The sequence below is a fragment of the Eschrichtius robustus genome, chromosome 15 (assembly GCF_028021215.1).
Source record: "Eschrichtius robustus isolate mEscRob2 chromosome 15, mEscRob2.pri, whole genome shotgun sequence".
NCBI lineage: Eukaryota > Metazoa > Chordata > Mammalia > Artiodactyla > Eschrichtiidae > Eschrichtius > Eschrichtius robustus.
Genome location: NC_090838.1, coordinates 58,757,307 through 58,829,395, shown reverse-complemented (window position 1 = coordinate 58,829,395; position 72,089 = coordinate 58,757,307). Strand labels below are relative to the sequence as shown.

General features: G+C 41.5%; 1 protein-coding gene across 1 annotated transcript; it reads right to left on the bottom strand.

Annotated features, from left to right (window-relative positions):
- Positions 1-25,955: 25,955 nt before the first annotated feature.
- Positions 25,956-52,663, bottom strand: PLEK (pleckstrin). The gene is made up of 9 exons (XM_068564335.1): positions 52,557-52,663; positions 42,823-42,978; positions 42,393-42,574; positions 40,434-40,525; positions 36,416-36,600; positions 34,895-34,999; positions 29,860-29,943; positions 28,946-29,015; positions 25,956-27,612 (listed from the first exon to the last, which is right to left on the bottom strand). The coding sequence occupies exons 1-9, from the start codon at positions 52,596-52,598 to the stop codon at positions 27,476-27,478; spliced, it is 1,053 nt and encodes a 350-aa protein (XP_068420436.1). The 5' UTR covers positions 52,599-52,663; the 3' UTR covers positions 25,956-27,475.
- Between the last annotated feature and the right edge of the window lie 19,426 nt (positions 52,664-72,089).

Below are 72,089 nucleotides of genomic sequence, written 5' to 3'. Positions count from 1 at the left end.
CTAGAGAAAGCCCTCGCACAGAAACGAAGACCCAACACAGCCATAAATAAATAAATAAATAAAATTTTAAAAAAAAATGAAATGGAAATCCAACCCAAACAATGAAAAATAGAAATATAATTGCCCTGAATACTGTCACAGGTTTTACACAACTTATATACACCTAGAACGGTGTTTTTCCTTTATTTAGCTCAGTGATCCCCAACCTTTTTCGATGGGGGGAATGGTTCAGGTGATAACGAGAGTGATGGTTCAGGGGGTAATCTGAGCGATGGGGAGCGACGGGGAGCGGCAGATGAAGCTTCGCTCGCTCACCCGCCACTCACCTCCTGCTGTGCAGCCTGGTTCCTAACAGTCTGTGGACCAGTACCGATCTGTGGCCCAGGGGTTGGGCACCGCTGATTTAGCTGACATAACTGTGTTCCTTGCAAGCCCCTACCTCTGAGTTTCGGAAGGGGAAAGATTTACTATCCAATCCGTTGTTTAAACCTTAGACCAATCCAATAACAGAAAGTATTATTAAATTTCAGACTTTTGAGAAAAATGCTCATTACCTTGTATTTCCATTGCTTTCTACCCTACTGTCATTCAAAACGGTAAAGAATTCCTGGGGACAGAGGGATTCACGTGATTTTGCACCTGAAGAAGTCATGTGACATCTGTTCTCCTGTCATCTGGTCTTATGGCTGCTGAAGCATACATATTTGACTGGGACTGTCCAAGGGCTTTCTACTGGCATCTACTACTGACACATCTACTGCATACATGGTCTTTTCTCTGCAGTCTCATGCTGCTCAGGTCTACCTTTGGCTATCGCTTGGCTGTAGACCTGAGAGTCTCCTCCGGGTCCTCCACACAGTCTCATAGCCAGTTGGTCTCCCACCCTCAATATCTGTTGTGGGGCAACCTGCTCCTACCAATGGCAGGCGTGATGACAAGCCCCCTGGCTCTCAGCATGGAACCAAGAGAGACTTGGTGTCTAAACTAGAGCTACTCTCTTCTTGGCCATGCCCAGCAGCTCTCTTGGCTGTGTTGGTTCACCCATATTGGCATGGAACCTCTACACAGGAGTCTCCTTCAGAATCTCAAACTGGGAGCAGGAAAAGCCACTCTCCCTTCCATTTATCTGACTCTTGCCACTGTCTGCACCAAGACCCAAAGATGGGCAATCACAACACACTCCCTCTACCCCTCCTGATTCTTTCTCTCTGCCTTTCCCCACAATCCCAGAACTAGAATGGGCGGGTTTCCATGACCACCAGTGCTTTCTGTGCTCTAGCTTCACCACCTCGCCATCCCAGCAGTGTCTTCTTTACAGTAATGATCTCAGTGTTCAGACCTTTAAAAAACTTAAACCCTTTCTCTCTCACCTTTAACTGGATTTTAAGCCTCTTGTCTTGCCGTAAAATTCAAAGAATGTCATAAAAGGAATATTACCTTATTCTTACTCTCACATTGTTTCTGTAACAGATCAAGGTTAACCAGGGAAATGATCATATACTAGAAAAGGCACAATAATACTTTTCTCTAAATGCCACTTCTGTTAAATTACATTTTTAAAAAAATAGATTACTCCTTTAATTTGGAACTAAAATCTCACGCATTTCCTTCCTCACTAAGACATCACTGTCAGGTTTGTATTTCTTGTTACAGTTTGCAATGCAGAATTTAGCCTTAAATCCTTTAAGTAAGAGAGATACTCATTTTTATTCATAATGAAACCTGCCGACCACAAAAATAGGTATTTCCAAATATGGATATTATTTTTGCACCATGGTTTTTATATCTAGACTAACCACTCAAGATATTTGTAAAATTCTGTTCTTCTGAAATCCCCTTATTTCTTCTTTATGATTTTGTTTAACTGCAATTTAATAACTTCCCTTTGTAGCAATTTTCCACACTATCAATATTCAGTTAGATGGTAAAAAGAACAGTTTTAGCTCATTTTCATAAAGTTTTAAATCAGAGAACTTTTTGAAATTTAGTTCTTGGTTTCACAATTATACTTCATATGATGATTTCTATTTTTGGAGACTGAATTCAGTGTAGCAAAGTGGGTCAGATTATTATGTGCCAGTTGCGTTTCCTCAAGAAAGACTTCTCCAGGAATGAGTAGATTACATACTATGTTTATGTCACCACCTAAGGATGCCCAGGCAGGATAATATTCAGTGTGATGAGTTGAAATGTCAACTAAATGACCAAGTCTTTGATCCAATCTTGCTGATTATTTAAGGTAGGGATTCTTTTTTAATGGCATAAAACAAGTTGGTTTGTTTGCTTTGTTTTGTTTTACATTTCAAACAGTCTCTTCAACATTTTGCAGAACTAAATCTTCAGTTGCTGCTGTCACATTGTGCAGCTAATTTATTAAGCAGAGTATAGAATTATTTGGGTATTAAGCAATGGGGCCATGTTAGTTCATAGTGATGCTTTCATAGTGTTTTCCAAATTTTATTTTAAAGACAGAGTATTCTTGATGACTCTGTAATGGACATCTAAATGCATCAGATCCATGCAAAATATTTTGTCTCTGAATTTAAGTTTTGTAATAAGTCCAGCATTAACACCAACCTTCGCAGGAGCATAATCATTTTGATCAGCTTACATTGAAACATTTAATTCATGTTAAAACATTAATTACACATTAATTACATTAAAACATTTTCACAACACAGGATTAAGTAGATAAGGTCCAAGGATTGAGCCCTGAGACACCCCATGATTCAGAAATGAAGAGGGTGAAGAGGAGACAGCAAAGGAGACTGAGAAGTGAAGTAGAGGGAAAACTAGGAAGTAAAGTGAAATACTTTAAGGAGGTAGGCGGAATCAATGACATCAGGTGCCACTGCTAAGTCAAATAATAGGACCACTGGGACCATTGGTTTGAACAATGTGGAGGTCACTTATGTGTCTAAGAAATTGATAGGTGTAATTTATTGCATTTATAAATCTAATTGGAAATACTGTTGCTCAAGAGTTAAGAAAATGCCTGAGAACTTATAGGACACATTGCATGGAAATTTTCACTTATTTGTGGTATTTCCTAAAATGGTCCCATATGACCTGGACTCCACTGATGCTTTGATCTTACCTTCAGGACCTTTTTCTCCCCCACCTCCCACTCATATTTGCCTTTGCTGTACTGGCATCCTTGATGTTCCTCAAGCATACTCCCACCTCATGGCCTTTGCACTTGCTGTTCCCTCTGTCTAGGATGCGTTTCCTCCAGATATCACCATGGCTCAATTTCTTCCTTTATGTTTCTGCTCCAATGCCATCTTACTGAAGAGGATTTCCCTGACTCCTTTCACTAAAAGAGTACGGCTAGCCACTGACCCCCCACCAACCATTTATTCCTATTATCTAACTTTTTATGTAACAATTATTGCCATATTATAATTTATCTATTTATCAAGAATATAAACTCAATGAGATCAGAAACCAAAACAATGCCTGACACAGTGGTTATTCAATGAATATTTTGAATAAACATTAATTAAATAAATGAAATGAATGAAAAATAACTGGCCAGGATATTTTCACAGTAACTAGATACAGCATAATTATTCATCTGCCAAGAACGGTGAAAACACCAACTTTGGTTAAGGGGCATATTTTTAGAATCTACAAGGCAAATGTGTTGCAAACATCCGCCCACACATACTTTTATCTATCAAGATGTAAATGGCTACCTGAGAGCATTCTCTTCAAAGCTCTAGTGTGAATTCTTTCTCATTCTCTGAATACTGTCCAGTTACAACTGTTTCTGAAGTTTTTGATTCCATTTAGACTGAATAAGAAAATATATACTCTATCAGCTTTTGTTTAAACACTGGTTAATAGAAGAATTATACAATAATAATGCCTATATATTCCTTTCAATTTTCTTTCTTTTTAAATGGTAATTTGCCTAAGTTAACTCTTTAATAAGCTATACATACCATATTTTATTTTGAGGCTTCACTATAATAGCTTCACTTTAACTTTTTACTTCACTTTTATAGATTTTAGAAATTTCAGCTTTAAAAAACTTTCAAACTTTGTAGGAGAAGGTACACAAAGCATTCAACCAATTAGCATTTTTAGCCAACATCCAGGTGTCCAGATAGAGTAGAAAAGATAAACACTTCACATGTGGGCGCCATATGTACAGACACCGTGGACTTTAGAACAGCATCCCTGGCACCCTTGCTTCAGTGTCATATTGAAACAAGTCAAATAAGGGGACATCTGCATCTTTGCTGACTCATTTGACAAAGGCAAGAAATTCATAGGTAAATGCAAATGAAGAGTGAAGGTGGAGAGAATGTGGGATGGGGTGAGGGGGATCGACTGTGAAGGTATTTCCAATTTCTGATAAGACAGTGGACCTGAAGAATCATCCATATAGAGAGAGAACACTTAGAACAGATGCGTGAATGGGTAATAATAGCCACACAAATGTGTGAAAATGTGCAAGTAACATGATAGAGTTAACAACTTGAATGTGCCTTACTCTTTTGCCTTCCTGAGAATAAAAACCTGACCTAGTCATCTACCTGCATGGGAAGAATAGGGAATTAGAATTGCCAATAGGTTGTAATAAAGGCCGTTAGGGGTTTACCATTGTTTTATTTTCTCAGCCTTGCTGAGAGCAGGAAATCAAAAAGTATCTGTTGAAAGACTGAATGAATGAGTAAGTATAACAAAAAGGAACTTTCCATTTTAAGGGAGCAGGGTGAAGACTTTTATGCTCTTACTTGAAGATTAACCCAAAACAACACGAAGAAAAAGAAACAGCAATACAAATTGCATCTTCGTTAAGACTGAATCACAGTATGAAAACAGAAAATACATGGAGGAATGGGAAATGGTTTGGTAGAGAAGGAGGAAGAGGAATCTTCATTGCCTGCAGGGGGAGATACCAAAAGGAATGTGAGGGAAGAGCATGGTGGAAACCCGGAAAGGCTCAGAAATTGAAGGTAGAATGCCTTAAGGAAGACAGATATATAATTCCAGGTCAAAAATAAATTTTACTCAGCATTTTGAAGGCATTGATCCATTGTCTTATAGTTTTAATGCTGCCGTTGAAGAGTCCAATAAGATTCTTATTCCCAGTTCCTTCTGTGTGCCCTATTTTTATTTCTTTTTTCCTCTGATATTCTTAAATTTCACAATGATGGGCCTGGAAAAATCAATACTACGCTCTCTATTTAAAAGCTTCCATTTTTATACCATAAGCTCTTTTAAAAAAAGAAGTTTAAGTCAAATCCAAGCTTAGGATTTTTTCAGCCTTCATCCCATTGCCTTATTTGTGATCAAACTGCATGTTGGTTTTCTACTTCTAAATTACACAGGATTACAAAATTACCATCATAATAGCAGAGCTTCACCAATGGAACATTAGAGATCCTATGTAGTTAAGAGAATGAGGACCAGTCAACCTTGCTTAAAATTAAATGCAGCATAAACAACCTTAATTGTGTGCCTTATCTTACCCAGAAAATATGTTTTTTATAAGTGTTGTCTAAAAATTTGGAAAATGCCCCATATACCCTGAATCATTACCATTGAAGAACTTTTGCTGGACTGTCTCACCAGAAGAATGGCATAACAGGCAAAGGGCAGAAGTCCCAGAAAACAAAGACCCAGTCCACACCAAAGACAGAGCCAGCCTTCTGGGTTAGTCAAGGAGGTCGCTGCATATTTGTGATGCTTCTGGAAAGGTCCTTCTCCATCAAAAGGAAAATAAAACTATCTGAGGGTTGAGTTGAACTTGGTGTTTCTTGAAATGGAAGTCACAACCGATTTTTCTTTCTTGATGTGCATTTTGCCATTCTTTTCCCCACAGAAACCTATGTTTCTTATTCTTTATAGCTGAATTTTCTCTATTATATTTCAAAGAATGGCCAGGACAAGGAGGTTGGATCGTCATGAGGCATGTTATCAACATGAGCATAAATTACACCTTAGTGAGCACTAAGAGGACTCTTTTATCCAAGAATAATCGGTACTAGGAAAAGCCCGTTGAAGGAGATGCCACTTGAAAATGGGATCAAATTTGATAGTGAATAGTTAAGAAATTTTTTTGATTGGGACTTTATCTTGAAAACTTTAATTATAAAGTAAGAAACTATCATAGAATAATAATTGTGGTAGGCAGGATAAGAGCCCCTTCAAAGACATTCATATCCTATTCCCTGGAACCTGTGAATATATTAGGCTACTTGGTGAGACTTTGAAATACAGAGACCACTTGATTCTTCAGGTGGGCCCAATGCAATCACAAGGGTACTTAAATGGGGAAGCAGGAGACAGAAGAGTCAGAAGCAGGCAGATGGCATCAAGTGGCCATTTTTGGCTTTGAAAATGGAAAGGGATTCTGAGCCAAAGAATGTGAGAAGCCTCTAGAAGTTCAAAAAGGCAAAATAAAACACAGCTTCTCCCCCTAAAGCCTCCAGAAAGGAACGCTGCCCTGCCAACACCTTGATTTTAGCCCAGTGAGGCTCATCTGGGGCTTCTAACCTCCAGAATTATCAGATAATAAATTTGTGCTATTTTAAACCATTAAATTTGTGGTAATTTATTACAATACCAACAGGAAACTAATATAATAAATTTTAATTGAAAGACAACATACAATTAAATTCAAAAGGCACATTAATCTTAAGTGTGCAGATCAAAATTTTGTCTTCCACATATTAATACACAACTCCCAGTTATAGAACGTTCCAGCATCCTATAAGATTCCATCCTGCAATTTCCCAGATTATATACCACACTCCTAAAAGTAATCAATAGTCTGACTTTCATGAACATTAATTTTGCCTGATCTTAGACTTCACATAAAGAGAATCATACAGCATATATTCTTTGGGGGCCAGTTTCTTTCATGCAACATAATATCTATGAGGTTAATCCATGCAGGGTAATAATTTGAAATATTGTCAGAGCACATTTTATTCCTGGCAATTTTTATTACTCCCTTAGGCTCTTCAGAGGGGTGAGCAGAACCCAGCTACAAAAAAGGGAAACAGTGTTCAGCTTTTAGTTCCAAACTAGGCTTTCGATACACATTTTCGAGATAATAGTTACGAAAGCCAATGTTTTCATTGGCAAGTGCTCGGTTTTATTGGGAGAAGAAAGGAATTTTATGTTCAATTGAGTCAAAGCTGCAAGACGAGATGGAGTTCATTTAAAAGTTAACTAGACACAAGGGAAATCTCAGGGTAAGATATAGAAGGACATTTTCTGAAATGCTTTTTAAAAAATCCATATAGACCAAATACCTTTCCCCAACTGCTGTGATGGTGCATATAGACACCACGGCCCTCACACAAGCAGATATCACCTTAGGGAGAGACAGGGAAACAGCCCTGCATCTGAATCTTGAATATTTAGAGCAAATGAAAAGAGAATCCAGAGATGATTCTTTTTTAAGGACCTAATTTTTGTGACTAAAGAGTATGATTGCATAACACAAGATCCTTCTTTTCAGTTTACTTTTTCAGCGTGAACTTAAGGTGTTCTGTAGAAATCTTTGTGACCTCAACATTTTGATCTTCAAATCATTCTCTTTTGAAGTGTCTATCTTGCATCAACACCACTGAATTTTGCTTCTTCCAATATAATCTTTTTTTTTTTAACATCTTTATTAGAGTATAATTGCTTTACAATGGTGTGTCAGTTTCTGCTTTATAACAAAGTGAATCAGTTATACATATACATATGTCCCCATATCTCTTCCCTCTTGCATCTCCCTCCCTCCCACCCTCCCTATCCCACCCCTCTAGGTGGTCACAAAGCACCGAGCTGATCTCCCTGTGCTACGTGGCTGCTTCCCACTAGCTATCTATTTTACATTTGGTAGTGTATATATGTCCATGCCACTCTCTCACTTTGTCACATCTTACCCTTTCCCCTCCCCGTATCCTCAAGTCCATTCTCTAGTAGGTCTGCAACTTTATTCCCGTCTTACCCCTAGGTTCTTTATCGCTAGCTTTCACATTCTTTGAGCCACTGTTGAAACGCTTTTATCGGTCTCCTAGAACCCTGCATCCTTTGGGATTCCTGCAAATTGTTTTTTTCACTCTATTACCAGATATTTATCCCGGCCGACACCCTGGCTGGCCAACAATACACTCATGTGATGTGAGGCCATGGACATTAAGTGGGAAGGATGTTTGAGAGGGGCATAATTTTATAAACGGTCTGCTTTCTAGTTAAATTTTTGTGTTGTATTGGTTTTGTATCCAGTAGAACCTTCTGGATTTGGTGATTGAAATAAGCAGTGTTTGACTAACGAGGACTCCCCATAGTTCACTAGTGTTCATCACAGAGTTTAAGCAAGGGAATGGTTAGAGATGAGGCTGAGACTTGGGAAATGGGTGGGATTAAATTTTCAAGAGTCCTTCATCCTAAGTGGAGGAGTTTAGAGTTAAAATAATTGACTCTGTAGGAACAGAAAATATGTTGAAGGGAGCCAATAATAGGACAGCAAAACCAGTTAGGAGGCTCTTGACAAAATCCAGGCAAGCTAACGACAGAATTGTGAAGATGGAGAAAAGAGGGTGGCTTCAACGTACATTAAGGACTTGGCAATAGTTGGACTAGGATGGGCTCAAGAAGGACAAAAGGGCTTGGGGAATGTGTCAGTTATCAATTTGTTCACTCTCAGCCCCAGATTCACCCTTCATTGCCTGCTCCGTGAAAATGGAATGGTCCCTTTAAATCATTTTCTTTGCCAGCTGGTGTGATGCTAAACTTTATCAGCAGAATAGAGTGGACACTTAGGTTTCCAGTGTGTTCTCTCTGCAGGTTCCTGCCACATGCACCCTATCTCCAGCACCAGGCACCTATGTGCAGGATGATCAGCTGTACCCTTTGGCCAGCATCTTGCCCTAGAACCACCCGCAGGCCATATCCTAGCAGAATCCCTCCTCTGAGACCTCCCTGTGAACAGCTTTCCCCAGTATCCTGGAGGGTGGATTTCCAGCAAGTTCTACCAGTGGGGCACCTGAGTGAGGAGTGAGGTTACTCCTCTTCCACCCCTTGGTTCTCAGACACAGCATCGTATAGAGGTCTCTGATTCAGTTGATATTTGGTATCTTTTTTATGGACCCCCATCTTGGCAGAGTATTACCTCTGAACTGTCATTTCTGCTATGTTTTAGCAGGTCATTCCAATGTTCTACCACTCCAGCAGCTTCTGGATAGTATAGCGTGTTATATGACTAATGGAGCCCACGGTCATGGGCCCATTTCCTCACTTCCCCCATTGTAAAGTGGGCCTACTGGTTGGATGCTATGTTGTACAGGACCCCATGCCTCTGATCAGGTACTTTGTAAACCCTTGGATAGTGATGCTGGTTGAGGACTCTAGGGTCAAAAAATGGAAACCCACACCCAGAATCAATGCCTGTTTGTATGAGACTAAATCATTGGTCCTTCCAAGATAGAAGGTGTCCAATTAGTCAACTTGCCCAGTGGCTGGTTTGTGTCCTTGAAGAATAGTGTCATACTGGGCACACAGCATTGGTCTCTGTTGCTGACAGGTTGGGCATTCAGAGGTGGCATTAGCTAGATCAGCCTTGGAAGATGGAAGTCAATACTGTTGACACTACGCATAGCCACCATCTCTGCCACCGTGACCACTCTATTCATGTGCCAGTTATGCCAGTTCTGTAGTGACTTTCGACAAGGACAGGCGAACATCAACTGGCCAACTAATTTTAGGGTGGATGCTTTTGGGGTGTTGACATACATACAAAAATCTTCCCACTTCAGGCCACTCCCATATGACCATACGCCACTACCCCAGAACTTCTTGTCTCTGATCTTCCAGTCCACAAAATAACTTCAATCCGTCATTCGTCCCCCAAGAAAGACAAAGGACGTTAAAGAAGCAAGACCAGGATTCTTCATTATTCTCTCACGCATGTACACAGTATCACTATAGCTCAGGTAGAACCTATAATCGGAGGAAATTTCAAAAAGAAGGACATATTCACTAAATGTCTTAGAAGGTATGCATTCTTTCTACCCTACATGTGCCACATGGCAAATTAAACATTTCACGTAGCCTCACACATCATTACGTTGAACACGTAACATAGTGTTTCATCAGTGCTCATTTAAATGTATGGACACGCCACCATCAGAAAATGGGAGATTTCCAAATTGCTTACCCTCTAGTCAGGGGCAGTGGAGGGCAGCTCATTCCCTTACTTCCTGGTTTTTCTGGTTTTCATTTGTAACTGGGTTACTACAAAAGCGATTGCATTGCTGCTATGGGCTTATGTAATAAAAAGAAAAGATATAACAAGTAAAAAGTGGAAGAGGCCCCAGGAAAACCTTGCGTTCCATCCCAGGACTTGGGCTTTCCCTCTGTTGCTTCTAATTCTCCACATCAAAATTTCCACACCTTGCTCGCCTTTGCATAGACCTTGGTTTTCGTTTCCTGACCAGCTCCTTCAGATCAGGGGTGTATCTTGTCTCCTCAGTCCTCCATAGTTCCAGGGTTCTCCTGAACTGGCATGGCTGGTGAGGACCTTCAAGGCAATATTCTGTACCTGAAGTGGCCCAAAGACGTCCAAGCAGGAGCATCTGTTACATTGTGCTAAAAATTTGCTTTGCTTAGTGATTTCTCAACCTGGTACAGTCCTATTATATAATGATAACTTTTTTTTTTTTGTATTATGTGCTGGGAACTGTCCTAAGGCATTTACATGAATTTTTAATGGAATTCTAACATTAATCCTACGTGCTATTATTTGCATACACATTTTGCTGATAAAGAAACAGAGGCTAGGATAAGTAACTGACAGAAGGTCACCTGCCAGGAAGCAGCTGCTCTGCGGCTATACCACCTTCCAGGGATACTTCCTGGGGAAGACGGAACATCTGAGAGACGCTCTCAGTTATTATTCTGTTCATTCTACTATTGGAACAGGCCCTAAGAATGTGGCTAAGCATCCGCCTCTTCACACATATCCATATTTCCCACTTCTAAAACAAGAGTATGTTCTTTTTTTTTTTAATTTTTATTTTATATTGGAGTATAGTTGATTTACAATGTTGTGTTCATTTCAGGTGTACAGCAAAGTGATTCAGTTATACATATACACATATTTATTCTTTTTCAGATTCTTTTCCCATATATGTTATTATAGAGTATTGAGTAGGGTTCCCTGTGCTATACAGTAGGTCCTTGTTGATTACCTGCTTTATATATAGTAGTGTGTATTTGTTAATTCCAACCTCCTAATTTATCCCCCCCCCCACCTTTCCCCTTTGGTAACCATAAGTTTGTTTTCTCCATCTGTGAGTCTGTTTCTAATTTGTAAATAAATTCATATGTACTATTTTTTTATATTCCACCTAGAAGTGATATCATATAATATTTGTCTTTCTCTGTCTGACTTACTTCGCTTAGTATGATCATCTCTAGGTCCACCCATGTTGCTGCAAATGGCATTTCATTCTTTTTTATGGCTGAGTAATATTCCATTGTGTGTATATGTGTGTGTGTGTGTGTGTGTGTGTCTGTGTGTATATACATATATATATATATATATATATATATATATATATATATATACACACATATATATACCACATCTTCTTTATCCATTCATCTGTCAATGGACGTTTAGGTTGTTTCCATGTCTTGGCTATTGTAAATAGCGCTGCAATGAACATTGGGGTGCATGTATCTTTTCAAATTATGGTTTTCTTCACACATATCCATATTTTCCACTTCTAAAACAAGTATACGTTCTTTTTTAAAATCAGAAAAGCATAGATATATTTAAAAGTAAAATATATTAACCTATAAGAAAGATCCTCTGATCTTCAGCAGAAATACACAGATCTTAGTTTTAAAAGTGTTTAACCTTTGAAAGCTCATTCCCTAGAGCAGCTCATTACCGATTGTAATATGCATAGGACACCCCCTGATGAGTCTAGTTAAAACTCATGTTCTGACTCCGAGATCTGGGTTGGAACTCTAGCTTCTGCATTTCTAACAGACTTCCAGGGGTACTGATGCGGCCAGTCCGTGGACCACACTTGTAGCCACGCTTTCACATCTCTACCCCACAGAGGATTCACCCAGCGTTTGCCTACATCAGGAGCCTAACCCCTCAGCCCCACTCAGCACACTAAGGCTCTTCTGGCTACTCCAGATCCCCTGCCCGGATCCCACACATGTCCTTAACCTAGTCTCTCAACACACCCTTGACCTCCTGCTAGCGTCTCTACCCAAACCTGTGTGCCCAGGTCATTTCCATTGGATTCCTTATTCTTGTTTAGGGTCACTAAGGACTTCTGAAAGATGTCAATGGCTTTTCTCCCTCCTTGCACTACCTAGAGATTGATGCCCTTTACTCTCAACTGAGTCTCCAAAATGTCTATTCCAAACCTCTCTCCTCAAGCTCCCAACAATTCTGCTCACTCAGTCCCCCTCTGCAGGTGACTTCCTCTCTTGCTTTAGAGAGATGTCAAGGGCAGTCAGCATAAGCTCTACCCTCTTTCTTCCTCTCAACATCCAAAGAATTCTATTTCTACATCTGTCTCTCTTTCCTTTTTCACATCAGTGGTATCGCTCCTGCTTTTCACGGCAACGCTCTGTCTGGTCCAGTGATCCAATCCTTCATCACCTGCTCCAAAACCTTCCTTCCTCATTTCCTCCTTTCTTCTCCTCTCCAGCATATTCCTACCCTCAGCCTACAATTTACAAATATTCAGTGTTCCGCTAAGAAAAAAATCTTTCACTTGGTTTTAACCAGTCCTTCGGACCTCACCTCTACTTGGATGACTCAGAGCATGCCACATGTGAGCAAAATGAAACCCCTGATGCTACCATCCTACCACACCCCACATCTGCACTTCCCCCAGTCTCCCCGTATCAGCAAATGCTCTGCCATTCGTCCAGTCACTCAGGTCAAAAACCTAGGAGTTATCCTTCATTTGTCTTTTCCCCTTATCCTAACATCGTTTAACAGATCTTAATTGATCATCCTACCACCAAAACATATCTCAAATCTGACCCTTTCTCTCCATTTTCAGTGCTACCAGTCTGGTCTAAACCAACCTTACCTCTTGCCTGAATTAGTCAGCAGCTTCCCATGTTTGCAAGCTTTAATTCTTGCCTTCTGTAGTCCATTCTTGATGAAGCCAAAGAGAACTTGAAAGTTGTCAGTCTGATCATGTCACTTCTGTAAAATCCATCAGTGATGTCCTCTTGCACTTAGAATAAAACCCAAGTTCTTTCCCTGTCTCTCTGATGTCTCCTATCACTTCCCCCCTAGTTTATCAAGTATCAGACACACTGGCCTTCTTTTTGTTCCTTGATCATGAGGTGCTCAATCCTGCCTCAGGATCTGTACACTTTCTCTTTCCACAGACTGGAATGTACTTATTTCTTGCCTTGTTTTATTTTCGTCAGTAGCACTTTCAGTATCTGAAGTTGTCTTGATTGTTTATGGACTATCCCTCCACACTAGAATGCAAGCTCCCTGATCGTGCGGATCTTGCCTGCCTTATTTACCTAGCAGTGAACAAGCATTAGTGGACTCTAATTAATATGAGCCTGTTGAACAAATAAATGAATGAGTTACTATGAGTTACTATACTTCTGGAAGCTACAGCCCAATCCTCTACCCTAGAATGCACTGTAACGAACTTCTAGAATGAATCAATCATCTGCAACCACTGCTTCCCCTTTTTACTACCCGCCCCATTTTCTCTGTGTTGCGACTTTTCCCCACACCATCCTTCTGAAACTTCTCCCTTGAAGGTCACCATGTGCTTTCATGACCACACCCAACTGCGTTCTGGAGGCCTCGGCCTTCTCACCCACCGTGCTTTTGACGCTGTTGAAGGCATGTCACACGTGCCTTCTTAAGGAATCACGCTTCTCCCTAGGCTTCTGACAGTCTTCTTCTCCTGACAACATCTTGATCAACCCTTTTGCTGGCCCCTCTTCCTGCTCCCGATCTCCATCCATGGCTCTTCCCAGTTGTCCGACATAAAGCTGTGTTCATCTTAATTCTACATGTTCTCCTTTGGCGAACCCACCTCCTAGGACTGCAGGCCTTCTTTGCTCATGACTCTAAGCAGACCCCTACATCTCCACTCTCTCTCCTTACAACAAACTCATGTCCCTCATGCTATGATTTTCTTTTTTCTGCTAAAGAACTGCTCTTCTCAGAGGATCAAAATACTACAGTCCTCTCTGAGTACCTCTCAACTCTCACCATCTTATTCAGTCACTACCATCTGTGGATTCTTCCTTTGAAATGGTTGTGTTCATCCTTATTTCTACTGTCTACACTCTAATACCTGCCATACAGATAAAGGACAAGAGTCCACTAACTGATTTCCTAGCCCCTGAGTCACCTGCCTTCAAGCTACCTCCAATCTAGGCCCCCTTGAACAAATGGCTCCCCATTGCCACCAAAGAAAAAGGGAAAACTCAAATTCTTTAGTTACTCATTCAGTATAAACAGAGCCTCAAGCCGGTTTTCTAGACTTTTCTCAACCATACCACTTTCTTACTTTTTATGGTATTAAATGCAAGTGTAATCTCGTCACAGGGATCACTTATACAGTTCACGCATATTAAGCTTTATAAACAGATGCTATGGCCCAGAGGGCATGACTGGGTCTTGACTCTTCTGCCCCTGCATAAGGAGATGGTCAATTAAAGTTTGTCTAGCAAGTTTCTTTTGAAGCAGAAGTCTTCTATGTCCATTTGCAAAACAGAAAAATCAGAAAATACATAGATGTGAATTATTAATTATAATCATTAATAAAGATTGAAATCTCTGCAGATTTAACAATATTAACAACTAGTGTACAATCAACTGAAATTTTTAAGCTATATTTCTCTCACTGGCAAAAAATTTTTTTTCAAGTGTAGGCGAAATTCAACTAATTTTTCAACTCCATAAAGTCTCTCTCATCCTTAAAGGGTGTCCTCTTGGTTTTCTATCCCATTTCTAATTATCAGCTATTTATCTATTTCTCTGCACCACCAAGAGTCTTGAAAGAAGAGTCTATAGTCCTGTTTGTCATTAAAGTACTGACCTAGGCTGAACTCACATTTCTTCAGTTACCACGAAGTGGGCACACAGTAAACATTGAATGTGTGAGTGAATGAATACATGGGCTCTTGTTCTCCCTGGACATTCTCATTCGTTATTACAGCTTCAAATGTACAGAGACAAGCTCATGACTCCAAAACCTCAAATTCTACTTTGACCCTTCTTTGCTCCAGTCCTGTAGATCCCTAACTGCTACTGGGCAGTCATTCCTAGATTCTAACTAGGACTTTAAATTCAGTATTTTTCTATATAAATAGAAAAATTATCCTTTCCACTAACTAGGCTGGGTTTTTTTGTATTTCTTACACTCTTCAATGAAATGATCATCTTCCAGGTCGCTAAGTCAGAAACCGGAAATCATCTTAGATTTCTCACCCTCCTGTTGGTTCTTCCTCCTAAGTATCTGTCAAATCTGTCTCTTACACTCTTTGCCTACTCAATCTTATCCATCCTTCAAAACTTCACTCAGTTATCACCACCTCCAGGAAGTTTTCCCTAAACAACGCATTTCCCCTTCTTTATCCACCCATAATAGCACTCAGCGATCACAGGGTATTGAAATCATCAGCTTAGGGGCTCTCTGAGAGCAGAGAGTAAGGCTAGGCTACTTCTCATGCCAGCACAACTCCAGACATACGATGGACCTTTTGTAAATATTTGTCCAACTGTTGACTGAAAGGGACTTTCACCTGCTTCACCTTCACGTGAGGCTGTGATTCAGGTACCTCTCACCTGGATTACGATAACAGGCTTGACTGCCACTGTTCTCTCAGGAATGCTCAGCTCCAAATACCCTCCACACTGCGGTCAGAATGAGCTTGCAAAATGCTAATGCAAACACTTCACACAGAGGCCTAGAGAGCAAGAGGAATAGGAAGGGAGACATAACAGAAAGAGTGGGCTGTTTATCCAACTGGATCACTCACCGTGGCAGGAAACAGATGACCAAACTGGGACACTGAGTCTTCTGGCCTCATGTTGACCTCATTTACTAACCCAAAGACGAGACAAGTGGAAGGTTATCTTCCCGTGTGTCAAGACACTGCCACAAAAGAAAAATCCACACAATGTTATTGGATTTGCCACTCTCTTCTAAATGACTGCTAGACCAGAATCCACTTCAGAAGACAAGGAAAATCCTAAAAGATTCTGACATTTCTGGTCGTTGATCATGGAGATGTGGAGTCCAAAGAAGAAAAAAAAGACTTTCATGGAAATTTGAGAGGATAGGAGAGTCAGGAAATTTCCTTCTGCTGCCTTTTCTCTTCCATGTTGACCCAATCAGAACAGCTAGGTTATTAATGCTGCCATAACAAACAACCCCAAACCCCAATGGCTTAAAAGAGCAAACTTTTATTTCTTGCTTATATTACACATTCATTATGGGTTGACTGTAGGACCTTCTGCATGTTTTTGACATCCTCACTTTAGGAATCCTCCAGACTGATGGAGGAAACACACTATCCAGTAAAAACATTATGCACTTTGCTGTACAGCAGAAATTAACACAACACTGTAAATCAACTATACGTCAATAAAATAAATTTTTAAAAAACATAATGCAAGTCGCATGTATATTTAAAATTTTCTCATAGCCATATTTTAACTAGCAAAAAGAAACAGATGAAAGTACTTTAAGGATATTTTCATTCAACCCACTATATTCAAAATAGTATCTTTTCAACAAGTAACAAATGTAAAAATTATTAGTGGGATATTTACAAGAATTTTGGGGCTACTAAGTCCTTGAAATCTGATATGTCTTTTACACTTACATCTCAGTTTGGACCGGCCACTTTTGAGTGCTCAGGGGCTCCATGTCACTACACAGTGGCTACAGGGTGGATCTGGACATTGATAGAGAAAAGAGAACTCCGCAGGGTCTTACACCACAATGAAATGCTCAACCCAGAGCAAGTCACACAATACCCAACCCCGAGGGGCTGGGAATGGCAATCCTACCAGGTTCCTGGAAGAGAGAGAGCTGGGACTATGCAGTGAACAGCCTTCAGGATTGTCACATATGCCTTCAGGAATAATATCTTCCTGTCATAACCATAGCTACTGTAACCATTATGTTGGAAAGCTGGTCTCATAAGAAGCAATCAGAATAAGTCTGTATCTTTTCTCTCCCATAACCCATTCAAATCAGTTCTCTATTTACAACAAATGCTAGAGGAACTTCTCTAGGTGGGAAACACAAGAGAAAAAGACCTACAAAAACAAACCCTAAACAATTAAGAAAATGGTAATAGGAACATACATATCCATAGTCACCTTAAATGTAAATGGATTAAATGCTCCAACCAAACGACACAGACTGGCTGAAGGGACCCGTATATAAGCTGTCTACAAGAGACCCACTCCAGACCTAGAGACACATACAGACTGAAAGTGAGGGGATGGAAAAAGATACTCCATGCAAATGGAAATCAAAAGAAACCTAGAGTAGCAATACTCATATCAGACAAAATAGACTTTAAAATAAAGGCTGTTACAAGGGACAAGGAAGGACACTACCTAATGATAAAGGGATCAATCCAAGAAGAAGATATAACAATTGTAAATATTTATGCACCCAACATAGGAGCACCTCAATACATAAGGCAAATGCTAACAGCCATAAAAGGGGAAATTGACAGTAACACAATAATAGTGGGGGACTTTAACACTCCACTTACACCAATGGACAGATCATCCAGACAGAAAATTAATAAGGAAACACAAGCCTTAAATGACACATTAAATCAGATAGACTTAATTGATATTTATAGGACATTCTATCCAAAAGCAGCAGAATACACTTTCTTCTCAAGTGCACACGGAACATTCTCCAGGATAGATCACATCTTGGGTCACAAATCAAGCCTTGGTAAATTTAAGAAAATTGAAATCGTATCAAGTATCTTTTCCGACCGCCACGCTATGAGATTAGAAATCAATTACAGGAAAAAAACTGTAAAAAACACAAATCAGTTCTCTGGGGCTAGAACTTTCCCCACCCTGGATGGACTCTCAGGCCGGTTCCATCATATTTTCAGTCTCTGGGATAATGAAAAATCCTCCATTCACTTGAAGTCACAAAACCATCTCAACTGGGTAATTAAAATGTAGCCTTCCGTACAATACTCTAAAACTCATTTAGAGGTAAGGAGTCTGCCTTTCAGACAGATCAGGCCTGGGGGGCTTGAGAACTCTGCAGGAGAAAGGGTGACAGTATGGCAAGTTCCACTCCATTTCCCTGCCTCGTACCCCTGCCCCTGCTTCTTCCAGCTTCTCCAGAAGTAAAAAGGGTTGGGAGAGGGGTGGCGAGGAAGGCAAGGGACAGGAAATGTTCTACTTTCCTGTTACCAACCTTATCTTGTGTTACTCTCCTCTCAACTTGTGCAAGTCCAAAGCTGCCTCTTCAGGGAGGTTTTGGTGGGTTCCCAAAGACACTGCCCCCCATCTACCCTAAGCAGCATTAAGATGCACTTCTCATGAGGTTGGCCATGTGTGTTCCCATGGCTGGCTGCCTGCATTTTCTCCTTCAGCCCCTGAGAATCCGATGGTCCATTCCATTTGTTGAGGTCATATCCCTCCTGTTCAGGGAGTCCTCTCTGGCAGAATTTTTTAAAGCCCCATGTGGCCCTCTCTTGCCTGTGGCCCACACTGGGACGCACTCATTCAAACAGGCTTTGCCCCAACAATCCAGGAGTAGAGGCTGATTCCAGGATAGCCTCTGTTCCTTGCCTCTGCCACCAGGGCACACCAGTCACAGCCTCTGGACTTAGGCTGTTTCCAGGCGTGATCTGCCACTAGCCTCTGGGCTACATGGATTCCATTGGATACAGGTCAAGGTCAGAGACTTCTTGAAGCCTTTCACGGTCTACTTGGGGTGAAGGGAAATACCCTCACGCCACCCCCATGGAGTGAAAAGGAAAATTCCATTGCATTGCAAGTGCTTTCCCCAAAGAAACAATCTCCCTGATTTCCAACTGATCTCTCCAAATTCTTCTCGTTTAGATCTTCCAGATGGGAGAAGAGCAAAGTGTCGTACATCTGGCTTTTACCCTTCCTTTGCAAGTCCCATGTTGTTTTGATGTGGGAGTACCTGGACTTTTTAAGGGCATCAGCCAAATAGAGAAAAAAAGAATCCTATTTTAACATCTTGCTAAACTATTGTATGTTGACCATCCATGCCCGCATAAGTCATCTTACTTCCATGATCTCATTTAATCCTCAGGTCAATGGTGCAATGTTGGTGCCAGCCTCCCTATATTACAGATGCATATGCAAGGCTCAAAGAGGTTAGTTAGGAACTGGTGAAGGAGGTCTGGCATTTGATCTGCCTACTGACTAGGAGATAAAACTCCCTTCTGTAGTAGGGGTAGAAAAATTCACAGTCATTTAAAATTATTCGACTTCAGTGGGTTGATCTTCTGTTAAAAGTGCCCGGTTAGAAGGAATTACAGTCTTCCTTGTCTGAACATGAAGCCAACCACATTTCAATTTTAATGTGAGCTCATCAGCTACCTCATCATTTTTTCTGTCATTCTGGCCTTTCTTGGAAGTGTGTTCAGCTTCACAGATTTGCACACATCAGACAAACTATTTCCTCTGAGCTGCCATTCAAAGGGAAATTTGATTATGGGAATTATAGGAAACATTTGACTGGACAAGACCCAACCGATCAGAACTCCAAAATAACAGGAACTTTCTTCTATATTACAGTTTAAAATAAACAGGCAAGTCACAAGACAGCAGGTCAATGTGAGAGATTGGGGGCGGAGAGGGGGCATGGGGTGTTTCAGAGGAAGCTTCCTAGTGGTGCCCTGACTCCGTCCAGATGCAACCACTTCCTTCCACATTTGCCCATTCCCTTCTCCTTCCCCACCCCCGGCAATGGTAGCTGAAGCCCAGGAGGCCCACCTCCAGTAAGGCAAGTTCCTGAATCAGCAAAGAGAATCTCAGGCAGCTTCACTGCACTTCTTAGGAAGGCTGGAGCCTGACCTTACAGCTTTAGGAAGGTTATCAAGTTAAACACTTGATATTAGGAAGCTGCCCACTTAATATGCAAAGAGCAAGAAATCTGCATTAGCCGGAACACTCCCAAAGCATTCTGGGTTTCCAGATTGTACTCTCAGCTGCTCCTCGTCCCACTAGGGGAGGAAACAAGGGAAGGTGTTTTAAATTCCACTGACTTCTGGACTAGCCCCTCAGGAGTGCTGAGAGCAGGGGAGGTCCAGCTAAAAAAGTCATGAGCAGGACACTTGTGTCTGCCAAACCCCAAATATAAAGCCTCTTATGTGCAAAGCATGGCTTTATTGAGATAAAACTGACATACAAGAAGCTGCATACATTTAAAGCATACAGCTTGGTAAGTTTTGACCTATGTATGTGCCTGAGAAACCATCACCACAATCAAGATAAATGGACACATCCATCGCTCTCAAAAATGTCCTTTTCCCTTTGAAATTCTTATCCACCTCCACTCCTCTCTGCCCTCCTCCCCATCCCCAGGCCACCACTGTTCTCTGTCACTGTAGATTCATTTGCATTTTGTAGAACTTTATATCAATACAGTAGGTACTCTTTTTTGTCTGGCTTTTTTTCACTCACCACACTTATTTTGAGATTCATCCATGTTGAATATTCATTTCTTTTTATTGCTGAGTAATATTCCCTTGTATAAATATACATAATTTGTCTCTTTATTAACCTTTTATTGTGTATTTGGGTTGTTTCCAGTTTTTGGTTATTACAGGTAAAGCTGCTATGAACATTCACGTATAAGTTTTACATAGTCATATGCTTTCATTTCTCTTGAAATATATCCAGGAGTGGAACGGCTGACGTATGTTTAAGTTTTTTAGAAACTCTCAAACTGTTCTCCAAAGTGGTTGCAACTATTTTACTTTCCCACCAGCAGCATACGAGAGTTTCAGCTCCTCTGCACTTTTGCCAACACCCGGAGTGGTCAGTCTTTGTAATTCTGGACATTCTACTAGGCATGCCTTGGCATCTCATTGCAGTTTTAATTTGCATTTCCCTCATGACTAATGATGTTGAGTACCTTTCCATGTGCTTATCTGCCAACCACATGCCTTCAGTAAAATGTCCCCCCTTTTATTATGTTTTGTTTTCTTATTATTGACAAAACATGGCTTTTGACCACATAGCAGTTTTTCCTGTGATACACCCTGCGATATCAGTAGAGTTAGGTTAAAAAAGTTTAAATACACAAATAAGCGCACAAGTATATATGTGTGTGTATATACACACATATATAGACACGTACACAGTAACCAACTCAGGAAAATGTTTTGCCACATGTAACATTAGAGGATAAAATCCTCAGAAGCCTCAAAACCAATATCAAGAGGGCAGAGCTATTTGCATAGCTGTATCTAACCACAGAGGTTTCCCTTTAGATAAAGAAAAGCCTAGATTGTGGCCCTGGCCTAACAGGAAATGTTGCTGCAGCTGACAGAGCATGCGTGGTGGGTGTAGTAAGCCGGGTGTTCCCATGGCAACAAGATAGAGAGTCAAAAGGTGGTAAGAGCCAGATATATCCACCACAGAGCAGAGCACTTAAGCACCAGGATTCAGAAGCCAGGCTGACCTATGTTTGAATCTCATTGGGCGACCAACTTGGGGCCCTTGAGCAATATGATTAACCTCATTTCCTTCATTTGCAAATTGGGGACGCAGCCCAACAAATGTCTACCCCATTTCCAATGGTTCCTCCACTCTCTGCCAAAGGCATCATTTCTATAGCATGCTGCTTCTTTCTTTCCCTGCCGCTCTTCTTTCCAATCAAAATAATGCCCTCCATTACCTGTAGATTAAGTATAAGGAAGCTAATATTTATCAAGAGCTTAGCAGATTAATTTGGAAAAGATGATGCAAAATAGCATTCATCCAGACAAAGGCAGATATGGAATCACAACATGGTTGGGTTAATTCTAAGTGGGGTCATTCTACCATAAACTGCTACTAACTATAGTGAAATGATGCAAGTTAAAATCAGAGCCTGGACTCAAATATATCTCCCAGTTTTTTTAAAAAAATTGATTGTTGTACAAATTAAGTGGAAAAACTTGTGTGGTATGTAGCCAAGTTCCTAGCACTCATAGTCAGCACTAATTAAACTTCAGCTCTTAGGAAGGGGAAGTTTAAAGTAGGGGTTAAAAGCATGAACTCTGGGGTCAACCAGAGCTGGCTAGAACTTCAACTCTGACAATTCCTAGCTGTGTGTCCTTGGACAAGTCCCTTCACCTCTCTGGGCCACAATTTTCTCATCCGTAAAATGGGAATAATATGGGATAAATGTCCTAGAGTTATTATGAGCATTAACTGAGTTCATGTCTGCAAAGTCCTTAGAATGGTGGTAGCAGACAGGAATTGCTTGCTGTTACAGCTGCAATGATCTCCCTAAGCTCAAGGCGGTGTATCAGGAGCCTCCTGACTGTGACTAGTGATTACTTCATTCACGTTACTTAACCAACAGCTATTTATAGTGCGCCTGCTACGCAAACCACTCAACTAGGTGTTAGGAGGGATTGAAAGAGTTGTAAGGCACGGGTACGTTTCTTACCCCAAAGAACACAAACCCTAAATCAGGAAGCATGGTTGGTAACTTCAAGCAACACGGTATGCAACTGTTCCTAAATGCTTGATGCAAAAGATGATGGAGAAGTTCAGAGGTGAAAGGTCTACCATGGACTTGGAGAGAAGGACAAGGGAGAGGGGTGGGGAGCTAAGGCATGGCGTCAAGCTGGATCTTGAAAGAGGAATAAGAATGAGGGAGCCAAAGAGACAGGTAGCAGGGTGCCCTTGGGGGTGCTGGTCTCCCAAGGACCAGAGAGAGGGCAGGTGTGGATTAGGGGGCAAAGGAGCAATCAGTTAGGAAAGGTAGGTGGAGGCCAGTTCTTGAAAAGTCTTTAAAGCTAGGCTATTGCTTCAATGTCTACACTAGAAGCAGTGGGGATTGAAGGACTTTATTGGTCGTTTTTAACTTTAATGTTGATTAAAATTACACGTCTCGTTTTTGTTAAAAAGTAGAAGTGCAAACTTATAGATCCCACTGCACACTTAGGAAATCAGAATCCCTGACACTGAGGCTCAGAGAAAGAATTCCACAGGCTGTTCTGACATTATTTGAAAGTTGAAAGCCGTTGCTACAGAGCCTCGAAAACCTGGATTACCACGAACAGCTTCTATGGCAGAAAGGTCAGGAGGAAGGAAACTAGGATTTGCTGAGTGCACACACATGCCAGGGGACTGACAGGTATTCTTTCACTGAGTCCTAACAACAGTCCTATTAGGGGGACGTTATGATTCTCATTTTAGGGATAAAGAAGCCAATAGTTGGACGTGTTACAAACACAGTAAGCCACAGACAGGGCTTTCAAACCCAGGTCCCAGGCTCCAGGATGACTGTACTTCCCACTGTATCACCTGATTGCCCCAGAAACACCCGTGTGCATCTTTCTCCTGAAACTTAGTGCCGGTCAAACAAAGTCCAGTAGCAAATGTGGCGTCATAAGCACTCTTCTCCCATCTTCATTTCTCTCCTCCAGTGAAATCTGAATTTACCTTCCCTTTGCCCTGAAGCTGAGCCAGAATCACTGAGGGCCATCATTTCAAGTGGAGTTTATTCTTGTAACCGAGCTTCTTCTAACTTCCTTTTTCCTCCACCCTTTCCTCTGTGGTATCTGCTAATTCACCCTGTGCAGTTTTGTTTTCTTTTATAAGTTTCAGGTGTACAGCATGACAGTGTAAAGTAAAACTCTGGAGAACATCAAAGGAAAATGGCCATGCATCTACTCTTTAATGTTTTCCTACGATATATTAAAATAAAAGCAAAGTATCAGTCTCTTCACAAGTAGTAATTTATATTCTCTGGATTTTTTCAGCCCACAACAACTGGATTTTCGTTTCTGTATACCCTACAGAGTGATCACCATGAGTCTACTTACCATCCGTCACCACACAGTTGACCCTCTTCACCCATTTTGCCCATCTCATAACCCCCTTCCCCTCTGGTAACCGCTAATCAGAGCTCTGTATGTAAGAGTTTGTTTTTGTTTTATTTTGCTTGTTCATTATTTTTTGGTTCCACATATGAGTGAGATCAGATGGTATTTGTCTTTCTCTGACTGATTTCAATCAGCATAAATATCTTCAGTGTCTATCCATGTTGTCGCAAATGACAAGATTTCATTCCTTTTTATGTCTGAGTAGTATTTCACTATATATATATATATATATATATATATATATATATATATATATACATATATATACACACATATATACATACATACATATACGTACCTATACACACACCATATCTTTATTCATCCATCGATGGGCACTTAGGTTGCTTCCATATCTTGGTTACTGTAAATAATGCTGCAGTAAACATGGGGGCAGCACCCTATGCAGTTCTGAAACTCCTCATTCATAGCAGAACACAACATGAAATCTTAAATGATTCCTTTTGTGGTTTTCTTTTTACCCTAAGGGTGACATTGGGTGGCGGCAGGGGGTAGGGGAGGGTTTGTCCATAGGAGGCTTCACTTGAAATCCACACGAAATGATGTGGATGCCGGTTTAGCTTTCTCGAAGGTCTACAAACAAGCACTGGGACACTGGTTGTTATTTTCATCTAAGCAAGTTCCTCGTTCTGCTTTCGAAAGCCATCTCCCTTTGGTAGGATTTTAGCCACTGTATGTGTGTCTATGAGACACTTAACGTCTTTCCTTAAATTAGTACTGTGTTCTCCACCTGAGTGGAAGATTCTCACCTTACAAGGCCTCCTTCTATTTTTTTTTTTCCCAAAAGGGTGTTAGATTTATCAGATTTAAGGCTTTATTTTTCTGACTTGCTATCAGTCACATGATGCAAGAAGCCATTTTCTCCCTTTATATATTCTTTCCTAATTCTCCCATAAATGATTCTCTTCCAATTTATTTTTCTCCCCACTCTAAATTGGAATCCTGGGTAAATGCTGAGCAGCCCTTTTTCCAGCTTCTAATGTTCTTCAAATGGAATTGACAGGTAGTACTTTCCTTGACCCATATCACTGAGGGCAATCTCTGTCTCTCTGGGGCTCAGCCCCATGTGGGTTTGCTAATTTCTGTGCTGAAGGGGCCTGAGTATGATTTCTAAGCCAAAGAGGTTCAGACATAATATCTATACCTATACTCTAAGTATTTACTTTGGCAAGTGACACCTTCGTTCCAATTGCCCCTGTTAGGAAGCCATAATGATGCTTTGAATTCTCTGCAGACCACAATATACAAATGTGCAGATTGTGCAATGCAAATCCCAAGAGGTGACAAGCACCTAGACTACAGTGTGACTAATGCTCCCTGGAATTAAGCAGTGCACACCCTGCACAACCATACTTAGCAACTTTTCGGGGGAAACTTCTTCTCCTCTAATGTAAATCATTTTCTGCATTCTTAAAAATAATGGCCATTTATAGACTCTTTTGCTTGCCTAAACATTATAATCAAGGTCTCATAAATTAAAAATTACTGATAAAGGCTTAGGGAATAGGAAGAAATACTGTCCATATATCTTCCTTTTCCCTAAGCCTTATCTTTATTTTCCCCATATTTTATTTTCCCTATAATCTTGCTCCCTAGAATATACTGACTCTGTTTTTAAAAAAATTGCAAAGACATTGGGATGACTTGAGAGATGACAGATGGTGTTATCCTCAGTAAGGGAAAGTAGGTGGTAAAAAAGGAGAGTCACTAATGTCAGGCAAAACATCAGAGTCATGGTACCAAGAAGATGCTAAACATGGTAACATTTATTTCAAAACTCAAAACTGATTCCATATTAATAAATACTTTTAACACTGAATATAGAAAAACTACTATGCATGTTCTAATACAGTTTACTAAAGAATCAGAGAAAAGGTAGTCTTTCATCTCTCGGCCATTGAGAAAACAATCTGGAGGTAGGAATAGCTTCAAGGATATCGTGTAGAATTGGGGGAGGGAAAGAGAGGAGTTGATAAAATCAGGAAGAATTTTCTACTCTCCTTTCCTCACTAGGGCCTTAAAATTAAAAATCTGAAGTTGGAAAATACACCTGCACAACATACCAGATTTCCTTCTCAATTTTGGCTTAGAATCACTAGTTGATGGATGGGGTCAAAAATTGGAAACAGGTACCCAGTTTGAATCTAGGTCAGATCCCTCTGGCTGATGATGGGTCCATGAGGCCCCTCAGAGGCCAAGCAGGAGACCGGACAGCTTGTCCTTAAAGCATATGCTTTAAGGCACAACCACAGTATCTTTAACTCAAGAACTGAAGGCGCGGCACAATGTGACGGCCACCTCCACGCGCTGTCTAGATGCAAGTCCTTTCAGAGCTGTCTTTGTATAAACTCATCATCCAATCAGCTGGCCTGTGATCCAGCCCCTACACCCTCTGGAGCTGGGGGGACACTTCAGGCGGGCAGCTGTCCAGCCCCCTCACCCATGGAGAGACCCCATAGAGAAAACCCCTCTGGCCACTTTTTTCTGTAAACACTCAAATGAAACAGAATCTTGCAGATTCGGAGTTCCTGCTCCTAATTAGAAAAAATGGTAGAGAAATGCTCTGGAAAGGGACAACGATAGCCCCGAGGCAGATCAGTCTCCAGTGCGAGTGGAACACGCCTGCTTTGGGCAGCTTCAGGACGTGGAGAGGACCCTGGGCTACTCCTGGTTTCCTCGGGTCTTTTTCTCAGAAGACATAACTTTCCAGGCTGTCATCACAAGGCTTCAAGCTAAAAGCCAACACTGCGGCGCTGGTTCCCAGGAAGTTTCTGGGTAGGGCAAGGAAGGAAGAGGGTTCTCCTTGACCGTGATATATGATCTTGTGGCCAAGAGCAAGGGAAGGCAGCAAAAGGGGAAAAAAGAGGTTTGTATCTAGTGCTCTTAGTACAGATGGGCAACAGTTTTAAAGGGAAGAGTTGTTTCAGGTTCTGAAGGCCAAGACTTGGTCACAGAGGGACTCCAGCTGCACTGCCATGCGTATTAGAATCGCGGGGCTTTTGAAGCTAGGGGGGACCTCAGGGCTCTCCTAGTTCAACGTCATTTTCCAGAGGAGGAACCTGAGGCCTGGAGAGGGTAAGCAACGTCCCCAGGCCACACAGCTTGTCATATCTGCCTGGGGGACACAGAGAGTGGCAGAGAGGCCTCAGTGAGCAATGCGGTCGGTGTAGGCGAACATCACGCAGCACGTGGTTAGTTACATTCAGGACCCCCGAAGATGACAATGTCCCACCCCTGGGCCCTTTCTCGTTGATCTGTCGCAGAAGTGGCCAGGTCCTGGACCGAGCTTATGCATGAGGTTCCCTCGGGAAGCGGGGTGGTGCAGGTCGCCAGTGTGTCCTCACTTCCCCGTCCGGAAGGCCGCCTGGATGGCTTTGATCCACTCGGTACGCTCCTTGGGGGTGGCCGCTTGCAAGAAATAGTGAACTTCGTCAGCCGTGATGATCTCAAAGAGGTTCTCTTCTTCACTCTTCTTGCCTGGTGAGAGAGAAAGTGACAGTGGGCATGGGCACCAGAAAGGCCACTTAGTTCACCCTCCTGCAAGCAATGAAATCCCCATTTTTCAAGCATTCCAAGAAAATTAAGTATGTGATTTTCAAATTTACCATCACTGTATGATCGTACATATTCATTATATGATTATATATATAGTGCTTATTTATACAGGTATGTAGTATGATTTTGTGCGTGTGTGTGTATGCGTGTTTAAGAAGTAAAACACTCAAGGAGAAACATTTTATAGTTTAAAAGCAAACTAAATGTCTCACTTTTGCACACAAATAGTGTTTAACGAGTAACCCTGTAATAGTGTCCAGTGAGTATCTTTCCTCCACTCACAATATAAACCAAGAGCTGACCTCAATATATTTTTTTAAAACATCAAAAAAACCCCAGATTCACCACCAGTGCCATCAGTATAGCCTGAACTGGTTTTTATCAAGGGCTAAGTGAGACTCTTTGCTGAAAGATCGGAAGGCAGCCAACTTTCCAGTACTGTGACAAGACCTAAAACACATCCATCTCAGATCAAAAAGCAGCACGCTCTCCACCCCAACACTCAGGAAGACTCTACGGGGAGAGGGGAGTGAGCAGATCCAGGCATAGTAAAAATCTCGGCTTTTGCAGCTGCAGTGTTTTCCTGTCAGCCTCTATAACCTCATAGACCCAAAATGACAAGGAGAAACCAGGGTCTGGATGTCTGAACCGCATCTGCCCACTGACACCACTCATCCCTACACCTGAGGAGACACGGTCGTTTCATCACCAAATCATAGACTTGTGATCAGGACCCAAGGGTCATCTGGTGCGTCTCCATCATTCTCGGAGGAGACGGGAGAGCCCAGATTAGTTAGGCAACTCACCCAAAGTTGTGCCACTCACTAACTAGCCTAGACCTAACTATAACCCAGGAGCACTTCCTCCTCCCCATACCGCCTCACGGCACAAATGTTCCTTTTGTTGTGGGATATTTCCTAGTCTGTAAAAGGTCCCCTTTAAGGAATGTCATGGCTCAGTCTCAGGCATCAGGAGGTAACAAGTGTCTCCACCTAAGCCGGTTCTGAGGTGGTGGATTTTTCTCAGCATTGCACTAGGATTTATTCAAGGCATTCACAAAACCACTCCAAGTCCCCGAAGCCCAGAGAGCCGGGTCAGCAGTTGGGAGAGAATAGCTTTGGGTCTCTGTAAAGTTTTCAGACAGTAAATTCATTCATGAGGGAATGAGGGAGTGATTGCTGTTGACTCAGGGTGCCCAGGTGTGGGAAGGGAGCCTGGGTAGACACACCTCTCTCCCACAAAAATTCATTCTTACCATCTGGGTTGCTCTCCACTGAGGTCACCACGCAGCCTCTCAGGCGAATCGTTCCCAAGGGATCTTCCCCCTAAAGGAGAGAGGAGTCCTTCATTATGTTTCCAAAGTAAAATGTATGGGTATACTTTATCCTGTTGGTGCAAAAGCCACACAGACTCACTGCGGTGTAGATAAGAGCAGAAAGAGATGAAAGAGACCCCCTTCTGGATCCCCCATCCCTCACTTCACACAGCGGGGAGGTGTGGGAGCTGGATGCGGAGACACAAGTCAATCGGAGCTTCACATTCGGAGGAAAGTGGAAGGCAGAGGAGGCAGTGAGGCTGAATCATCACGTCCCATGACAGAAGGACCACATGTTTCCAGAGCCCTTTGGCCCCAGGCAACAGACATAATAGTATAACCTTCACAGGAGGGAATCGAAGAGCCCTACACTGCAAGCAGAGGCTAAGGACCCAACCCAGGTAGACCTAACTCATTTTATTGGGGAAAAAGCCCTCTTCTGAATAATCAACAGCCCAAATGGCTGGACTCAAACAATGTTCTCACTGAAGTAGGCCTAGAAGAGGAATTATCACTTTTTTGCATATTAAGCCAAGAGCACAGAGTTGGATTGGTTGAGTTCCTCTGAAAATATCAGATTGGGGCAAACAAAGAAAATTATGTTGAGTTGACCAAATAAATGACCATCTAGTGATATTTTCTTCCATCCCTGTGATTCTGCTGGCCTCAAAGCCTAAGATCTCAGATCTTTGCAATCAGAAGGGGTAGGAAAAGGTAGAGGAGGGTGAGGAAAAAGAAGAGGGATCATGAAGAGGAAAGGGGCTTCAACAGAGCAGAAAGGTGCCTGGGAAGCCCAGCGAATAGAAGCAGCAGAGGCTTCTAGTGGGATGGGTTTATCGAGCACAGCCTCTCACCCCAGCAGGGTCATAGTAGTGCAGATACGCAGGGTCTTCTCTCAGAATGAACTTCCTCACTTTCCAGTTCTTCCGCCTATGCCCCTGTATCCAGGATCAACACAGAAAAAGAAAGGATGAGTTCTTCGCATCACTCGGTACACCTAGTACCTACGTGATAAGTCTTGTTGAGTTGAAATAAGAAAAAAATAAAGATGAAATCCTAACTCCAGGAGAAACCAGGCCACAACCCAGACCTTTGTCAGAGAGATAGCAGTAGATAGATGTTATTAAATAATGGATTAAGTTATTTCTAAGATTGTCTTACAGCTTTAGCGTTATATAAGACAGTACTATGTACAACGTACTGTGTTAGGTAAAGGGGTGCTATCAAGAAATTTAAGACATGGCCCTGTTCTTCAAGGAGTTTATAACCTATGTGGAAATATAAAATAGCAAATGTCCAAATCAAATAACATGTATAGGTAATGAGTTTCAAAGGATTTTTAAAATATTTATTGTTTATTATTTGGAAACTTAATTTGGGTTTTTTTGGTTTTTTAAATTTTTACTGAAATACAGTTGATTTACAATGTTGTGTTAGTTTCAGGTGTACAGCAAGTTGATTCAGTTATATACACACACGTATATATATTCTTTTTTAGATTCTTTTCCATTATAGGTTATTACAAGATATTGAGTATAGTTCCCTGTGCTATACAGTAGGTCCTGGTTTCAAAGGATTTAAATGAAGAGTGTGTAATTGTGGGTTTGGGATGTCAAAGAGAGCCTCATAAAAACCTACATTTATCCACGTGGGACACACAGGAGTTATATAAGTGAGAAAGACGTGGGTGGAAAGACCAATGACAACAAAAAAAGCAGCGGTGGGAATGTCCAAGGCATATTCAGACCCTGATGAGTAAGACCAGTCAGGCTAGAAGGCAGGGTTCATGAGGAACAGCAGAGGCAAGTTTGGAAAAGTGGAAGGAGACAGTAAAAAATGAAACACGGGGTGTATTGTCATTGATGGCTTTTGAGTTGGAAGCGAAAAGATTACAGTGACATTTTAGGAAGATTAATATGGTGACAACATACAGGATGGCCCAGCTGGCTAGGTTAAAGATAAGCCAGGGGAAATATAATATGGTAATAAGAAGATCATCAAGAAATGATTGCAACAACCCTGGCATAAAATTATTAGGGACTAACAATGGGTAGCAGCAATGGAAATTGGAAGCAATAGTGGTTGTGACAGACATGATGAAGAAGAATAGGACTTGGCCCTCCCCCAGAGAATTAAACATTGACATTGTCTAGACTGTGGGTTCTGAGGCAGGATTTGTGTCTGTTTATCTTTTTGTTTCTCCCATGCCCAGCACCGTGCCTGGCACACGGGAGCCCCTTCATATCTGTTTGTAATTGCCTTGAATTACCCAGTTATTTCAATTAGCTGATAGTAGTTGTTTAAAATGTTATGTTAAACCTGATTCTATGATTTCCCACAGTAAATTCAAATGACAACTCCAGAAGCTAAAAAAATTAGATTAGAAAATTTATAGTTTCTATCTTGCCAATATGAAGAATATTGTATGCTGTCTCTGAAACACCACATGCTAAGAGGCACATATACAAATTTTCCAAAATTTTTCACTGCACTTGTATAGAAAGCAATGAAACGTCTGTGATTTTAGCAAACTGTGTCTCCTTCATAATGCCAGGTCAGAAGTGTGTAAAGAGAGCTTTCAAGAATGGGTCTAAGTTATTTGGCAGGGCGTCTGGTCAAGGAGCTCAGCTCCAAAGAACCTTTTACTTGCCTGAAGAATGGAGCCAGGAACGCTGTAGAGTCATATGGGAGAACAGAGAATATTTCTATCTGCAGTATCACATACAGAATGGCTTTTGTAAAGCGTCAGTTTCTAGAATTCTTGTTATGAGTGCCTACTCCTTGCCTTAGCTGATGCGGCCCATAGGCTGAGGACACTGAGGCTTCTGCCCTACGCCGGTTCCTCCAGATCCACGAATACACAAGTCACATTCTCTTACGCAATTACTGGGTGAATACCAAGTACTCACAAGTCAGTGGAAGAGGAAGGTACAGGAGGATGTGAAATCAGCCAACCCTGGCCAACCACCACATTGTCTTTAAGCCCTCACTGGCATCACAATATGATGCACTGAAGAGTTATCTTTCATTGACTGAGTATTTCCTGGGGTATTTTAAGGGATGCATGCATGCCTGGGGTTTCCAAGAATTGTTGCTGCTCTGTCAGCGTCATCTATGCGCTGTGCCATTTTATACAAGGGACTTGAGCATCCGCAGATTTTGGTATCCGTGGCAGTCCTGGAACCAATCCCCTGCGGATACTGAGGAACGGCTGTGCTTATATTCGATTTAATTCACTCTAAAAATATTTGTTGTCTATTACAGACCAAGAAAGATGCTGAACTCTGTAGCAGATACAAGAAAAACACATATAACACAAAGAATCTCCTCATCAAAGAATCTACACGTGGTTGAGAAACTAGATATTTTATTCGCTGTCGTCACAGAATGAATTGTATGAAAAGGATTACATTGAATGTAATCCAAAATCATTCATCCTCAAACATGCTTGGCCCCCAAGTAGAATTATTTCCTCTGGGATGAGAGAAGGAGGGGGGAAATGGGGATGGCACTGACCACCAGCTGGATGCAGCTACTTCCCACCTGTGAGGTATGGGGCACGGGTGTCCTTTTTCGAGATAAGCCCTCTACACAGGTAACCCTGGCTAACTCCTAACAGTAGACACAGGGTAGTCCAGTTTTGTGGTACTTAAAGAGAAGAGTTTCAAAAAGTTCTCAGGTGATTCTGCTATGAACCAGGATTGTAAACCACCAAGACAAGAGATTGGAGACATTAAAGGGGGCTGTCAATTCAAGTAGAAGAGGTTTTTCTTCCCTCTACCTCCCCCCAAAATTAGAGGGGAGAATATTGAAAAAGAACACAATTCCTGAATGCACAAAGATTTCTGTTTTCTTCCTGTTAAAAGGAGGCTTCTGACTATTTAAACAGTGGTACTTTGACAATAGGATAAATTCACTTCTTCTAAGAAAAAGGTGGTTCTTAACATTGGCCACACATCAGAATCTCTTGGGGACCTGTAACATGCAGAGACTCTGATTTAATTGGCCTGGGGTGCAATTTTAACAGATTCCTGGAGGATTCAAATGTGCACCAACTGGGCGATCGAAAGGCTAACTTGCACCTACCAAAGTCCATGTAAAGAAGGCGAGGGAAAACAGGGAAGTAAGCCTACTTCCAGTACCATTACTTTCAACACACGCTCGCACCATTACCCTCAGCCGACTTTTGACCATCCGGCATCTCCACTGGGCCCTTTGCCTGGACACGACTCCAGTCCAGCCGGGACTTTGTCTACCCCTTTTCAACCTTCATGCTCAGTTTCCTCAGGGCTCCACTCTAAATTAAGGCTTGTCAGATCAAGTAACTCAAGAAAAGTCCTTCATGGCTGATAACAATATAGAATTATAGAAGACATCAACAAAAAGGAAACAATGAAATTCCCCCCCAAGTGATTCCTGCCTTAACAGCCACCTTTCAGCACCTGTAATCAGAGAGCCAGATAACGTAGGAACGTTTGTCAGAACGAATGAGAAAGCAGGTGATGGACAAGCTCTGCCTATGGGCAACTGCCAGATCCTTCCCTGTATAAGGCTGGCCCTACTCCTATGCTCATCCTTTAATCTAGTCAGTGAGCACCCTGTCATAAAAGTTAGTAGAATAGTCTAGAATTCTTTCTAAACCGTGGCTGTATTATTCCTTAAGACCTCGTTCTCTCAAAACCTGATGTGAAGGTAAGTTTTCCACACTAATGCCCTACTTCCCCTAGTGAAACTCAAAATCCATATCAACGTTCTCCTTTTTAAGTATAAAGATACGCTCAATTTTGGTTCTTCTCTCTTCACCCTGGAAGTTCAGGGTCCTATTATAAGTCAAATCTCTCAGTCCCACGGGACCTGTAGACAATGCATGGATATCTCTTTATGGCAACCAGATTCTCTCTGTTACGTACTGAGCAGTGCCTTTAAGACAGCTCACAGCACAGCCGCGAGGGCAAGACCTCGGCCTTAAAAAGCAGCTTTGGCTTCTCGACAACATATGCTAGCCTCAGTTGTTTCACCCTGAATATTCACATATTTTCCTGTAGAGGTCCTGGCCCTGACTTCCTCACTCAGCCCCAGCCCTCGTGTTCTCTTACCTCTTGGCATCCCGTGCCTTGGCGCCTGGTAACTAACCAGAGCTCTTCAGCTCACCCCGGCCCCTGCCTTCCAGACTGACAGTGGCCAGGACTGGTGGACACCTGGTAATTACTGTCTCTGCCCTCTGAGCAGATGTGACCTTTGTCTGCTGCTGTTCTTGCAGAGCTGGTCTGGATTTGGTCTCACCATGACCTACCCACAGTCTGAAATGGTACTTCCTTGCTCTCAGTGGTTTATGATGTCCCTCTTCCGGGTATGGCCTGTTCCTATTTCCTGGTTGCTTTGCAGGGAGGAGGGATAGGCCAATGGAAGTACTTTCACTATGAAACATCCCTGTCTTTTGAAGGCATCTCTTAGCCAGCTGATATCCTCCAGCTAATGGAATGGTCAGCATTTTCTTGAAACATTGATAGAAGAAGAATTTCCCTATTTTATTTATTTATTTATTTATTTTTAATTTTTTTGGCTGCACCTCACAGCATGTGGGATCTTAGCTCCCCAACCAGGGATCAAACCCACACCCCCTGCAGTGGAAGCGCAGAGTCTTAACCACTGGACTGCCAGGGACGTCCCGAATTTCCCTATTTTAAGGTGCTTCTGCCCTGCCTGCCTCAGTCCTCCCGACCTAATGCCACTTTGATCATCTACTTAAGTATCTGTCTATCTTTCACTAGGTGGGTATCATTTTCTAATTGACTATTGACCAAACAAACAAAATACCATTTGGTGATTTAGAATACAAAGGACTTGGTAAGGGAGAAAGGTTAGGATGGAATAGTAGTGACCACTCACCTGCTTCAGTAGACATCCCTGCTTGATAACAACCCCTCTGAATTCTTCTTTCAGAACCACATCATCATCACTGGAATTCTCTTCACAGAAGAACCCACTGTCTGGCTATTGGGGAACCAAAAAGCAAGTTTATTTTCCCAGTCTTAGGCATATTACTACTTATACCATCTCCATCTCCCTCTCCCCTCCAGCCACTCCTTCCCCCTGTGGTTTATTGGTTTATTCCAACCTGAACTTTAAAGTTTCTGGGGTTTTTTTTTTTTTTTTTGGCCTTGCAGTGTGGCATGTGGGATCTTAGTTCCCTGATCAGGGATTGAACCCACGCCCCCTGCAGTGGAAGCTTGGAGCCTTAACCACTGGACTGCCAGGGAAGTCCCATCGAGATGCTTATTTCTTGTTGCTAGATGCTCTCTTGTCTCCGCTCAAGTGTGATTTTATCAATATCCTTTCATTTTCTTGGGTTCCCCAAGCTATATTGGAAGTCTAGCTCAGCACATCTTTTTTCAAAGCCTTTCTTCTCTTGGGACCTTCTGGCCAAATCCCTGAAAGCAGAGTTGGCTAGTTTATAAGACACTGTGCACACAACACAATCTCCATAATGCCCTCCGCCACTCAGCTCCTCCACTTTGAGAAGACCAAGCCACATCCTCTGAGGTCAGGAGGGAACTGGGCCTTGCTCAGCTATAAGAGAGCAATGAATCACACAGAGGAAGAGGAGCCACTGTGCTGGTTATTTTTAGAGTCCCACATTTAAATGGCTATAAACAACCAGATCAAAATTCTGAAGAAAAAAAAAAAATTCTGACAGGGGAACTTCCCCAACGTGAAATGAAACTCTCTGTGACATTCACTTCATTTTTAGAAGCAGCTTCCTTACTTTTGTGCTCTGACCCCAAATAGAAACAAAATTGCCAAAATCCCCCTAGAAATCCACTTTGCCAGATTTCTCATGTAACCCAAGATTAAGTCCATATTGTACAATATAGTGTTTCCCAATCTGTGGTAAGCATGCCACCAGGGATACTCATGGTGCAGGGGGAAGGAACCTGGATGAACACATTTTGTATTGAGTCACATATTTTCATGTTTATTTGGAAATATAAAACTGGCCCATTGTGATTTTACACATCTCCCTCTAGAAAGGAAGCTCCCAGAGGGCCATAATTTTTGCCTGTTATTTTTCTTTCCACTACTGTATCTCCTTTGTCTAGGTGGGTGCCTGTCACGTACTTGGGCCTAATAAGTTTTTATAAAAGAATTCTTGCTTGGAATAAGAATAGATAGAGCAAATTTTTAAAAGTAAATAAAGAAAACTATTCAAGAGAACAATATTTTCCTTTAAACAATCTCACTGGATGTGACAGGCACTGTGGAGGGGGACAGCTGTCAAGTCAGGGACATGCATCAATGCTGTAGGGTTGGGCTCTTTCTTTCAAGGCGGATATGAACTGGAACCAACCCAGACCCCGCCCAGAGCAGCCCCCAAGCCAGGAGGAGTAGATGGGGAGCTCTCTCACTCACAAAGTAGTAGAAGGCGTCGGGGTTGTCGAGGAAAGGGTTCTCAGCAGTTCCATCCACCGCGTTTTTGGAGAGGTCTCCAGCAGGCTGCAGGTACCCTTCGTTGAGCAAGGAGGAGGCTATCACGAGGCCCTCCTGGCGATTCCGAACAGATTTATTGGAAACCAGCCAGTCGATGACACAGTTACCTGGATGGGACCATCAGAGGGAATGTTAGCTCTCTTTACCAAAGAACAAGCCACTGACAGTTGCCCCTGGAGAGCTCCGGATGACCCAAGGGTCGGACTTATCTCATCTTCCCTATTACTCCAAGAAGGAAAAATGAAATCCGTGGGACAGCTACCTAGAAACAAAAGGAACTATGTAAAATGTTTTAAAAAACATCTAAAGGGCTTCCCTGGTGGCGCAGTGGTTGAGAATCTGCCTGCCAATGCAGGGGACACAGGTTCGAGCCCTGGTCTGGGAAGATCCCACATGCCGCAGAGCAGCTGGGCCCGTGAGCCACAACTACTGAGCCTGCGCGTCTGGAGCCTGTGCTCCACAACAAGAGAGGCCGCGATAGTGAGAGGCCCGCGCACCGCGATGAAGAGTGGCCCCCACTTGCCGCAGCTGGAGGAAGCCCTCGCACAGAAACGAAGACCCAACACAGCCAAAAATAAATAAATAAATAAATAAACAAATAAATAAATAAAGGAGTTCCTTTAAAAAAAAAAAATCTACATGCTCCTTAAGGAGCAATGCATGCATAAAGAAATAGTTTTTACTAACCCACTCATTTATTCCATTAATGACCTCGAACTTCTGCTAGGAGCTAAGTTCTGTGATGGGTGCTGGGGAGGCTTCCTCAGGGAATCTAAAAGGGAGATCTGGGTGATAAGTGTTGTGACAAGTGCATTGCTGTGGATGGATACAGGGAGCTGTCGGGTCAAATCTGCAGGAAGGCGTGGAGGGGTGGGTGGGGGAAGGGCTACTGAGTGTGAGCCATCAGGAAAAGTTTCACAGAGGAAGTGACACTGAGTGGCTGCTTGCCAAGCATCTACTCAGGCGGGGGCCGAGAGGACCAGCAGGGGCTGAGGGAGCTGCAGTGGGAACAGATTCACACAGGCATGAAGCAGCCCCGCTGGTGGGTGGGGGGACGAGTTGGTGGAAAGAAGGCAAACAAAGACAAGAGAGAGAGAGGAAGGCCCAGTGTGAGTGGGGAGAGCTTTGATGGCACATTAGGATATTTGGCAGTGAAGAGCTATTGCAAGTTTTTAAGCAGAAAACACCATGACAGTACGTGTATGTCCTAAATTCGAATTTGATGATGTCCCTTGCACCGAATGTCACACCTTAGACAAGGGTCTAGCGGAGACCTTGAGAAGCCATTCAAACAGCCTTCTGCCTCAAGAGAGGATTGCGAGGAGCCATCAACTGGATTATTAGCAGGTGACAATGAAACTTTATATGAAAAATATTCTGTACAAACAACAAGGTCCTACCACATAGCACAGGGCACCATACCCAATATTTTGTAATGACCTATAAGGGAAAAGAATCTGAATAAGAATATATATATATGTATGTATAACTGAATCACTGCGCTGTACACCTGAAACTAACACAATATTGTAAATCAACTATATTTCAATAAAAATAGGTAAATAAATAAAACAGAACTGATGAGGATGATTATAATTTTTGTGACTTTCTGTTTGAATTGAAAAAAAAATCCCACAAGGACTGAGAGGCAAAGAATATAGAAATCAATTTTCACTGCAAAGTAAAGGAGCTGTTACAGTGGAGGATTACTGGACTGAATGTCAATATTATGACATAGTATGAGTGTGTTTCGTGTTTGGTAATTGCAATCATTGCTGCTTTTGTTGTGGGCATCCATTTACAATGCTTGGTGTCAGTCTATTTATCTCTTGTAAAAATAAAATACAGTGTGTGTGTGTGAAAAAAAAGTAAATATAAAAAAACAAATTTCTTTCAAACATTTTGTACATATATATATATATATATATACATATATATATATATATATATATATACACACACACACACGCACATATGTATTCTGTACAAATGTAGCCAACCAGGGAGCCAACATAACAGGTCCCAGGTCATCAAAGCAAGAGCAGTAGGGTATGCCATCCTTGAAACAAGAGTGAAAGCAGTTGATTAGTGTACCTTCCATGAATTTCATATACAAAATGCTTTGCCCACTTTTCTTTCTCTAGAAGGATAAACTAATTAATACTGCATTTCTGACTTTAATCCTTGTAGTGACCCTGTAAAAGAGGTAGGGCAGTAATAACAGACCTCTTTTAAGAATGAGAAAATTAAGACTCAGAGGGTTTAAGTGACCTTAGGCCCGCGTAACACCTGCAATGGGCCTTCACTTAAGTGTTCTAAGCCTAGATTCCATAGGTGTTCAGCTAGGCATGCTGAAGCTCGAAAGATAATTTCAGTCTAGTCTCCCCATCACCTGACATTCCAGGTCCTCCATCACATGTCATCAGTGCCTGAGTCCCAGTCTCTGCCCCAGACTTGTCTCTCTGCTGAGACCACCCGAGTCCCACGTGAAGGCTCAAGCCACCTGAATTTCTAGAACCCGGTCTGACCTTCAATGGAGAGAGCTTAAGTAGTTCAAGCCCAGTACTCTGGGACTCAGTAAGACATTTCACAGGAAATAAGTCTGACCTGGACCTTGTGCCCAGATCTATATCAGAACCTCCCCTTGGTTTCTTTTTCCAGAGGCTTTGTCTTGGTGACCTCAGTCCTACTTGAGTTAGGGCCCTGCCTTATTCTCGGTATCTTGATTCCAAATCTCAACGCTGGCTTTTCTGATGCTAATGGACTACTGCCTTGACTCTCTGAGGCTGAATTCCCCTGGGATACTACCCACCACCCCCCCACCCCCCCATTACCCCAGATCGCACCCTTTATCCTCCACCTTCCTAACCTTGACCTCTACCGTTTTTGTGAATTATCTGTTGATTGGACAGCCCTTCAGATTCCATCTGTTATATCTTCTCAGTGTTTTCCTCTCCTGACCTCTATTGTCACCATAAGTCAGCCATGTCCGACATCTGACAACCTAGTCCCAAACTGTACTTCTCATTTTTTTTTCCCTAAGGAACCATCAGTCCTACCAGGCTGGTCATTTTCTTTCCCTGATGAATATTCTGGAAATCTCAGCCCCATAACTTTGTCCTCACCATCTGCTCAGCCTAACTATCCTCATCAGAATTCCTTCCCACAAATACTTAAAGAAATTCTACCCATCTTTCAGAGTAGAATTTAGGCCCCACCTTCTATTCATCCCAACTACCCCTGAGTTCTTTCTCTTTTCTGAACACACAGAATTGATTGTGCAGACATGTGACTTCTTAGTCATAATAACTGCATTGAGAGCTTGCACCATATAGTACTTAGTGTGTGTTCTAAACACATTACAGTTACAGCAAGCCTTAATGTAGGTGCCCTACGATTATCCCTATTTGATAGACCAGGAAAGTGAAGCACAGAGAGGCTAAATTGTTGGCCTAAGGTTTTACAGCTAGCACGCTGAAGAGCTAGAATTTGAACCAAGGAAGTCTGGCTCCAAAGAACATGTTTTAAACCCCTACACCACCTCCCTAAACCCATAATACATAATGCCTCACCCTGTGCAGCCTCAGACATCCCGAATATTGCCACCTAAATCTTACATTGGGTATCTTGATTCCTGTTTATCACCTTATTCAACTCTGTGTCTATTTCAACATCCTGCCATTTATTGGAAAACAAAATATGACCCTTTAATTGATATAGCTGGAACTTCTGAGATTTTTATCTTGAACGACAAAGTTTTGTTTTACCCTTCTTTCTCCTTCCACGCTGGGGAAGTTCAATGATCGTGTCCACCAGTCTGCATTCCATGACCCCACTGCCCGCCCCCATGCTCTACATCCGTCACCCACACGTGAGGCTGAGCTAGGCCTCCATACCGCCTGTCCCAGAGGCCCCACTTCAGGCTCACAAGGCCTTTTACCTGTGAAGCAGTGATTGAAAATCTTCTTGTCCTTCTCTAGGTTCAGTTCTTTTACTCCTTTTTCAGTGTCTTTCATGGACAAATACAAGGCACTGCACAGATGAAAACACATGGATGAGCAGGAACATTTCAGAATGGCCAGTCCTCTCTGGGATTCGCCGCCTCGAAGGGGCTGCCCCTGAGTACAAGCTTCCCCCTCCCCAGGTGAACCCTGAGCCTAATGTCTCCAGTAGATCATAAGTAGATCATTAGAGGGCAGAGTTCATAATTGCATAACTTTGTGGCCTGAGCAACATTCAGCCAAATGTACTGGGAAGGTACTTAACGTCTCTTAAATTCACTAAACTCTGCTGGTTTAATTTTTAGTGTCTGAGATGGAGAGTTGCCCCCAGTTAGATGCCAAAGATGAAAGGTTCTTGGGGCTCAATCCTCGTGTCCCATTTCTTTGTGTCCTTCAAGAGACCATCTGGTATAGACATTTGCCTTCCCGAAAGTGAATGTCTTGACTAAGCTTATCCCTTTATCCTAAAAATTAGGAGATAAAGCAAAACAGTGAGACATTCTCATTTTTGTCCTTGAAGTAATAAAGATAGCCTTATCAGAGAAATTGCAAGCAACAAAACCCAAGGCCACGTTCATGCATCTCATGGCTCCACATAGCACAAGCATCATTCGCACTTAGTTCTGACAGCTGTGGCTAGAAATGTGATCACTTGACCACCCCACCCAGCAGCTACAGCTAGACTAGGCAACTCCTCTTGTGTCTTTACCAAAAAGCGTTCTTGGTGAGAGAAAGTGCTCATCCTCTCTAAGCTCAATGCACAAATTTCATCAGACTCCTGTGACCTGCCACGCCCTGCATTAGGCATGCAGAGGGCTTTTTTCAGTCCCCTCCTAAGGACTCCCCCCACCCATTTTGTAAACAGAATCCTGGTTGGATGCTTTAAGTAGCCAATATGGAATTCTTCCTGGCAGGGCTCCTGTTACAGGATATGTGCCGCATAAAAGCAAAAACCAGCAAAAAGGAAAGAGACTCCTAGAGAAAGGGCCTCATGTGATATCAACCTTTAAGCAACAGCCATCACCTGCAATTCCAGGCCAGTCAACATCAGAGGTCATTAAACTGGGCCAAGGCACAAATGGCTTCCTGCTAGGAGAGGTGTTCACCCTTGCTGAATGTGAACTTGAACTTGAAACCTTACCTACTGGGACACACAGCCCCTGCCTTTTCCTACCTACCTATAGATCCCGAAGCTTTGTTTAAGAGTAACTTATGATGGCTACTTCATAAATACAGTGATGCATCTCTCTCTCCATCCCTCTCTCTCTCTCTCTCTCTCTCTCTCTCTCTCTCTCTCCATCCCCCATCTCATCCCCCATCTCGCTCTCTGCCAAGATTACCCAAAATGAGGGCATTTAAATTCCACTGCCTCCTCTCCTCAGCTGCTAGAGCTTAGAGAAGCCGCAATCGCTCCTTCAGACGCAGGGAAACATCTTAGTACACCAAGTGCCAGTACTAAGGACCTGGAAGGGTGGATACAGCCTTCAGAGGTGATCAAAGCAGGCCTTGGAGCAGGATCTGTTGTGAGATTTCCGCAAGAAGCAGGGTGGGAGGAGGGAAGAGTGAAGGGAAGCAAACAGAGAAAATCACCCTATGGAACGAAGTGAGAGAGTGGCATGGACATACATGCACCACCAAATGTAAAACCGGTAGCTAGTGGGAAGCAGCCGCAGAGCACAGGGAGATCAGCTCGGTGCTTTGTGTCCACCTAGAGGGGTGGGATAGGGAGGGTGGGAGGGAGGGAGACGCAAGAGGGAGGAGATATGGGGACGTATGTATACATATGTCCGATTCACTTTGTTATAAGGCAGAAACCAACACACCACTGTAAAGCAATTATACTCCAATAAAGATGTTTAAAAAAATAAAAAATAATACAAAAAAAAAAAGAAAATCACCCTAAGTCGGTGGTTTCCGGCAGTCGGATGGACCTCCTGGTAGATTTCCTGGCAAACTTCTGGCCTCCTTCAATGCATTTAATGGCCTTTTTGATGTCCCGAACCCAGGCATCTCTCTCCTCCAGGAAGGCTGCCTGGAAGAAGTGGTCCTGCTGTTTGGTCGTAGTGATCTTAAACACAAACTGAAATCAAAACACATCCCATTAGGAATGACTCCTTTCAAGGGGCTGAGGTCTCTTAGGAAGCACAGCAGTTGAGCCAACCCTGTTCTGGAAGTGCTTGACCAAGAAAGACCCAAATGCCCAGGGTAGAGGGTGGGTGGTGGGGAGAGGGACTGGCCCAGGAAGCTCCATTCACATTGCAGGCTATGCATGGGCTCAAAGGCCAGCGCCTGACAAGGTATTCATTGTGGTTAACGACATTAACTCACCATCCTTTTGCCAAAGTCCTGGCAAGGGCTAGTCAGAGTGCTTCCTTTCAGGGGAATCATTCCTTTGGGGCTGTTATCACTTTTCTTCTTATAGAATTCAATTCCATCTTCTAACACTACAACCCACATGGGTTTCCAGCTGTTGAACATGCTCCCCTGTAATGACAGCAGAAAGAGCTGGGTACTGATGTGTTCTAAAACTCTTCTATAGGTGGCAAAGGGCTTGATAAACAGCCTAGCTTTGGCCAGTGTGGACACAGGCGACCCGCATTTGTGTGACCAGGCTGCTAGGAAAGCAGCCTTCAGGGGAGAAGAGGAATACCATTCTGCTGGAACTTTTTAAAAAAAATTTTAAGATAAAATATATACACACCTATAATTAGACCATAAGCCTCTCCTGGGCCGTTACCAAGGGAATAGGGTGTGAATCTCAACTCTCCTTCTTGTACATTTCAGGTTGACTATCTGTGGCTTATTTTCTCCCAGCCCTGCCCATTGTGTTCCATTCAACTTAGGGATGGCAAATAGATTCTACCTCAAGTGCCAACTCAGACTGAAGAGTAGAGGATGCCTGAAGCTGGACTCACTGGAAAAGTGCCACCATCAATAGCATGTGCCATAAATGGTGGCATGCTAGCTGCAGTTACTTCCATCCTTTGGTCTAATCAGATTTTACCTGGATATGAACGTCAAGAAGAAACTCTGAGCACAGCCTTGTGTACAGGCAAGGCTAAGAGGTATGAAAATCACCTGCAGAACTGTCTCTAATGCCAGCATGATGCGGTCATGTCACTGTGGCCTTTAGGAATATCCTTACTTAAAAACTTTTCAGTTTGGGTTAATGCCAACTGTCCCTTTATCAACAGATAACCATTCTGACTACATCAAGGAAGTCTCTCTTTTGTGTCTATATTTTGGGAGGGTTTTGGAAAAAGAAGAGAACAAGGTTCTTTGCCTCTTATCTTTGAACCCACGATGTCACTCTGTCATGACTACCACAAAATGGGATTATCATCCAGTTCCCAGAAGATCCTGCTGCTTATCTTAAAATACCAAGAGCCTCTATATAAAGGTCCAGTTTCCCAAAAGGAAGACTATTTATGTGAAGAAGATAAATACTTGTGGGACTATCATTTTGCTTGTCCAAGTGTTTCCTTTGTTTTAGTTACTGAAAAGAAAAGTTTTAAATTAATACACGCTATCTCTTTTCTGAACATGCAGAATAATTATTCATGCTAACAGTGAATTATTTCCCTTTTTGAAAAAATGGGCAAGGTCAGACACTATGCCAACACCTGAAATAATTTCAATCAAATGTCCTTCTGTTTTACATCTATCAGAGAGAAACTCAGAATATAAAGAGTTCCTGCAAATCAATAAGAAAAAATACAAATAATCTATTTTTTTTAATGGGCAAAAAACTGGAAGAGGCATTACATTTAAAAAAATCTCTGAAAAAGTGTTTAACATCATTATCCATCAGGAAAATGCAGATTAAAACCACAGTGAAATACCTCTGCACACCCACTAGAGCATCTAAAATTTTGAAAGCTTGAGAAGAGCAAGACTTGGCGAGGATGGTAACTGGAACTCCCATACATGGCTGGCAGGAGTGCAAAATGGTACATCCAATTTGGAAAAGTGTGGAGAACATTCTAATTCTTAGAAGATATATTTTGACATATTTAGGCATGAGGGAGCATGATAAACTGACTTATTCTCAAATATCTCAGCATAAAAATATGCGTGTATATTTATATAGAAATACAGAGATAAGACAAATGTAGCCATGTGTTAACAATTCATAAATCTAGGGAAAGAGTATATAGGTAGTCATACTATTTTCCCCACTCCTCTGTGGGTTTGAAAGTGTTCAAAATAATTGGGAAAAATTAATAAATAAATGAACAACACATGATACTACTGCATACTAAAATTTGGGACGGGCCTTTAGGGAAATATATAGACAAGTCTAAAAAATTTTAAATAAATGAAATTAATAAAAGATCTATTCACAGAGCTAGGAGTAAGAAGTCGGGCCAGATGACTGCTGAAATGCCTTTCAAGTCTCAAATTTTATATTCCGCTTCAGACCTATCAAAGATTTATAACTGCCAGAGTCGCTCAGGGCTTTTGACCTTGGAACCGGGATAAAATTAGGAGACGTCAGCCAGCACTACATTCCTTCTGCGGACCATTAAAATAAAACTACTCCGGAGCCAACTATTCAAAATGAGTTTGTGCTTTACTAATTCAAGTGTAGCCTCAGGGTCTGACAGCTCACTGCATGGAGGAAGTGTCATTTGGGATTCAGGGGCATTATGCCCATTGAGGAGGCTGATACTTGGTAAAACAAGGGAAATCGGACAGCTTATAAAGTGGGACTTTCTTCCAGGCTTGGTAGTGGTTAGTTAGGTTAGGATGATGGAATTCTGGGTCATCTCTCTCCTCTGCACCTGCTGGCTTCTCCCTGGATAACCTGACAGCACCTCCTCTCCATGACCGCTATATTTACCCTTCTCTGTCCTTAACCTTCTTGGTGCTCACCCAAGAGCAAACCCAGAAGTGTGATCACGGAATGCCCATGCTAGAAAGGCATTTAGGATCATCTATCAACACCTTCATCATACACGTAAGAAAGCTGAGGCCACTTTAAGTGACCGCGCCTAGTACAGCTGACCAGCTAATGTGGGACTGAGATTAGAATCCAGGCCTCCTGATTCCTAATTTTATGTTCTTTCCACTTCCCCTTAGATGCCATCTTCATTTTGGTTCTCACTGAGTCATTCTGGAATCTAAATCAATTTTTAGGCCACTTAGCCAGCTATATATATATATAAAACCTCATATATGTGTATATGCGTGTACATAAAATCATAAAACATATCTAAATTGTAAATCACATCATAATATGATCCTATATAATAGATATGTTTTATGATACTATAAATATATAAAGGTTTATATGTGTAAGTAAATATATATGTGGCATATGCCTGCTTTCTCCCATTATAGGCCAAAACCTATACAATTACATGTCAGAATGGGCAGGTTTTAAATGTTGAGTCAAATTTAAAGTTTCCAAGTGAGTCACTGTACATCATCATGGAAGTGGTTAGTTTAGTGCATAAGAGTCTGACATTGCATGATACCAAAAGAAGAAATCTTAAAGCTCAAGATATTTGACCACTTAAAAAAACTGAATTTCTGTACGGTAAAAAAACAAATGAACAAACAACAACGACAAAAAAACCCTGAACAACTGAAAAGCAAATTAAAAGGTATGACTATTTATAATATAGTATCATATAATTAAAGGTTAATATCCTTAATACATTTTTTAACCCTTTAGAATCAATAAGAAATATACAAACCCTCTCAATTTTTTTTTTAAATGGACAAACAGTAGAAACAGCCAATTCTCAAAAGAAGAAATGCTTGGGTCCAATAAAGATAAAAATGTACTGCTTCTGGGCTTCCCTGGTGGCGCAGTGGTTGAGAATCTGCCTGCCAATGCAGGGAACACGGGTTCGAGCCCTGGTCTGGGAAGATCCCACGTGCCGCGGAGCGTCTGGGACCGTGAGCCACAACTACTGAGCCTGCGCGTCTGGAGCCTGTGCTCCGCAACAAGAGAGGCCGCGACAGTGAGAGGCCCGCGCACCGCGATGAAGAGTGGCCCCCGCTTGCCGCAACTAGAGAAAGCCCTCGCACAGAAACGAAGACCCAACACAACCAAAAAAACAAAAAAAGTACTGCTTCAACAGCATTTAAACAAATACAAATTAAACAAAATATAAACTTATTCTTCAATACTTTTTTTTTTAAGATTTATAAAATGTATTGGTGAAGATTTGGGAAAATGGGCGTGTGGGAAAAAAAATGGAGCTCTACTGGTCAGCAGTTTGATGTGGGCTATCAAAAAAACTAAAGTCATTTGTAGGCTATATAAATAGAAGCATAGGAAAGTCACGTTCTAACTTTAAATAGAGCATTACCAGTAGGTGACCATGGAGCTGGGTGACCCAAGCTCAAATCCCAGCTCTGCCACATTCTAGCAATGTGACCTTAAGGAAGTTTTTAAACCTCATTTTCTACATCTGGCAAATGAGGATAATGCTACCACCTATTTCTTAGGATGATTGGGAGATTAAATAAAATAATCCACGTAAACTGCTTAGGGCAATATCCAGAACATAGTGAGCACCCAATAAATACTATCTAGTCCCTGTAATTCTGTACTTATGGTTGCACCTGGAGAATGAACTTGAGCTCAGGAAACCTCAAAGCTACAGATAAAGTGAAGCCTGTTCCAAAGAGAGTGACAGGATGGCATCTCTCTTGGGGAAATTGTTGGAACTGGTAGGTTTTAGCCCAAAAAGGGACAGGCAGAGTAGATAAGGACTGTCTTCAAGGGTGTGAAACATTTCGATTGTTTTGAAGTCTCAGTAGGTGAAAGTTTCAGAAAAAAACAGTTTGCTGCGTAACGTAAGGGAGAAAGTTAAATTAGTGAGTTCCCTGGCACAAGAGGTCTTCTAGCACGCTTGTGAACGGAGTAGTAAAAGAAATGCAGGCCACAGACGAGAAGTTCAATTAAATGCTTATCAAAATGCGTTACATTCCTTTCAATCCTCAGATTCTATACATCTGTTCTAAAAACGTGTTATTACTATCGTGCCTTTAGTCTTCTAATTCCAGATGCCCTTGCCTTCATCTGAACACTGGGGTTTCATCTGCAAGCAAAAACAAAACAAAACTGCCAAAAAAAAAAACCCTCAAAAACATATTTAACATGAATATCTAAAAACGACCCCATTAGACATTTTTTTTTAAGTTACCATAATATGAACCCCTGATTTTTTTGGTTTCTCTACAAATAATGACAGATAAAGCAGCTCCCATGCTTCAGACATTGGCCTGGGTGTTGGGCTATAGACATGAACAAGACGCCATCTTTGCTCTCAAGATGTTCACAATCTAACGGGAGAGAGTGACCTTGACCTGCAACTCCAGGTCGGCGTGATGAATGCACAAACTGAGACAGGCCTTCCTGCGCATGTGTGGCTTCACAGAAAGAAGCCATGATTCATTGCCGAGGGAGGGGACAGCTTGATTGTGGTGCCGAGCCCCTCCCAGACATCTCCCACCAAGTGAAGACACCTCCTTTCACTTCTCCTTTTCTTCAAACTTCTCTTTTCCTATGTTGACATATAGCTAGAATTCAAAGGAAAACTATATGATGGTCAAAACCACGTATTGAACTAAAGCAGAAGTGTGAGTTAGTATCATCTGTTCTCCCACACTCACGGGACATGTTATTTTAAGTTGGTGTTGCTTCTATGAAGCCCTTATTTCTGCTACATCGTAAATTGCATCATCTAGTTGTCCAACCTGATCTATGACGTCACTTGTATAACATCCCAGATCAATGGTCATTTTGTGCCGGTTTAAATACTTTGAAGGCAAGGAAACGAATCTGTTCAGTAGAATATTTTTTACATAAAAAAATCTCTTCCAGGTTGGACAATTTCTCAATAAAAACATATTAGGTTAACAATAGAAAAATGACACAAAGTGTCTAACAGCGTGATTTCTGGAGTCTTAGGGATTTGGGTTCAAATTTCAACTTTGCCTCTTCTAAGCTGTGTGACCTTAGGCAAGTAACTTCATTTTTCCAAAACTTAGTCTCCTCACTTGTAAAATGAAAATAATAATAGTACCAATCTCCCATTGTTATAAAGATTAAATAAGATAATACACTTAAAGGGCTGATCACTATGCCTAGCTTGTAGTAGGTGCTCAAAAAATGGTAACCATATTGGCAGATAAGATGACACCGTTTTGGAGGCAATACTATGAAGTCATTCTGGCCTAAGGTTCTCCTGGGCACCACGCATCACAACAACAGTGCTTTGGAAAAGAAAATCACTGCAATCTGAGCCCATGAGGGTCACATATAACACGGTTAGGCACAGCTCTCTGTGACACTGGGACCACACTGCTGGGTTCCAGTTCTTCTCTGCCACTTAATAGCTGTGTGACCTTAGGCAAGGCCCTTTGCCTCTCTGTACCTTACTTTCCTCCTCTGTAAAGTAAGGGTAATAGTTGTACCCACTATACATATATATATATATTGCATTAATGCATTAAATACTTAGATCTGTCCCTGCTGCAGGGTAAGCTCTACATATGTTGGCTACTCTGATGACAATGGATCAATGTGTGCAAATCAAGAGGGATTATTTCACGGTGTCTGGAAGACAAGGTAGCCGTTCGAAAGAATTGCTGGGCAGAGACCCCTGAGTCCTGCTCTCTGTTTTGCCCCAGGCTTTCCTCCTTCTATCAGTACATCAGCTTTTTTTGCAGCCCTTTTCTTTCCTGACCAAGCCTCTTGTCCTTCTCTTTCTCACCACCCCGATTCCTGTGCTTTCCCCCAGTCTCACAGGCCACCTAAATTCCTAATACACTCCTTGGGTCAGTCCTGCCACTCAACAGGCTGGCTGTTGTCATAGAAACGACAGTTGGCTGCGTAAACCTCTAGGAATGAGGCTGGTTTGTGACGTGACTTGGTGGAGTCTAGGTTATTGGTTGCATGTAAACTGCTCGTCTCTCTTTTTTTTAAGCTATGATCATAAACATATCCAAATCAGTAGTATAGTTTCAAGGACCCCCAAAATATGTTTATTAGCTGGAAGTAACCCCCTAATCAGAGAAAAAGGGAGGTTGAGGTCACTACACACACTCTTGCCCACAGTACAGTTTGTCCAGGCCCCACTCTGGCTCCGCAAAGTTCATCTCACCTCCCTTTTGCTGGCTTGGGAAGCCTGCTTTTCAGAAGGCTGCCTGGGATCAACGAGATGGTGGGCTTTGTGGTTGGGCAAGCCTGGGTTTGAATCCCAGGTTGTCCTCTTACCGGCAAGCCACTTATTCTCTCTGAGCCTCAGTTTTCCATCTGTAAGATGGGGATAAGGGTACTGTTACATAGGGTGGATAGGATTGAATGAGATGGAGTTTGTACAGTGGCTAGCTGCTACATGGCAGGCTCTAAGCGCTCCTTTTTTTTTGAAGTCAAAGTGGCAAGACTTTGAGGCAAGAAAATCTGGGTCTTCTTTAGAATGAAAAAGCTGCAAAATGACAGAATCATGTATTTCCCCTCCTGCTCTTCATAAAAAAACTCTTTAAAGATCTGTCCATCAACTCTATTTAAAGATATCAGGGGGGAGGCAAAGGAGGAAACCTGAACTGTGAAATGTGGACAGTTATCTTGCACAGAAGAAAAGCAGAAACATTACAGAGTCGATACCATTGACTACCGACCCCAAGATTACTGACTTGACAAAATCCTTGTACTAGCATATTCTAATGTCATATTTTTTTCCACCCAGAACATCTTTATAGCCAATAAAATTATTTCATAAAACAAGAATAAGGAGAAATATATTCTCTATTACCACCCAGATATCTTAAACTGCATAAGAAAGAAAGGTGAACAGAGGGAGACATATATTATCGCCTGTCGTGCTTTAACATCAATGACTATAGTCAAGGCGTCTCCCAGCCTTGTCAGAGAAAGATCTCCATGCTCCTTTCTTCACTATTAACTTGGCAACCAACCCAGGAAGCAGGGCATATGACCAATAGCATCTAGGAGAGGACTGCCTATCTACTGAAGTATATAGCAATACTGATATTAATAATCATTGTGACTTAGGTACCATCTACTGTGTGCTAGTTTCCTGACATATACTTTTTAACCCATGTATGTGAAGTATCTGAAAGAAAAGAAAAAAAATGACGTCTAAAGAGGTTTAGAAGTTTAACACCTTACTGGGAAATTCTGACTTCAGTTCTGCAGCTGACAAAGGGAATCTCTGAACCCAGCATTTCTTTGAAATAACAAATTAGAGAATCCTAACACATTATAACAGAGAGTGTTCGAAAGGCCCCAGACAGAAATGCAAAAATTATGGAAGATGTAAATTGTAGACATGAAAATTATGGGAGATATAAACTGGAAAACTCAATATGAAATTTCACCATGTTTTTTTCTAGGTACTTTTTCTAGACTGACTTTTACAGGCCATGATCTGAGAGAATTACTCTCACTGATTCAAAAATTTATTAATTTAAGTCCATATGCTTGACAACCCTAACTCTTTCATCGTCATATTCTAGTGGGGCAGACTCACTTATTAGAGATTGAGTCTTTTAATCCTTTGTAATTTATAGACTTTAAAATGTAAGTATACAATATAACAGCAATTTTAATTACAAAATGCTTAAATTGTTTTTTTTAAAAAAACAAACAAACAAAGAACCTTTGCAGAAAATGTTTCCATTTACCTGCTCTTCTCAGGATACTAGCCTAAGTGACCAGGAAAGAAATGTCAACATTAATTATTGTTGGCTCTCAAGAGAATATTAGTGCCTATTGCAAAGAATCTACATACACCTCTGTGTATATACATGTGTCTTTTCCAAAGGATGTTTCAAAATATGGCTAGCTAGAAAGAATACCAGCTGAGGGCTCATTTATTCTCTGGCGTCTACTCGTAACTCTCATGACCATAGGCACATTGCAAACCCTAACTTAGATTGAATTTACTCAATGAAAATCCCGGTGTACTAGACAGAGCTCAGTGCCAGGAGTCAGGGAGTGAGTTTCTGGTCCCAAATCTGTCTCAACCATGTGACTTGGAGCAGTCACCCAGCTTCCGGGTCTCAGCTTACTCTTGTGGAAATGAGGGAATGAGGTCAGACGGTCTAAGGCCCCTTCCAGATTTAAATCAAAACAGAATCAGGCAGCAATGTGAGCAGTTTAACCTCCTCTTGGTAGAACTTTCAGGCTAAAACATTAAACCATGAATGGCCTAAAACAGAGTCCCATTATGCTCTCATTCAATTAAAAACTGGGCCTTTAAAGGAATGTACTGAATTCCGTTCACTTCTAACACCCTGAACTCACTTGGGTCAGTGTGAGTTACATGTTCATATAGGTGTTGCCCACAGGATGCCAACAAGCCCTACGTGTGAACTCACCCTCTTGGGGAGTATCACAGTGACACAGCGTCCACCCACCACCAGGAGAAAAAGCAGCAGTGCTAACGAAATTCAATTTCCTGATGCCACACCAGCGAAACCAAGCGTTTTTCAGTAAACTCGCGTCTCTGTTTTCTAATCTTTCAAATGGTGCATCTACCTACCACCTTAACAGCACGTTATCCAAATTCACTAAGAACTGTGAGTGAAGAGATTTCAGTCCAATAAAAAAAGGATGAATAAGCTACCATTACTGTATCATTATATCCGCTCATCTTTAATCATTTTCTTCTTCCTCCTTTCCAAAAAAAAAAAAGAGGGGAAGAGGAATTTAAATAACAAATGAATAGTTTCTCCTAGTAACCTCTATAGAAGAAGAGTTTCAGTCTTCTAGCATAACACACATGCGTGACTCTTGAAAAGGATGCTTTAAATCCTGAAGCATTTCCAGACCCTGTCGTCTGGAATTCTCAGCCCCACAAAATCAAGCTGTGCTGACGCCTGAGCTGGATTAATTCACTTTTAAGAACCAGAAGGCAACACGTACTGGCTTCTCCTCACCACTCCAACCTTCTACAGGCTGCGATGCTCTCCCATTTCAGCCCAATGGGTTCAGCAGGTTAGAGAGGGCAAAGCTGGACTCCAATCCTCCCCCGCCCTATCTCCAGGGACACCCTTGCAGGTGGCACTTTGCTTACCCTCTTCACAAGGTAGCCCTCCCTGATCCGCTTTGGTTCCATGTCGGACAGACAAAGAGATGGCCGAGTCCCCCCGCAGACAAGTCGCCTCAGAAGCTCGCCCTCCTCTGAGAGCTGGGGCCGTTGTGGGCTGCTTTTCTAGAGCGAGGCCCCTTTCACAGTTTCCCCTCTGCTGGCTGTCGCGTGATCACATCCTCTTCCCCTCACCCGGGTGGAAGATCCGAATAAGGAACTGCAGAGTGAAACAACCCATTCTTTGCTAACATTGGAGATTTATCAAAAGTACAGTTGGGTCAAATATTTACCTAAGGTCAATTTTTATTATCATAAAAGAAATAATTCTCCTAAAGAGAAAAAAAATGGTGAAAGGAAAAGGAAAATGAACAAGAAAACCCTACTGGTGGAAATTTTCCTGGCTTAGGAATTATATCCGAGAGTCTAGAAAGGCTGAATAAAAATGCCAAGAAATTCAGAACTGTCTAGTTAGCATAACAAAGGCAACTACTATTAAGTGAATGTCTACTTCTGTCCCAGGTGTTCTCCTAGGTGTGTTTCAGCCTACCTCATTTAGCAGAGTTCTTATAAGAAACCCACAGGGGAAAGGATATTGTTGCCTCTATCTTAGACATAAGGAAACTCATGCTCAGAGAAGAAAGCGGTTGTCTTAAGGACACACAGCAGGTAAGAGGCAAAACCAGAAGAGTAGGGAGGGTCCTTAACAGGGTGCTGCTACCTCGCGTCGGACCTGTGATCTGTGCCACACAGACCACTAATCCCACAGTAGAAGGAAGTCCATACCCAAACATGTTTGAGAAATTGTCCACTACAGTCCCCGTTTGCTGGCTCCCTTTCAGCTTAACAAATTAAAGACCCTCCCAAAGTACTACAGCTGAGAATCCTACTGTAATGGTGGTTAATCCTGTGTTTTTCAAATTTATTTGACCACATAATTCTTTTTTTGAGCAATTGCTACCAACATTCTTGTGATGAGTTAAATTGGAAAAAAAAAACCCTCAAAAACATATTTAACATGAATATCTAAAAATGACCGCCCCCCCAAAATAAGTCCTAACCCCCAGTACCTTAGAATGTGACCTTATTTGGGAATAATGTATTGCAGATGTAATCACTTAGGATGAGGTCATACTGGAGTAGGTGGGCCCTTAATCCAATATGACTAGTGTCCTTAGGAGAAGAGGAGTGAGACACACAGAGAGAAACAGAGGCATAGATGGGAGGAATACCTCTACATGCCAAGGAATGCCAAGGATTGCTGGCAAATACCAAAAGCTAGAAGAGGCAGGCCGGGATTCTCCTCTAAAGCAGTCATAGAGAATATGGCCCTGCCAGTTGATTTCAGACTTCTAGCCTTCAGAACTGTGAGACAATACATTTCTATTGTTTTAAGTCACCCTGTTTGTGGTGCTTTGTTATAGCAGCCCTAGGAAACTAATACACGTCTGAAAAACTTGTATTCTACAGAATAAACTTTGAGAATGTTAACGTGGCCATGTGAAAATGGGCAGGTTATTTAATCATCTTTGCCTCAGTTTTCTCATCTGTAAAATGGGAAAAAATAACATTTATTCCATGAGGTCATTCTTAGGTAAGTATTCTTAAATAAGAATACTTGTAAATGTTTAGAAAAGTGTCTAGAACATAATGTGTCCATAAATGTTAGTAATGCCTCATTTTCAAGGAGTCTCCATTTCCTTACGGCTAGTCCTTTTCAATGATAAGTTCAACTGAGATTATAGAAGTAACATAGGACTAGGTTTTTGACTCGTTCCCTTTTCCCATTACATCAGGCAGCATTCTTTGGCTGCAGTCACAAAGAAACCAACTCCGGCTTATATAGGCAAATAGGAATTTACTAGATAAATGTGGGGTGACTCACGGACTTGAAGGAAAAAATAAAGACTCAGGTCTTTGAAAGGATGGAAAAGAGCACAGCTGTGGGATTCTACAAAGCAAGAAGTAATGGACGGTCTCTTTGAGACACTAGGTTGAAAGAAGTCCAGTGGTTTTCAGGCTCTACAAGAGTTTCCAGTGACCGGGCCTTTGGTTGGCCTAGCTTGGCTTAGTGTTTACCCCTCAGCCATCTGATGGGGGGAGCACCTGAACTAACATCCCCATCAAGACCGTGCCCAGTCGGGGAGGGGCTCATCCCCCCAGGGTAAAATCAAGGCACTATTAACGGTAGAAGAGGGAAGGGCCCCTAGGCAGACAAAAACAACAGATGTCCACAGAAGGCATGTGAGGAGCCAGGAAAGTCAAGGGCAGGAAGAAGATCTGTTCTTGGGGTTTTCTAAGAGCCTCCTGATTCGCTCTCCTACTTCCTTCCAGCTGTGGATCTAACCCATAGTCATTGCCCCTCTGTTTTTCACTTTTCATCTTATCCTAATCGATTCCTTAAAATTATAGATGACTTGCCACCAGTTTCTCATTGCACCAAAATTAGTAGGAAATTAGAAAGTTTTGCAGGATAGGAGTGGAAGAATCAACGTTTGATGGCACCTGAGCAAAACAGAAACAAAGAAAAGGAGGACTGCCAGGTCTGCATTGAAACAAGTGTTTTGTTACGTTGGTGTTTGTACAGGAAACGAAAACTGTTCACAGATTTACCAAGTCTAATTTCATGGCTAAATGTATCTCTTTTTGTTTAATTAACCTAGTGACTTCTAATTTATAATGTTTTCTCCTTTTGTCCTAATATGACCAGAAGTCTTAACGAATCCTTACTCTGAAATATCATATCTCTTAAATGCCTACAGTGTAAGAGCACCCCCTAAGTTCTGAATAATTCTTTTCAAGAAATATGTATTGAATGCTTACTATGTGCCAGACCCTGGACTAGGTAAAAATGTCTTGCCACCAATGAGCTTCCCAAATGTGTTAAATCAGGTGAGCATTACCGTGGCTGGATTAGATGCTGCCACCCCTGCCTCTCCGGTCAGGGGTCAAAATGCCTGCTTAGCGACCCCTAGTGGTCAGTAGAGGGAACTGTCTGAATCAATGACATATTAGGACTTCCTTCTCTTACTGGACGGAGTCTGAGCAAATGATCTTCTGCTCTGGTGGATTCTATTCCCAGATCAGATAATTAGAACCTCTTCCAATATCTTTTTTATGTGTATGTGTCTAGGCTTACTTTTAAAAATCTCTTTCTGTCCTCCTTTTAATTCTCTCACATTGGATCAATACCTTGGAAACGATTCTTACAGTACATTTTATTGGTGTAAAGAATACTCAAGACTTTGGAATAAGCAAAAAAGATTACTGCATGTCTCCAGTGGAAAACTAGGCATCATTTACAGCACACCTTTCCAGGTTATCTGATTCTATGGAGTTTGTGCTTTCCATGTATTTGAATTATTTTACAGCTCTATACATTGTGGATACCTGATAGCAATGCAAATAATTCTTGTCTATGGACATGCAAATAAATTCTGTCTGTTGGAGGTTCAACCCCACCCTACTCCCCATGGAAAAACCCAGATTTTGTCCATTTGTAAATTGATTTTACCATTCTTTACTCCATATCAATTTGTCTTTGACTTCTCCTTTGAACCAGTTGTGACAGCTGGCTGGTTCCCACTTTAATTCATGAGCTAAATAAGATTTTCCTTTTCTTATATGTGAGCCATGATTTTATTTTGAAACGTTTTAAATGTTTTTAATTTAAAATTTTAAAAACTTATCCTTCAGCATTGGTAACTCCAAAAAAGGCTTACATCTAGCTGAGAAATATGGGAATACTGTTAGTACTCAACCTAAATGAAGGTGTCAGAACCAGAGAAGAGTCTGAAGTTTACCTACGAGCAAGCTTACAAGTTAGTCTGCACAGTTTTGTGGAAGCTGCTAGAAGACACCAGACTTCCGGACCTTACAATTTGACAAAGGACTTTGTTACTCACAACACAGTAGGCAGGATAGGCTTCATGTTTGTGTTGTTCCTCTTGTCCCCAGTTGCTGTGAGAAAAGATGAAGCGGCCTAGATGGGTGCCGCACATACAGGAGCTTATTGAACCCAAATCTTTGACCATGGACTGCAAGCAAACCTGCCCAAACTTTGCCTCAGAAGGAGACATTATCCTTATTATACTGGACAGTAAACAAATCTGCCCTTGCTCTGCAGAGAGACCCTATCTCCATCTCCCAAGGTTATTGTTCACTGTACAAACAAACATCCGTGAAAAGATAGTGCCTCTCCTTGCCAATTGTAAAGAAGCACAAGAGATCCATGGAGAATTATCTCCCAATGAAAGGAAAGCCTTAAGTTGTTAATTTCTTTAAACCCGTTAGAGAATATCTAGTTGCTGCCCAACGGGCCTCCAGCTCAAAATGCATAACTGAGAGCACATATTAAGCAATTCTTTCCAACAGACACAACATTCATGTGGAAATGATAAAAGAAATACAAAAGTATATATATGCATATACCCATTTGCTTCAATGAAGGCGTTTCCACACATATATTTCCTTGCTCTGTCAACCGAGAGCCTAGAAGCAACAACACCCTGGTAGCAACATTCATAGTGCTATGGACTAAGTGTTTGTATGCCTCCAAAATGTCAAAATTCTAATCCCCAATGTGATGGTATTAGGAGATGGGGCCTTTGGGAGGTAACTACTCCATGAAGGTAGAGCCCTCATGAATGGGATTAGTGCCCTAATAAAAAGACACAAGAGAGCTTGCTTTCTCTCTCTCTGATCTTCTGCCATGTGGGGATAAAATGAGGAGACAGCAGCCTGCAACACGGGAGAAGGCCCTCATCATAACCCAACTGCAGTGACAACCTGATCTTGGATGTCTAGCCTCCAGAACTGTGAAAAATAAATCTCTGTTGTTTATCAGACACTCAGTCTGCAGTAGTTTGTTAAAGCAGCCTAAACTGACCAAGACACTAGTGCCCAGATCTTGATACACTGTCTCCAAGGAAAGGAACTAGGGCTCCTTGGAGAAATAGATGATTCTAGGACTGGGACAGGAAATCTACAAGATGAGCCTGGAGCATCTTGTAGTGTCAGAAAGCAAGGAAGTGCTCAAAGTTTTTTAAATAAATAAATAAAACCACAATGATGGCTTATGTCAAAGGGACACAGGAGCCAGCGGAAAGAGATCCCAATGGCCAAAGCTGGAACAATTCAAACAACAAAATAGATAAAGCACTATTGGACTATAGCCCAAAGAATAAAATAGATAAATAAATGATTGAACAGATAAATAAATGAGGGAGAAAAGGCAAATCTATTCCAAGAATTCCAACTAATTTGTGTAAATACTCCACCCTCAAGGAGATGGAGCATAAATCCCCTCTCCTTAATCATGGGCCACTTATAATAACTTCCTTTCAAAGAGTACAGCATGGAAAAAGGAAAAAAAAGAGTAAGTTTATGGTGGAGAAAACTAACAAACACAACCTCAGCCTGGTGATCAAGGTCAACATCAATGGTGATAAGTCAGGTTGAAAGAATGCACTCTTTTTTTTTTTTTTTTTAATATTTTTATTTATGTATTTCTTTGGCTGTGCCAGGTCTTAGTTGCGGCATGCGAACTCTTTTTTTTTTTTTTTTTTTTAATTTATTTATGGCTGTGTTGGGTCTTCGTTTCTGTGCGAGGGCCTTCTCTAGTTGCGGCAAGTGGGGGCCACTCTTCATCGCGGTGTGCGGGCCTCTCACTATCGCGGCCTCTCTTGTTGCGGAGCATAGGCTCCAGACACGCAGGCTCAGTAGTTGTGGCTCACGGGCCTAGTCGCTCCGTGGGATGTGGGATCCTCCCAGACCAGGGCTCGAACCCGTGTCCTCTGCATTGGCAGGCAGATTCTCAACCACTGCGCCACCAGGGAAGCCCAAGAATACACTCTTGATATCTGATCATGAGAGAAATATTAGGCAAACCTCAATTGAGGAACATTCTGCAAAATACTTGACCGGTATTCCTCAAAACTGTCAAGGTCATCAAAAAACAAGGAAGTTCTGAGAAATTATCACAGCTAAGAGGAGCCTACGGAGACATGAGAACTCAATGTAACGTGGGATGGGATCCAGGACAGAGAAAAGGCATTAAGGGAAAACCAAGTCTAAAGAAAGCATCAACTTTAGTTAATAATAACGTATCAGTATCAGTTAATTAGTAGTGACAAATATGCCATATTAATGTAAATGTTAATAATAGAGGAAACTGGGTAGAGGGCATATAGGAACTCTCTATACTATCTAAATTTTTCTGTAAATCTAAAACTATTCTAAAATGTAATCAATACTGTGATAAAAAGAAAGCATTTCCGATTTATCTTCGTCTTCTTAATTTTTATCCCATTCAGATGGAGATTCTGATGGAAAAATTTCCATATTGTTATGTTTACATCCTATTTGTTCAGAAAGGCTTTAAATTCATTCAGGACTGTTTTGCAATGGAAATTTCGTTTTGTCAGTTCTTCCTCTCCCTCTAAAGATTATGGAGGTAGAGAACACTGCTTTTTAAAAGAGTGCACCTTTGTTATCTCAAGATTTTAAGGCAGTGTGTAAGTTGTCTAAAGATGGAAAGCACTCAAATTTCAGATTTTTAGAGATATTATTAAATAAAGGTCTTACACCAACAATGACAACCAAAAACTAAGAGGATGGGTCCCCAGAAGAATCCCACGAATACAGCCAAGCTGAGAGGACTAGCTATTGGAAGGAAGTGTGGACTGCTGAAGGTCGATGCCAACCAAATCAGCCAGCACATTCGGAGAAGTGCAGGAAACCAAGCACCGTGGAACAACGCTGCTGGGCACTTACTGTCAGCCCACTCCTTGTACAGAGAGTGGATCTGAAGGAGGAGAAGGGGCAATGCTACTACTGCCTGTTGATAGGGGCCGTTGTTGGATGAAAGGGTGGGCGAGCGGGAGCTGCAGGCTCATAGAACACGCGCGCAGTTTGCTATGGCGGCAATCGGAGGCTGAGATTCAAGGTGTCTGACAAGACCTCCAGCATTGCTGCCCTGGGGAAGGGATGCCTTTTTCTTGTATGCAGTAGTACCCTCCTCCAATTAAGCACTGTGATCCTGAGGTTGCTCGGCTCAGAGGGGGTGCCTCTTGCCATGAACAATAGACCTTTACAGGCTAGCTGCAGCCCAAAGGAGTTCCCCCAAACAACTGCCAAGAGGCAACTCAAACAGGACCTTGGAGAAGCCCCTCACTTCCATTTCCTTGCCGCTACCCCAAGCAATTAGGCTTCTGGTCTTTTAAAACAAAACACTAGTAAATCTAACATTTTTTTCTACTTCCTTGAAATGGGCTTGAAAGATATGAACAGGGATAGAGTTCATTTCAACTCTGACATTGAAAGATACAGAGCTCTCTCTTAAAGAACAACAAGCAAACAAAAAAATCAGCACATTTGAAAAGACTTGATAGTGCCAACTGTAACATGTTCCTGAAGGAGCTAGACCCAGTAGGGTACAATCACAAAGCACCTATTCTTTTTCTCAGTGCTCCACACTCTGACAATCAGTTAGTTCCTTCTCGGCCCCTTGGGTGAAATCTTGGGCAGTTTCCACGTATTTCCCAAGAACTCTTAGCTTTCAAAACAAACAACCCAAATCAGCCTAACAATCATATTAACTATAGTCCAGTCTAATATTAAACACTCCAAACATTTTTGTTTAACTTACAGAGTTTCCTCAGCCCCAATTTTTTTTTTTTTTTTTTTTTTTTTTTTTTTTTTTTTTTTTTTTTAAATTTTTATTTATTTATTTATTTATTTATGGCTGTGTTGGGTCTTCGTTTCTGTGCGAGGGCTTTCTCTAGTTGCGGCAAGTGGGGGCCGCTCTTCATCGCGGTGCGCGGGCCTCTCATTATTGCGGCCTTTCTTGTTGCGGAGCACAGGCTCCAGACGCGCAGGCTCAGTAATTGTGGCTCACGGGCCTAGTTGCTCCGCAGCATGTGGGATCTTCCCAGACCAGGGCTCGAACCCGTGTCCCCTGCATTGGCAGGCAGACTCTCAACCACTGTGCCACCAGGGAAGCCCCTCAGCCCCAATTTGAACCCTGGAGTAAAGAGGGAAGTTTCTGATCAGCTTCTTCGCCCTATCCTTCTCCAATCTTATTTGCTAGATCAGGTTTTCTGGACTCTCCGGGATCTAAGGGGGAGGTGGATATGACGAAAGATACACCATCAGGCCTGTCCCTGGGTCAAACATCTGGGACAGCTGCCTTAGCTCCTGGGCTTAGGCGGAGGGGAGAGACTATCAGGCACTGTGCCTTAATTCCTCATTTTTTTTTTTAAACATCTTTATTGGAGTATAATTGCTTTACAATAGGGTGTTAGTTCCTGCTTTATAACAAAGTGAATCAGTTATACATATACATATGTTCCCATATCTCTTCCCTCTTGCGTCTCTCTCCCTCCCACCCTCCCTATCCCACCCCTCTAGGTGGTCACAAAGCACCGAGCTGATCTCCCTGTGCTATGCGGCTGCTTCCCACTAGCTATCTATTTTACATTTGGTAGTGTATATATGTCCATGCCACTCTCTCACCCTGTCACATCTTACCCTTCCCCCTCCCCATATCCTCAAGTCCATTCTCTAGTAGGTCTGTGTCTTTATTCCCGTCTTGCCACTAGGTTCTTCATGACTTTTTTTTTTCCTTAGATTCCATATATATGTGTTAGCATACTGTATTTGTTTTTCTCTTTCTGACTTACTTCACTCTGTATGACAATCTCTAGGTCCATCCACCTCACTACAAATAACTCCATTTCGTTTCTTTTTATGGCTGAGTAATATTCCATTGTATATATGTGCCACATCTTCTTTATCCATTCATCTGTTGATGGACACTTAGGTTGCTTCCATGTCCTGGCTATTGTAAATAGAGCTGCGATGAACATTGTGGTACATGACTCTTTTTGAATTATGGTTTTCTCAGGGTATATGCCCAGTAGTGGGATTGCTGGGTCATATGGTAGTTCTATTTTTAGTTTTCTAAGGAACCTCCATACTGTTCTCCATAGTGGCTGTATCAATTTACATTCCCACCAACAGTGCAAGGGGGTTCCCTTTTCTCCATACCCTCTCCAGCATTTATTGTTTCTAGATTTTTTGATGATGGCCATTCTGACCAGTGTGAGATGATATCTCATTGTAGTTTTGATTTGCATTTCTCTAATGATTAATGATGTTGAGCATTCTTTCATGTGCTTGTTGGCAATCTGTATGTCTTCTTTGGAGAAATGTCTATTTAGGTCTTCTGCTCATTTTTGTACATCATTAAAACTATTTGAAAAACTCTGCTTTTCATGATAACCTAAAGGGCATGAAAGATGCCCTACAGCACAGATTCCTTTCCAGTGGGCTCACTCACCATGAGCAGCCCGGCTCATTCAGTTGCGCTGAGCCCATTTGTGTCGGCCCTGGACTGGGTCTTGCCTGACCGGCACAGCTACCAGCTGGCACTGGCGCTTGGCAGATGCACTGTGGCCGGCTCCTTCTCTCCCAAGATGTACATCCTGGTTCCGCCATTGCTGATGGTGGCAACAATCCCCTCGATGTGGACAAGGTCTCCCCCCTGGATGTTCCCTGCCATTACCCTGCAGCCTCTGGAGTGAGTTTCACCAGATAAGCTGTCCTTAAAGGGTCCCTTCATCCTTCCTGTTGGTCTCTGTGGAAAGGATCCTTCTTAAGCTACCCCAGGCAGGCTTCCCCTCAAGGGGTCTGCATCTGGCCCAAGAATCCAAGCTCTTGGGCCTCCAGGCAGAGAGAGACTGCAGCTTTGCTCCAGTGCATTTCTTTCATCTCTGCCTCCTAGTGAGAAGTACTCCACCCATGGGCTCCCTTCTTTAAACACTTCCGGTTTGGAGCACTCTGAGAGTACCCCTGCATCCTCTCCACTTGGTCCAAGGTGAAGGGAGCATGTCCTCCCTTTCCAAAGGGGGGATGGGGAAGTGGGATGGGAGTACAGCACACTGACGACTCTCCAAGGAAATCTCCCCAACCTTTCCAATCTCAATACTCAGGCAGGAGCCAGGCGATCGCTGATGGGAGTAGAGCTTGTTTGCCTCTTTTGCAAGTGCTCTGTGAATAGTCTAGCACAGGGGTCAGCAGACTACAGCCTGTAGGCCATAGCCCCCTCACTACTTGTTTTTTGTAGGGCCTATCAGCTGAGAATGGTTTTTCCATTCTTAAATGGTTTAAAAAAAAAAAAAAAGGCAGATTTTTGTGACACATGAAAATCACATTTCAGGGTCATAAATAGGTTTTACTGGAACGGAGCCACTTATTCATCTCTGTCTTGTTTACAGCCACTTTTACATTAAAAGGTAGAGTTGGGCAGTTGTGACAGAGATCATGTGACCCACAAAGCCTAAATTATTTACTCTATTGCCTCTGACAGAAAACGTATGCCAACGCCCTGGTCTATAGCTTCACTCGGAATGTAAAGGTATTTAACACCAGTTAGCTCCTTTCTGGCTAAACTCCAAGATGTATGTTCAAAGACTCAGTAAGATATTTCATATGTTTAAGGACTTGGAAAAGATATACTCATATATTTTTTCAGAAAAAGAAAAAAATAAATGACTTGACGAAGTATAGGACCCAAGTAAAAAAGTAATGAAAATAACCCTAACTATTTACAGGAAAGGACATCAGTGAGAAGCTTCTTTCTTGAAGCCCAGACAAGGGCTGTGACAAAAAATATATTTGAAAGTTTGTTTATGGAAAGGTTGCATCCCTACCCACCCAGCACACCCCAAAGACCGGCCCACTTCTGCTCCAGTAGAAGAGAAAAGGTTTACTCTGCAGAGCAATAGTTCTCAAACACGTTGGTCTCAGGACCCTTTTATACTCTTAAAAATTATTGAAGACCTCAAAGAGCTTCAGTTTAAAGGGATAAGTCAGGAATTTGGGACCAACAGATACACGCTACTATATATAAAATAAACAACAAGGATCAACTGTATAGCACAGGGGATCATATTCAGTATCTTGTAATAACTTATAATGGAAAAGAATCTTTAAAAGTTATATACATATAACTGAATCACCTTGCCGTACACCTGAAGCCTTGTAAATCAACTATACTTCAATTTTTTAAATGTAATAAAAATAAATAAATAAATAAAATTATCCTTAAAACAAGTGAAAAAATGAGAAATTTTTAAAGTATTCACTAATTCACTTTAAAATAACAATAACCCCACTGCATGTTAACACAAATAACATATTGTGATGAAATAAAATAAAGATAATTTTAAAATAAAACAAATAAGTGATGAGTGACATTAGTTTACATTTTTTCAAAGCTCTTTAATGTCCTGCTTAATAAAGCACAACCGGATTCTCAGCACTGCTTCTGTGTCTGAACTCTTGTGACATGCTGTCTCGGTTGAAGTCAATGAAGAAAATATGACATCGCACAGATATGTAGTTGAGAAAAGGAGTATTTTTTTTATTGGAGTAAAGTTGATTTACCGCGTTGTGTTAATTTCTGCTGTACAACAAAGTGATTCAGATATATATATATATATACACGTTCTTTTTTATATTCTTTTGAAGAGGAGTATATTTTAGTAGCCCTTCTAGGTAATTTTAGATATTCTTCTTACAAACTACACCAAAACTCGAGACATTTCTTAAAGGTTAGTTCCAACGTAGAATTTGAATCCATATGAATGGATTTTTGGTACTCTGTTCTATTAAAATTATTAGTTTACCTGGCACTTTGAATGGATATTTTTAGCCCCTGGACAGTTTTGTAGCATGACTCATTGATCATTTGAAAAGTATTGGTTCACCCTTCCAAATGTTGACAGTTTATTTTAACAAAATATTGAAAATCACATTTAATATAACTGATTCACTTTGCTGTACACCTGAAACTAACACATTGTAAATCAACTGTACTCTAATAAAAAGTTTAAATAAATAAATAAAATCACATTTTAAAAACTATCATCACCAATCATCTTATCAAAATAGTTTTAAAATATTGGAAAGCTGTCAAGATCATGGTAGCAGATACAGATTCTCCAAATTTCTAATTTTCATTTGGGCGTTTGAATTATATCATTGGCAACGAACACCATTGTCTCTAAATTGACAGGCTCGCTTTATTCATTTTCAAGAGAATGTCTGCCAAATACCCAAGTCTGAATAACCAGCTAGTCAGTCATTCTTTCAAGGAAAAATTGCGTTTCTGCAAAAACAAAGGGGCTAGTTCAGCTCACAGCCCCAAGAATCACACAAGTCCCCTTCTTTCAGATGTCATCATACTTTGCTAAAAGATAGAAGTGCTTTATGCACACTTATTTTGTCAAACAGAATATTAAAGACACATGTACTCAAGGGTAAAGATTTAATAACATTAATAAATTTTACTGCTTCATGAAGGACCTTCCTAAGTAAAACTGGTTTTTGGTTTTTGGTTTTTGGTGTTTTTAGTCTGCGGCTGTGTCACAGCAAAAAACACACAACTACAGTTTGGTGCCACCGCCTTGATTGTGCTAGGCAGTTACACTCATCATTGCTTTCACATCATCACTGCAAATGTCGACATGGTAAAAAAGGCAAATAACGTTTAGTATTACTATGAAAACAATTTTAACCTGGCTGACAACGGAAACTCTCAGGGATCTGGGAATCACACTATTAGAACTACTCATTTGAGAATTATTGAACAAGAAAGACAAGAAAGTATTCTCTGAGACCACCATCACAGCTGAGAAAGGAGATAAAGCACATGCTGAAAACAGAGAGCTGAAGTTTGATTACCAACCAGCAAGATCCCAGGCGCAGTGCCTCTGCTTGGGCCAACCGTGTTGGCAGGCAGGCAGATCTCCATCAAGAAGATAATCGGGGGATTCCTCCCTGGGGAAATGACCATCACATATGGACACTGAGGAGATCCCCAGCCAAACAGCAAGGTCTCTGCCCACTCAGCCCCTGGGCACTACGTAAGTCAACAAGTTCCACCCAAGCACAAGCAGATTTCTAGTGCCTTATTTTTGAATCTGAAAGGCATCAAAAGATAACCGGATACAGGAAGAAAAATGTTAAGTTGAAACCAGAGATGAAAATATACAAGACAACCAAACAACTGTGTGAAAACAGAAATAGTGCAACGAGGTAAAGAAAAAAGATTTATTATAATTAATAAATTATAATTAGAGAGTTAAAAGAATATATTGCATAAAAACCAGAAATGTCATATTGATTCTCCTGTAACTTACTTTATTGTTCCACATTATATTCCTAATAATGCACATAGATATATATGTATTCATTAATTTACACCTTTATATAGCATTCTATTATGCAAATAAACTTGAACTTATTTATACTTTCCCTGTTAGTAGACATTTGAGTTAGTTCCAGTTTGTTATTTTTACAAACAATGATCCAATGAACGCTGGGTACTTGTCTCCTCGGTACCTAAGTGCACTCATTTATGTTGGGGATACACCAAGGACTGGGGCGACTGGATCATATTTTACACAGCAACACCAAATTGTTTCACATAGTTTTACCAAATAAACAAAGGTTACAAATTTCTGGGTTTTCCGCATTTTTGTCAACAATCAGTAGTATCAGACTTTTAAATTTTTGCCAGTCTGGTGGATATTAAACAGTATCTTGTGGTTTTAATTTGTATTTTCTCTGACCACCAATACAATTGAAATTATTTTCATATGTTCATTAGCTGCCTTAGCATAAAGGTAGCTACTTTAAAAATAAAGCAAATAAAACAGAGGCTTAAACAAGATACATTTATTCCTCTCTCATATGACAAGCTGAACCTAAACAATCCAGTGTCACAATACAGCTCTGGGCGGTTGGGATCAAGACCCCTTTGATCTGGTTGTTCTACCTCCTTGACACATTATTTCCATCCCATGGCCTAACATGCCTGCTCCAGCTCCCACCATAAGGTGAATGTTCTTGAAGGCTGCCCATAACACAGACCCTGAAATCTCCTTTCACACAGATGGTGTATTCAAGCACCACCCACCCGCACTCACATTAATTTTTGTTTCCAAAAACAAGAGTAGGTAGGAGGCAGGATGTGGTCCAGAACAAGGAGAAAGGGGCATTGTGAGATACAAGTGTCCTACAGACTCAAGGGTCCCATTAGAGACTGACCAGCGCATAAATGCCATATCCCACTGTGATGCACGGGCAAGTTTAAGACGGAGGAAGGGAGTTTTCTAAACAAGCAAGGTCAGAAAACTGGGCGGGGCTTAAAGGAGTTCAGGAGGCCTGAACACAAAGCCCTGTGACTCCTGCAGTTCCTAGCAAGGTCTTCCCAAGCCCTTCTGAGCTCAGCCAACCCTGCTGAGAGCTCCTCCATTTGGAAGAGGTCCTCAAAGTGGGAGATGCTGGGAAACTGTAAGAACACAGACTTTGGAGACAGATTCACATTCAAATTCCAGCTTTACCTCTCACCTTGGGCAAATGGCCTGACCTCTCTGAGCCTCCATTTCCTCATCTGTAAAATGCAGATAGCGACGGCACCCACCTCTAGGACTATTGTGAAGATGACAGGAGATGTTGGGTGATGCCTGCAAAGAAGGCCATATGGAAGAGTGGCAAAGATTATGGCACCAGACCCAGCTGTCTGGGTTCTAATCCCAGCTCGACTATTTCCTAGCCATGTGGTCTAAGACTCTGTTTCCTTGTTTTTAACACTAGGGTAATAATAGTCCCTGCCTCAGTTAGAAGATGCCAACTATTATATATAGAGTGGACAAACAACAAAGTCCTGCTATATAGCACAGGGAACTATAGTCAATATCCTGTGGTAAACCATAATGGAAAAGAATATGAAAAAGAATGTATATGTATGTATAAATGGATTGCTTTGCTGTACAGCAGAAATTAACACAACATTGTAAGTCAACTATACTTCAATAAAATAAATTTCTAAAACATAAATAAATAAATAAATAAAATAATAGTCTCCACCTCATAAACTTGCTATGGGAAGTAAATGAGGTAATGTATATACAGCTCTTAGGTGAGTATCTGGTATGTATTGAATAGTAAGTGCTTAGTAAATACTAGGGTTTCTTTTTTTTTAAGTGAAAGCATAAATGACAGCCTGGAAAAATATTTGAAATAAGTATGAAATACAAAAAGTTACTCTTCATTATACAGGAAGGACTCCTACCAATCTAGTAGAAAAAAACCCAAGAGAAAAAAAGGGTCAAAAGATATGAAAAAGCATTTCACAAAATAAGTATAAATGACCAATAAAGATGAAAAAATTCCCACTTCAGTAGTAATTTTTAAAATGCAACTTAAGAAACAACAAGGTTTTACTGTATAACACAGAGAACTGTATGCAATATCTTTTGAAACTATAATTGAAAAGAATCAGAAAAATAAAAGAAGAATATAGATGTATACATATATATGTATAACTGAATCACTTTGCTGTACACCTGAAACTAACACAATACTGTAAATGAACTATACTTCAATTAAAAAATAAAATGCAACTTCAAACAATTAGGATGTGCCATTTTTTGCCCATCAGACTTAAACTTTTTTTTATAATGGTGAGAGCATGAATGCACTTCCATATACTGTTAGTGAAAATATAAATTAGTAAAAATCTCTTTGGGGAACAATGTGGTTGGTACCTCTCAAAATTTAAATGCACAAAAGTCACCATTGACAATATATGAATGAATGAATGAGTGTAGCTATGTGCCAGTAAAATTTTCTGTGTGAACTCTGAAACTGAGTTTCATATCATGTTCATGTATCACTAAATATTAATCTTCTTTTGATTTTTCTATTAAAAATGTCTTAGCTTGCAGGCCATTTAAAAGCAGGTGGCAAGCTCGGGTTAGCCCACGTGCCATTTTGTCCACTCCTAATCTGAGGGCGGGAACTCCTGCTTTTTGCAGGTTAGGGAAACAGGCTACAGTATGATCCTTTGTCCTTAACTCTAGACAGCAATAGAAAACCCCTCAACTAAATTTCTAACAGTTTTCTCAGCACTCTGTAATATGCATACATTATAATAAATATAACAAATTTCTTTTTTATGGTTTTGGGGAACAGGCGACATCCCTTAGAGGTCATTCCAATTCTAACATATTTGTAAATATACTCATGGATTTTTTCGGATAATCAAAATAGTACAAACCAGTAAACATTTTAAACAGTACAGAAAGGAATGAAATAAATATGGAAATGAAAGAGGGTGAATTGATGTTTTAAGTGTTTTCCATTAAAAGCAGTGATTTTATATTTTAACAGGGTCGTTTTCATCACATCAGAGCAGGTAAATGCCAAAGTCTCAGAACTGCGTTCTTCTAGGTGCACTGCTCAGGAAAGTGGAAGGAAACACACAAAACTGTTAACCTTGGGAATTCCCAGGCGGTCCAGTGGTGAGGACCCTGTGCTTTCACTGCAAAAAACTAAAAACTAAAAAACCAAACAAACAAACAAAAAAAACTGTTAACATAACCCCAAATGTTTTAGGAAGTCGGGGAAGTCAGAAGGCTTTCACCTTCCACTTGAATCACTTCTTTATCATTTGAACTTGTTACAGTGTGCGTGTATTCTTGCAGTAATTACATATAAGTGAAGTAAGTATTTATTTTAATGATTTACTCAGAGTTGTCAAGAGCATGGTAGGAGTGTAAATCAGTCCCACCATTGCAGAGGGCAACTACATCGTGTGTAGCAAAAGCCTGAAAAAAATACAACTCCTTTGACTCAGCAATCAGGAATTTTCCCCCTTAAGGAAATAATTATAGTTGTGAGGGGGAAATATAGCCATGAGGATGTTCTGTGCAGTGTGGTTTATAATATGGCCCTCCATATCCACAGGTTCCAAATCCAAGGATTCAAACAACGGCAGATAGAAAATACTCAGAAAAAAATTCCAGAAAGTTCCAAAAAGTAAAACTTGAATTTGCTAAGCACCAGCAACTATTTACATAGCATTTACATTGTGTTAAGCATTATAAGTAATCTAGAGATGATTTAAAGTATACATGAAGGGCTTCCCTGGTGGCGCAGTGGTTAAGAATCTGCCTGCCAATGCAGGGGACAAGGGTTGGAGCCCTGGTTCGGGAAGATCCCACATGCCGCGGGGCAACTAAGCCCGTGCGACACAACTACTGAGCCTTCGCTCTAGAGCCCACGAGGCACAACTGCTGAGCCCATGTGCCACAACTACTGGAGCCCACGCACCTAGAGCCCATGCTCTGCAACAAGAGAAGCCACCCTAATGAGAGGCCTGCGCACCGCAACTAAGAGTAGCCCCCGCTCACTGCAACTAAAAAGAAAGCCCGCGCGCAGCAACGAAGACCTAACGCAGCCAAAAATAAATAAATAAATTTATTAAAAAAAAATAAAGTATAGAGAAAGATGTGCATAGGTTATGTGCAAATACTATGCCATTTTATACAAGGGATTTGAGTGTCTGCCAATTTTTGGTATCTGAGCGGGGTTCCTGGAACCAATTCCCCACGGGTACCAAGGGACCACTGTAATGAGAAGTTAGGGGGAAATCTAAATATGCAAGAATAAAATGTTGGTTAAATGAATTACAAAACATGTATAGACTGAAATAAAGGCATTCAATAGAAATAAGTGGGAAAAAAAACAGGACGTGAACCAGTTCAAAACTTTATGTGCTAATTTTTGCAGAACAAACTTGGAATTTTTTTTTTAAAGGGAACTTTTATTTATTTATTTATTTATTTATTTATTTATTTATTTATTTATTTTTGTCTGCGTTGGGTCTTCGTTGCTGTGTGGGCTTTCTTTAGTTGCAGTGAGCAGGGCGCTACTCTTCATTGTGGTGCGTGAACTTCTCATTGCAGTGGCTTCTCTTGTTGCAGAGCATGGGTTCTAGGCATGTGGGCTCAGTAGTTGTGGCGCACGGGCTTAGTTGCTCCCCGGTATGTGGGATCTTCCTGGACCAGGGCTTGAACCCGTGTCCCCTGCATTGGCAAGAGGATTCTTAACCACTGCGCCACCAGGGAAGCCCCAAACTTGGAATTTTTATTAGGCTGAAAAGTTGTTGAGTTCTGTGATGATCTAGGTGCTGTGGAATCAACTGTCGAATTTTTAATAAGAACATGTTTAATAATGGTCTATAAAAAATTTAATAGTAACAGGTATAGATGGCTGGAGATTTGGGGGTATAGCTTTGGTGTCCAATGAACAGATGAATAGCATAACGAATGCCAAAATGCCATCTGGTTTGGTGTTGCTTCAGCTACACTGAAGGCTCCAGAAGACTAAGCACAGCTTTTCAGGGACTGTCAGTGGCGCCCTCTGCAAGTGGCTCTGCAAGTGGGGGACATGCTCTCAGTGCAGACGTCAGCATCTTTGGCATTACGAATCTCCAGCCTGGATGCAGCAGACCTAGGGAGGCATTGCCTGCTGCGGTGGCAGCCTGAGCTGCAGGAGACAATGGTAAGAAGGGCCAACGGGGGAAACACACGGTAACTGATAGAGCTGTCCATGAGTCCCTGTGAATCATTTCCTGAAGAATTTCCAAAATACACAGGGGACCAGAGAAGGGAGCCAGAGCTCCCATCACAGAAGGTACGTGCAGAGCTTGAGAAATACCATGTACAACTGTTGTTGTATAGCTAGATTTTCCCCAGACTTGCAGGGCTGGGGATACACAAGTTCTATATCTACATCACGGTCACTTGATACCAAGTGTATCTTCAATCTTCAGCTTGTTCAGACAAGTTCTTTCCTAAAATGGGCTTCTGAAGATACAGCTGCTTGGAGTTCCAGTTGTCACCTATCCTTCTTACATTTCCTGCCCATGTCTAGATGAGCTAAGTGGCCTTAAGTGTAGCTGAGGTCACGGAAGAGATTTTTAAATAAGCTATTTTAAAAGTTACTGACATCATCAACTCAGAGCTGTTATTCCCGGGTCAGCACAACGTCCTCTCTGCAGCAGCGGCAGTGGTTGCTGATTACTGCCTGACTGTGCAGGACCACAGTGGGTACCAGATCTGAGTGGGTGCCAGGAGTGCTGTGAGATCTCCCGCCCTCTAGCAGCTAACCTCCCATGAAAGATGGAGGAAATTGTTTCCCAAAAGAATTAAACCAGGTGAAATATCAGATCCTGGTTTGGTTCTGAAAATATTTGGCAAATTAGAAATAATAAATATACATTTCGTTCCGATTCAAACTGACTTCCCGTTTCTTTTAAAAGACACCTTAGTCTCACTTATAGGGGAAGAAAGTTAAAATTGGGGTTTATTTAAATATTTAGTAAATAACTCTGGGAAGGGAAACTGGACCAAATAACATCTAAATTCCTTTCTGACACCTAGAGTCTATGATTCTATGAAATGAACAGGATTCACTCACATTTGCTTTGTTTGTTTGTTTTTTGACAGTTTGATCTTTTTCAAGCCCCTGGTTTCTAGGATGTTAAGGACAATAGCAAAAGAGAAATAATTTAGCTCCTCCTGGAAGGACAGATGTCAATGCATCTTAGACTTATGTTAATCTTCCAAATGCTATAAACCATTTTTAAAATGGCATACTTCTTAA

Excerpts from the sequence above, each read along its gene's own strand:
- PLEK (XM_068564335.1), bottom strand. The coding sequence starts at position 52,598 with ATGGAACCAAAGCGGATCAGGGAGGGCTACCTTGTGAAGAGG. Across the intron at positions 40,526-42,392 it reads CCGGAAACCACCGACTTAGG|TGCCTTGTATTTGTCCATGA; the intron begins GTGATTTTCTTT and ends TCATCTGTGCAG. Across the intron at positions 29,944-34,894 it reads AGGGATGTCTACTGAAGCAG|GGGCATAGGCGGAAGAACTG; the intron begins GTGAGTGGTCAC and ends TCCTGGATACAG.